The sequence below is a fragment of the Scyliorhinus torazame genome, chromosome 5 (assembly GCF_047496885.1).
Source record: "Scyliorhinus torazame isolate Kashiwa2021f chromosome 5, sScyTor2.1, whole genome shotgun sequence".
NCBI classification, from domain to species: Eukaryota; Metazoa; Chordata; class Chondrichthyes; order Carcharhiniformes; family Scyliorhinidae; genus Scyliorhinus; species Scyliorhinus torazame.
In genome coordinates, this window is record NC_092711.1 from 118,394,377 (window position 1) to 118,466,203 (window position 71,827).

The following is a 71,827-nucleotide window of genomic DNA, read 5'->3' on the forward strand; positions in this document are numbered from 1 at the left end:
AACTCCGCCCCGTCTAAGCCCCTGGCACTAAGTGAGTCCCAGTCAATATTGGGGAAGTTGAAGTCTCCCATCACCACAACCCTGTTGTTTTTACTCTTTTCCAAAATCTGTCTACCTATCTGCTCCTCTATCTCCCGCTGGCTGTTGGGAGGCCTGTAGTATACCCCCAACATTGTGACTGCACCCTTCTTATTCCTGATCTCTACCCATATAGCCTCAATGCCCTCTGAGGTGTCCTCTCGCAGTATAGCTGTGATATTCTCCCGAACAAGTAGCGCAACTCCGCCTCCCCTTTTACATCCCCCTCTATCCCGCCTGAAACATCTAAATCCTGGAACGTTTAGCTGCCAATCCTGCCCTTCCCTCAACCAGGTCTCTGTAACGGCAACAACATCATAGTTCCAAGTAGTAATCCAAGCTCTAAGTTCATCTGCCTTACCCGTAATGCTCCTTGCATTAAAACATATGCACTTCAGGCCACCAGACCCGCTGTGATCAGCAACTTCTCCCCGTCTGCTCTGCCTCAGAGCCACACTGTCCCCATTCCCTAGTTCTCCCTCAATGCTCTCACCTTCTGACCTATTGCTCCCGCGCCCACCCCCCTGCCATACTAGTTTAAACCCTCCCGTGTGACACTAGCAAACCTCGCGGCCAGGATATTTATGCCTCTCCGGTTTAGATGCAACCCGTCCATCTTATACAGGTCACACCTGCCCCGGAAGAGCTCCCAGTGGTCCAGATAACGGAAACCCTCCCTCCTACACCAGCTGTTTAGCCACGTGTTTGTCTGCTCTATCTTCCTATTTCTAGCCTCACTGGCACGTGGCACAGGGAGTAATCCCGAGATCAGAACCCTCGAGGTCCTGTCTTTTAACTTTCTGCCTAGCTCCCTGAACCCCTGCTGCAGGACCTCATGCCCCTTCCTGCCTATGTCGTTAGTACCAATATGTACAACGACCTCTGCCTGTTTGCCCTCCCCCTTCAGGATTCCCTCTACCCGTTCGGAGACATCCTGGACCCTGGCACCAGGGAGGCAACATACCATCCCGGAGTCTCTTTCACGTCCACAGAAGCGCCTATCTGTGCCCCTGACTATAGAGTCCCCTATTACTATTACTCTTCTGCGCTTTGACCCTCCCTTCTGAACATCAGAGCCAGCCGTGGTGCCACTGCTCTGGCTGCTGCTGTTTTCCCCTGATAGGCTATCCCCCCCGACAGTATCCAAAGGGGTATATCTGTTCGAGAGGGGGACAACCACAGGGGATTCCTGCACTGACTGCCTGCCCTTTCTGGTGGTCACCCGTTTCTCTGCCTGCACCTTGGGTGTGACCACATTTACATAACTGCGATCTATGACGCTTTCCGCCACCTGCATGCTCCTAAGTGCATCCAATTGCTGCTCCAACCGAACCATGCGGTCTGTGAGGAGCTGCAGTTGGGTGCACTTTCTGCAGATGAAGCCATCCGGGACGCTGGAAGCCTCCCGGACCTGCCACATCTCACAGTCAGAGCACAGCACCCCTCTAACTGACATTGCGTCAATTAATTAAAATTTGTCTTTTTTTTCATAAATACTTTTTTTTTAAATTGCAAAGTTACTGTCAACTATCTGTTTCCTAGCACTAGATTTCTAATAGAAATGCGATAGCTAACTATAATACTCTCCGATCTCTGGCTTAGATATCCTCTAAATTATAATTAAGTTATTATGTTTAATTAGTTCCCAAATACTCAAATTTTTTTTAAATTTAGGTTAGAATCCCAACCAGCCACTCAGGTCACAGCTTTTCTGTGATGTCACTTCAGTTTCCCCCCGACACACACAATTTGAAAAAAGGCATAAAAGTAAAAATCACTTACTTACCTTCTGAGTGTCTGAGATTTTCTCAGGTTCTCTCGCTGACAAAGACTGCTCCTCCACCTCCGATCCTTGACCTGCACAATGCTAATAATATAATAATATAATATGGCACTTACCTTACACCAATGGGTCTTCTTATTAGGTTAGAGGAGGAGGGCGGGTGGGAGACACTACACGTGTAGTGTCTCGGGTTTCCTCTCCACCAGAATTTATTGGTTGGGGGGGGGGGGGGGGAGAAACTTGCCAGAGGTCGAACTTCCGGTTCCCGCCTTATATAAAAACAAATAAAACAGAAAAGAACAGACACGGGACCAGGCAAGGCTTTTTAAACTCACTACTCACCTCCCAGCAGGTGAGTATGTAATATGTGAGCATGTAATATTACATGTGAACATGTGAGCATGTAATATTATATACAGGCTTATCACCACATCTCGTAACTTCTCAAAATTATCGAGTAATTTATTTTTTTCAAACAAATTCTGATAGCTCTGCAGTTTCTGGAAACATTTTGGTTGATTAGATATTTATTTTAAAAAATAACACAGTCTTTGCAATATAATTACCGAACACACCAATTCACTTATGATAATCAATGTTCACTACTGAATAATCATGACTATAATTATTGTTTTTTGCTATGAAATCAATGCATAGTTAATTTGGAAAAGGTACAGAAGGTGAAATGGTTGCAGGAAGCCACATGTTAAAGGTATAAAAGGGCTTCCTTGACCTTGTTACAAATGACAGTGAATACACTATGAAAATGACAATTTTATAACTAAATGTGATCACACCTGGTGCTTACAGTTTCCTACATTACAGCAGTTAATATATATTTCAAAAGTACTCCATTGGGTTTAAAACACTTTAGGAGGTCCAGTGGTAGTGAGGGGTTTTATAGAATTGTACACTTGTTCTAATTGTTCGCAAACTCGGATACATTACACTTGGTGTCCTCACCAGAATCATTAATAAAGATTGAGTCTTAATTTTGTGTGATAACCACAACATTGACACCATTTTGAAAACTCTGTGAAACTCCAGACGCACTATATGCACAATTATTTGTAGTAAAATACAGCAATTTGTTGTGGTTTAGCATACACCGTCTATAATTATTATAGGGGCAGCACGGTAGCATTGTGGATAGCACAATTGCTTCACAGCTCCAGGGTCCCAGGTTCGATTCCCGGCTTGGTTCACTGTCTGTGCGGAGTCTGCACGTCCTCCCCGTTTGTGCGTGGGTTTCCTCCGGGTGCTCCGGTTTCCTCCCACAGTCCAAAGATGTGCAGGTTAGGTGGATTGGCCATGATAAATTGCCCTTCGTGTCCAAAATTGCCCTTAGTGTTGGGTGGGGTTACTGGGTTATGGGGATGGGGTGGAAATGTTGACCTTGGGTAAGGTGCTCTTTCCAAGAGCCGGTGCAGACTCGATGGGCCGAATGGCCTCCTTCTGCACTGTAAAATCTATGATAAATGGTGCTGGAATCTCATTGGACTGTCACATCCAAAAGATTATTTGATTCATTCTGAAAAAGAAAACAAAATCGTCGAACGCTGGGATTAAATGGGTCGCTGTACAGAGAGCTGGCACGGGGAAAATGGGTCAAATAGACTCCTCTGTGCTCTAGCAGCCTTATGTACATGTAAAGCGAGTGGTAATGACCTGGAACCTACTGCCTATGTGGGTAGGAGATGCAGAGATGACGGAAGGATTTCAAGAGGAAATTGGATAGGCATTGAGAGAAATAAACCTGCACAGATTTGGGGATAGAACGGAGCAATGGGCAGACTGGCTTCCTCCACAGAGAGCCGACACGGTCTCAAAGGGCTGAATGGCCCCATTCCCCACTCTCCAGATGCTGTGATCTCAGGAGAGAAATTCAGCTGCTCCAGTCACTCCAACTAACTGGAGTCCCTCATCTCTGGTGTCATTCTATCACAATGGTTAGCACGAATGCTTCACAGCACCAGGGTCCCAGGTTTCATTCCCGGTTTGGGTCACTGACTGTGCAGAGTCTGCACGTTCTACCCGTGACTGGGTGGGTTTCCTCCGGGTGCTCCAGTTTCTATCAAGAAAACACAAGTCCCGAAAAATGTGCAGGTTAGGTGAATTGGATATTTTGAATTCTCCCTCGATGTACCTGAACAGGCGCCGGAGTGTGGCGACTAGGGGATTTTCACAGTAACTTCATTGCACTGTAATCTTTATAGTGACCATAAAGATTATTATTGTTAATGTCCTCTACACCCTGTCAAAGAACTTCACATCTTTCCTAAAGTGTGGGACCCATATATAGGTTAGCATTCCAGAGGGATAGAATTGAAAAGCACGGAGGAAATGTTCAACTTGTTTAGAACCAGGGTTCGACTACACTGGGAGCTCTGTCAACATTGGTGATCTCCATTTAGAAAATGGAAATAGAGGCACTGGAGAAGGTGCAACAAAGATTCATAATATACAGAACTGAGAGCATTTAACACTAAGGAAAGGCTGGGGCTGCTTTTTTCTGGAAAAGAGAAGACTGATGGGTGACCTGATGGAATCTTTAAGATTATGAAGGAATTCAATAATCCAATTGGAATTTCAGTAGACACCTCTTTACTCAGCGAGTGGTTGAGATGAACAGCATGAATCCATTGAACGTAAAGCTAGATACACACGAGGGCGATAGAATAGGAGATGCTAATGGGGGGATATGTAGAGGGGTGGGTGGCAGCTCATGTGGAACATAAATACTGACACAGACCATGGCTAACTTCAGCCAGTATGGGAATTTAACCTGTGCTGTTGGTGTCACTCAGCACGAACCAGCCATCCAGCCAACTGAGCGAACCGATCCCCGTGTAAATCTGTAATAATTCCTTAAATATTAGTGATTGCCTGTCTCCCACCATACTATTTAATGTAGTTTCCCAGGGCACCTCAGACAACTTGCCCCTCACACCCGGATAGTTTCCTTCTGTGAGAAGCACCAAGATAAAATAAACCAAACAACCATGTAACCACCATAGCCCAACTTCATGGCAATGTGGCATGATTTTTGAAGTTTCCAAACAGATATGGTAATGAAACATCTTCTAACCTCCAAACACCCTTTCACTCTTTGATCCTTGTGAAATGCGAAACCAGATATTCGCAAGAAGGCTCAGAGAGAATCAGCCCACTGGAGGCAAAGTCGTGAGACCAGCCAGTCCAGCAGAAGGAAACCCTCTGACCATCCCCATTGACCAACAGAATGAACAAAATGCAGTCCTGGATGTAATTGAGAACTGAAACAATAACAGCAGAGTCCAATCCCTGTAATCAGTTGTGAACCTGTCGGTGTCTCAGAAAGTGCGATAAATTACTAAATCCCTTCGCACATTGAGAGCAGGTGAATGGCGTTGCCCCAGTATGAACTCCCTGGTGTGACTGTAGACGGCATAACCGAGTGAATCACGCAAAGAGACGTAAACGGATGTGAGATAATGGGGATTATGGAGACATGGCTGCAGGATGACCAGGGATGGGAATTGAATATATTCAGTATTTAGGAAGGACAGACAAAAAGGAAAAGGCAGTGGAGTGGCAGTGCTGGTTAAAGAGGAAATTAATGCAATAGTGAGGAAGGATATTAGCTCTGACAATGTGGAATCTGTATGGGTGGAGCTGAGAAACACCAAGGGGCAAAAGAAATTATTGGGCATCGTACACAGACCCCAAACTGCAGTGGTGATGTTGGGAATGGCATAAAACAGGAAATTAGGCTGATTGTTAAAGTTTCTATAGGAATGTGAAGAGAAAAAGATTGGTGAAGACAAATGTAGGTTCCTTATGATGGGGAAATCGTGCTTGACAAATCTACTGGAATTCTTCGCAGGTATAACTGGTAGAGTTGACAAGGGAGAGCCAGTGGATACAAAGAACAAAGAAAAGTACAAAAGATGAAGTCACACGGGATCAGAGGTGAGCTGGCAAGATAGAGACAGAACTGGCCAAGTCAGAGAAGGCAGAGAGTAACAATGGAACGGTGGTTTTCTGATTGGAGGGCTGTAACTAGTGGTGTTCTGCAGGGATCAGTGCTGGGACTTTTGCTGTACGTAGTAGAAATAAATGATTTGGAGGAAAATGTAACTGGTCTAATTAGTAAGTTTGCAGACGACACAAAGATTGGTGGAATTGCGTATAGCGATGAGGACTGTCAGAGGATACAGCAGGATTTAGATTGTTTGGAGACTTGGGAGGAGAGATGGCAGATGGAGTTTAATCCGGAAAAATGTGACGTAATGAATTTTGGAAGGTCTATTACAGGGAGGGAATATACAGTGAATGGTAGAACCCTCAAGAGTATTGACAGTCAGAGAGATCTAGGTCCACAGGTCGCTGAAAGGGCCAACACAGGTGGAGAAAGTAGTCAAGAAGGCATACGGCATGCTTGCCTTCATTGGCCGGGGCATTGAGTGTAAAAATTGGCAAGTCATGTTGTAGCTGTATAGAACCTTAGTTGGCCACACTTGGAGTATAGTGTTCAATTCTGGTTGTCACACTTCCAGAAGGATGTGGAGGCTTTAGAGAGGGTGCAGAAGAGATTTACTAGGATGTTGCCTGGTATGGAGTGCATTAGCGATGAGGAGAGGTTGAATAAACTCGGTTTGTTCTCATTGGAATGAGGTTGAGGGGTGACCTGATAGAGATCTACAAAATTATGAGGGGCATAGACAGAGTGGATAGTCAGAGACTTTTTCCCAGGGTAGATGTGTCAATTACTAAGGAGCATAGGTCTTAGGTGTGAGGGGCAAGGTTTCGTGGCGATGTACGAAGCAAGTTTTTTTACACAGAGGGTAGTGGGTGCCTGGAACTCACTGCCGGAGGAGGTGGTGGAAGCAGGGATGGTAGTGATGTTTCAGGGGCATCTTGACAAATACATGAACAGGATGGGAATAGAGGGATACGGACCCCGGAAGTGTGGAAGATTTTAGTTTAGACGGGCAGCATGTTCGGAGCAGGCTTGGAGGGCCGAAGGGCCTGTTCCCGTGCTGTACTTTCCTTTGTTCTTTTGTAGCTGAAGGTAAGCATGCAGCTACAGCAGGCGGTAAATGGTATGCTAGCCTTCATTGCGAGTGGATTCAAGTACAGGAGCAGGGATATCTTGCTGCAATTATACAGGATCTTGGCACGACCATACCTGGAATATTGTGTGCAGTTTTGGTCTCCTTATCTGAGCGTGCAGCGAAGGTTTACCAGACTGATTGCTGGGATGGTGCAACTGACATATGGGAGAATGAATCAGTTAGGTTTGAATTCGCTGGAGTTCAGAAGAATGGGGGATCTCATAGAACCCTATAATATTTAATATAGGACTTGACAGGGTAGATCGGGCTGGTTTAGCCCAGTGGGCTAAACAGTTGGTTTGTGATACAGAAGAAAACCAGCAGCGCGGGTTCAATTCCCGTACCAGCTGATCCTAATACGCACCGGAATTTGGTGACAAGGGGCTTTACACATTAACTTTATACTTGTGACAATAAAAGATTATTATTATTATTAGATGCAGGAAAGATTTTCCCAATGGTGGGAGTGTACAGAACCAGAAGTCGCAGTCTGAGGATATAAGGTAGATCTCATATGAGGCCGAAGGTGATCAAAGGATATGGAGAGGAAAGGGGATTAAGCTATGGAGTTGGATGATAAGCCATGATCATAATGAATGGCAGAGCAGGCGCAAAGGGCCAAATGGTCTCTTCCTGTTCCTATTTTCTATGTTTCTATGTAATCCCTTCCCACACTAAGAGCAGGTGAACGGCCTCTCCCCAGTGTGAACTCGCTGATGTCTCTGCAGACTGGATAACTGTGTGAATTCCTTCCCACACTGAGAGCAGCTGAATGGCCTCTCCCCAGTGTGAATTCGCTGATGTCTCTGCAGAGTGGATAAAGCACGGAATCTCTGCCAACACTGAGAGCAGGTGAATGGTTTCTCCCCAGTGTGAACCCGCTGGTGTTTCCTTAAGTTGAATGAATGGCTGAATCCCTTCCCACACTGAGAGCAGGTGAACGGCTTCTCCCCAGTGTGAACTCGCTGGTGTGACTGCAGGCTGGACAACTGAGTGAATCCCTTCCCACACTGAGCGCAGGTGAATGGCCTCTCCCCAGTGTGAATTTGTTGATGTTTCCGCAGGGCGGATGAATCAATGAATCCCTTCCCACACTGAAAGCAGGTGAACGGCCTCTCCCCAGTGTGAACTCGCTGATGTGTCTGCAGACTGGATAACCGAGTGAATCCATTCCCACAGAGCGAGCAGGTGAATGACCTCTCCCCAGTGTGGACTCGCTGATGTGTCTGCAGACTGGATAACCGAGTAAATCCATTCCCACAGAGGGAGCAGGTGAATGGCCTCTCCCCAGTGTGAACTCGCTGATGTTTCTGCAGGGTGGATGAATCAATGAATTGCTTCCCACACTGAGAGCAGGTGAACGGCCTCTCCCCAGTGTGAACTCGCTGATGTGTCTGCAGGTGGGATGCTTGAGTGAATCCCTTCCCACAATGAGAGCAGGTGAACGGTCCCTTCCCAGTGTGAACTCGCTGGTGTGACTGCAGGGTGGATAACTGAGTGAATCCCTGCCCACATTTAGAGCAGGTGAACGGCCTCTCCCCGGTGTGACTGCGGCGATGAATCTCCAGCACAGATGGGAATCTGTATCCCTTCCCACAGTCACCACATTTCCACGGTTTCTCCATGTTTTGGGTCTCCTCGTGTCTCTCCAGCTTGGTCAATCAGCGGAAGCCTTGTCTACACTCAGAACATGTGCACAGTCACTCACTGTGAATGGTGTGATGTTTTTTCAGGCTGTTTAACTGGTTTAGGCTCTTTTCACAGTCAGTTCACTGGAACACTCTCACTCGGATGTGTGTTGTGCGGGTCTTGGTGCTTTTCCAGTCACATTCAAGTTTAAAATCTTTTGAAGCCGACATTTCGGACAAACATTTTCCTTCTCGCCGATGATATTCAGATCAGAAGGAATCGATTGAGTTTGTCACATTGAGACGTGATGTTTGAGATTTCGGTCTATAATTCCTCCTCTTCCAATATCCTTTAAAAACAATTTACAAAAGTAATCAGTTAGAAATTCAGAACAGACAATTCGAGTTCCTATGGAACATTATTTCCTCTCTCATTCTCCAAAAGCTGTAAATCTCCATCGCACACAATCTCCCTCCATTCTCACTCTGCTGTATCGAATATTCACCCTCCCAATTCTCCTGAAGGTGCTGATTCATGTTGATTGACAGATCCAAGCTCAGCTCACTGCTTCCTGACCAGAACACAGTGGTTATAATAGGAGCTAGAGTAGGCCATTCAGCCCACTGAATATGCTCAAATAGTCAATGAGATCATTGGTTGATCTACCTCAGCATCATTTTCCCCACACAATCCCCATATCCCTCGATATCTTCAATATCTAGAAACCTGTCAATATTTGTCTTGAAAATACTTGATAACTGAGACTCCACATTCCTCTGGGGTAGAGAATTCCAAAGCTTCACCACATCCTCATCTCAGCTTTCTCTCTATTTTCCTACCTGTTCCCCATAACACTCAACTCCATTGTCAATAAAATATCTGTCAAACTTGTGCTTCAATATATTCAATGACCCCCAGATACAACTGGTCACTGTGGAAGAGAAATCCAAAGACTAACAACCCTCTGAAGGAAGAGATGACTGGAAATTTATAACGGAGCTGCAGTCTTATATTACAAGATGAGAAATAATAATGCATTTACTTTATTACAAACATCTAATCATACATCTAATCTGTACCACGCAACAACATGAGACATATCTCTGTCCATTATTAATTTAATGTCCCCTGAAATGTCAGCCATCTCCTGGGGAACCCACCTCCTTTTTGAAGTAAATCCATTTTTGAAATAAATTTAGAGTAACCATTTTATTTTGCGATTACGGTGCAATTTAGCGTGGCCAATCCGGTGAGACCCATTCAGACACAGGGAGAATGTGCAAAGTCCACACGGACAGCGACCTGGGGCCGGGATTGAACCCGGGTCCTTGGCGCCGTGAGGCAGCAGTGCTAAGAACCAGGCTTTTAGTCAGTCAAATATATGCGTGAACCTGTTAAGGAGATGGGTGGCAGGAGTTGGAAACACTTTGTGGAGCCGCGAACCTTCAGGTAATTCTTTTTCTCCCAATCAAGGGACAATTTAGCGTGGCTCCTGTTTGGGCTCAAATCATCAATGAGGACTCTGATCTCTGGGAAGGAAGGAAACCCTGGGAGGTGGGTGGGAGGATTCACAAACACCGACTGGAGGCCCTAAACCCCCAATGAGACCCATTGATTTTATTGTCAGTCTGCAGACAGGAGCTGGAGAACTGAATCCAGGCAGAGGAGAGGGAGGGAGAAAAAACTGGGAGTGGAGGAAAGAAATGGTGCAGATGGTGAGATGGGTTTGGATTTCAGCCCAGGGAGGAGGGAGAGTGTGTGGGGCGGAGAAAAATGTTCCAGAGAAACTAGAATTGTCTGTTCAAAATTTCTATCCTGGACTGACAGTGATGACTTTTGTAAACTCCTTTACAGGATATTACAAGGGGAGGATTTACAGATGGAAAGTCAAATCAACCTTCACATTGGATTAGATTGGATTTGTTTATTGTCACGTGTACCGAGGTACAGTGAAAACTATTTTTCTGCGAGCAGCTCAACAGATCATTAAGTACATGGGAAGAAAAGGGAAGAAAAGAAAATACATAATAGGGCAACACAACATATACAATGTAACTACATAAGCACTGGCATCGGATGAAGCATACAGCGTGTAGTGTTAATGAGGTCAGTCCATAAGAGGGTCATTTAGGAGTCTGGTGACTGTGGGGAAGAACCTGTTTTTGAGTCTGTTCGTGCGTGTTCTCGGTCTTCTGTATCTCCTGCCTGATGGAAGAAGTTGGAAGAGTAAGTAAGCCGGGTGGGAGGGATCTATGATTATGCTGCCCGCTTTCCCCAGGCAGCGGGAGGTGTAGATGGAATCAATGGATGGGAGACAGGTTCGTGTGATGGACTGGGCGGTGTTCACGACTCTCTGAAGTTTCTTGCGGTCCTGGGCCGAGCAGTTGCCATACCAGGCTGTGATGCAGCCAGATAGGATGCTTTCTGTGGTGCATCTGTAAAAGTTGGTAAGGGTTAATGTGGACATGCCGAATTTCCTTAGTTTCCTGAGGAAGTATAGGCGCTGTGGTGCTTTCTTGGTGGTCGCGTCAACGTGGGTGGACCAGGACAGATTTTTGGAGATGTGCACCCCTAGGAATTTGAAACTGCTAACCATCTCCACCTCAGCCCCGTTGATGCAGACAGGGGTGTGTACAGTACTTTGCTTCCTGAAGTCAATGACCAGCTCTTTAGTTTTGCTGGCATTGAGGGAGAGATTGTCGCTACACCACTGCACTAGGTTCTCTATCTCCCGCCTGTATTCGGACTCGTCGTTATTCGAGATCCGGCCCACTATGGTCATATCATCAGCAAACTTGTAGATGGAGTTGGAACCAAGTTTTGCCACGCAGTCGTGTGTGTACAGGGAGTAGAGTAGGGGGCTAAGTAGGCAGCGTTGCGGGGCCCCGGTGTTGAGGACTATTGTGGAGGAGGTGTTGTTGTTCATTCTTACTGATTGTGGTCTGTTGGACAGAAAATCGAGGATCCAGTTGCAGAGTGGGGAGCCAAGTCCTAGGTTTTGGAGCTTTGATATGAGCTTGGCTGGGATTATGGTGTTGAAGGCAGAGCTGTAGTCAATAAATAGGAGTCTAATGTAGGAGTCCTTGTTTTCGAGATGCTCTGGGGGTGAGAGTAGGGCCAGGGAAATGGTGCCTGTTGTGGAGCGGTTGCAGCGGTATGCGAATTGCAGTTGATCAAGGCCTTCTGGGAGTATGGAGGTGATGCGCTTCATGATCAACCACTCGAAGCACTTCATTACCGCTGAAGTCAGGGCCACTGGTCAGTAGTCATTGAGGCACGTTGCCTGGTTCTTCTTTGTATTATGGTGGTCTTCTTGAAGCAGGTGGGGACCTCGGAGTGGAGTAGGGACAGGTTAAAGTTGTCTGCGAATACCTCTGCCAGCTGGTCCGCGCAGGCTCTGAGTGCACGACCAGGGATCCCGTCTGGGCCCGTCGCCTTCCGAGGGTTCACTTTCAGGAAGGCCAATCTGACTTCGGAAGCTGTGATGGTGGGTATGGGTGAATTATGGGCTGCTGGGGCACTCGACAGCGGATTGTTAGTTACCTGCTCGAACCGAGCATAGAATGCATTGAGTTCATTGGGGAGGGGTGCGCTGCTGCCAGAGATACTGTTCGGCTTCGGTTTGTAGCCCGTTATGTTGCTTAGTCCTTGCCACAACTGCTGAGAGTCTGTCTGTGACTCTAGCTTGGTTTGATATTCTCTCTTGGCATCTCAGATGGCTTTGCGGAGATCGTACCTGGATTTCTTGTATAGGTCAGGGTCGTCTGTCTTGAACGCCTCAGATCTGTCCTTCAGTAGGGAGCCAATCTCACGATTGAGCCATGGTTTCCGGTTGGGGAATGCACGTACTGCTTTCTTTGGCACGCAGTCGTCCACACATTTGCTGATGAAGTCTGAGACGGTGGTGGCATACTCATTTAAGTTGGTCGCTGAGTTTTTAAATATGGACCAGTCCATTGTCTCTAAGCAGTCACGTAAGAGATCATCTGTCTCCTCGAACCAGCACTGCACAACCTTCTTAGCTGGATTCTCCCGCTTGAGTTTCTGCTTGTATGCCGGGAGAAGGAGCACCGTCTTAGGGTCTGATTTCCCAAAGTGCGGTCAGGGGATGGAACGATAGGCGCCCTTGATTTTTGAGTAGCAGTGGTCAAGAGTGTTGTCGCCCCTGGTGGGACAGGAGATGCGCTGGTGGAATTTTGGCAGTACACTCTTGGGGTTGGCCTTGTTGAAGTCTCCGGCCATGATGAACAAGGCCTCCGGATGTTCTGTTTCATAGTTATTTATAACTGTGTATAGTTCGTCCAGCGCCTTCCTCACTTCTGCCTGGGGTGGGATGTAGACTGCTGTGATAATGGCTGAAGTGAACTCACATGGAAGATAATATGGGCGGCACTTCACGGTCAGGTATTCCAGGTCTGGGAGCAGTAGGTCGCCACGGTCGCCACATCCAAGCACCAGGAGTTGATGAGGAGGCACACCCCTCCACCCTTCGCTTCGCCTGATGATGCCGTGCGGTCCGCCCGGTGAATTGAGAAGCCTTCAGGTTGTATGGCACAGTCCGGTGAGGCAGGGGTGAGCCATGTCTCTGTGAAACAGAGCACCTCTGAGAGGTAAGTCTGGCGATAAGTTCATCCAGCTTGTTTTCGATCGCTTGGACGTTTGCCAGGAGTATGCTGGGGAGAGGGGTTTTGAAACCGCGTTGCTTCAGTCTAACCTGCAGACAGCCGCGTTTCCCTCGCTTCCTCGGTCGGCGGCTGCTGCTGGATGACCGGGATCCGATGGGAGATGTCAGCTCTTGTGGAAGGTAGGTGGTTGCGTCTGGCGGGGTCCAGGGCGCTGGCGGGGTCCAGGGCGCTGTTTATGTATCTGGGGTCGTGTCTGGCAGGGTCCCGGGCACTGGTTGAGATAGAGGGGTTGCTAGGGGGGCATGTTTGCGATCTGGATGGGTCCCAGCGTTCTGTGGGCGTGGGAATACCTTGCAGCGCGTTTGGGTCCTCGTGCGGGATCTCCGCCGTTTTGGGGGTCCTGGGTCGTGGGCAGGGGCTTCCTGAGGCAAGTTGGGCTCGGTCCCGTGGTCTGTTGCCTCCCTGGGCGCTCCTGGGGTCGGATCTTGAAGTAGGCCCGGTTGGGCCTCCACGTGGATTTTTCTTTCTTCCATCACCAGGTAGGTCGGGTTGTTGGGCGGGCGTCTCCGGGTCGGGTCGCTGGGCGGGTCTCTCGGGGTCGCGTTGGGCCGGGCCGGGTTTTGCTGTCGGGGGTCGGGTCGGGAGCTTAGGGGACTGGGCAAGGCGATCCGGGGGCTGGTGTCAGTCGTCAAGATTAAACAGAGTTGGGTAGCAAGGTGGCACAGTGGATAGCACTGCTGCCTCACGGCATCAAGGTCCCAGGTTCGATCCCGGCTCTGGGTCACTGTCCGAGTGGAGTTTGCACATTCTCCCAGTGTTTGCGTGGGTTTCAACCCCACAACCCAGAGATGTGCAGGATAGGTGGATTGGCCATGCTAAATTGCCCCTTAATTGGAAAAAATAAATTGGGTACTCTAAATTTTTTTAAAAAGATTTAACAGAGTCACTCCATTCATCAGGACCTCAATATCATTGGCGTGTGAATGTGGCAGAAGAAATGTTTGTCTGTTCTGCCTGTAGGAAAAGATTTTCAAGTTCAGTGTGAATGAAAAAAAACCCGATCCACACACACGTTACTCGAGTGAGAATGTTCCAGGGAACTGACTGTGGAAAGAGCTTTAACCAGTTACACAGTCTGAAAAAACATCACCCATCCAGAGCGAGGAGAGACCGTACACGTTCACTCTGTGGGGACAAGACACAAACTGATCATCAAACGTGGAAAGCGACAAGGACACCAGCAGCATGCTGAAACCGTGGGAGTGTGGAAAGGGATTCACTCAGTTATCCTACTGAGCATTTACCAAGATGTGGGAACCGAACTGGTGAGGAAGCGAGCCCCCTTTAATAAGGTTCAGGCTGCTCTATGCAAGAAAGAAGTTTAATTCGGGTGGTACACCCGGCAAATCTGCGGCTCACATGAGTCCAAAGACTTCCATTGAGACACTGGAGAAGGCAAACGGCTTCATTGTAAAGCATGGACTGGGGTCCATTTATCTGTATTGGGCAAGATCTACGTTCCCTGTGGGGTGGGATGGGTGTTGTGATAACCTCTATATAGTTTTTGATATTTTCTGATAAATCTGTTTTTCTGTGTGGGGATTAAGGGAGATTTTCTTTTTGAAGCACAATGTAGATATATGGGGAGGGCGGAGAGAGAAATTAGAGAGAGATATATTAATAAGACAGTGAAATCTGGAGAGCAGGATTGGCTTTCTTTTCTTTCCATCTCTGCTACCACTTTGCATCATCAATAAGACATTGGGACTCAAAGACTAATCCAGTTTGATGGACAAGTTGTCTCCATTCTGAACAATGGGGACAAGCTCCTCCCACTCATTGAAACATGGCCCCGACAAACATGACAAAACGCGCATGCGCCCTGATGCACATCCAATAAAGATGGCGGCCGTTAACCCGAGCCGAATATGAGGAGCTGCAGCCCCGCTCGGTACAAACTGAGTTCCGTAAATTTTCCGAGGTTTGCGACTCACAACAGCTTTACACAACGTTTCCGCCCACTCCCGCGATCTCTCCCTCCCTCCATATTGTCAAACGCCCCTTACCAATTTCCGATCTGAAGACAGCCCTTCTCCTTCACCATTACCCACACTGCGCATGCTTCAATCACAGCGGGCCCCGCCCCTCATTCACTCCGATTAGTTGGAGGACCAGCCGCTCCCAGTCGTCCTCCAGTCCCGCCCCTCCTCTTCCTATTGGTCCGGTGCTGCCGTCAATCACCCAGGCATTGTGACGGTTCCAGATGGTGAGAGCGGCCACAGGCTCAGACTGACTCACTGATTGCCCAATAATAACAGTGAGAGTCTCAGTGGGACAATCAGACAATAATAGTGGGGATGGGGCCCAGAGGATAAACAGCAAAGGATTCACTCACTTTGAGAGTAACAGACACAGTGCCTGTTCCCATAATAAGTCACTGATTAACAACTTCCTTACCTTGCAGGTCTGCTGTTAGTTCGGGAGAGCGGGACCTTAGAAACAGCGCGGGAGTTTGAAAAAGCGCGGGGGCTGCGAGGCAGAGGGGACCATTTAAAAGGTCGCTGTCTGGGTGAGGTAAGTACAGATTAACAACTTCCTTACCTTGCAGGCCCAGTCCATTTCAGCAGGAGCAGAGCAGGCTAGTCCATTGCAGCGGGGGCAGTGCGGAAGTGATTTCTGGGAGGTAAGTCTCTCCTTTAAAAACACTTACCTGGTCCCGTTTTCGGTCCCTCTTTGCTGTTTAAAAATTTTTTTTTTAGTGTTTAATGCGGGAACAGGAAGTCGACCCGCGGACTTCTGGGAAGACCCTCACCAATAAATTCTGGTGGAGAGGAAACCCATTGATGTGAGGTAAGTACCATATTTTATTATTTTTTTTTTTTAAATTAAAAAAATTTAATTTAGTTGTCAGCCAGATCTTGGTAGAAAGTCAGAGGGGTGGCAGGGAAGGGAGTGCAATGTTCCTCCTGCAGGATGTTTGAGGTGAGGGATGCCGTTAGTGTCCCTGCTGATTTTAGCTGCAGGAAGTGCTGCCATCTCCAGCTCCTCCAAGACCGAGTTAGGGAGTTGGAAGAACTTCGGATCATTTGGGAGGCAGAGGGGGTCATAGATAGCAGCTTCAGGGAATTAGTTACACCAAAGATTGGAGATAGATGGGAAACTGTAAGAGGGACTGGGAAGAAGCAGTCAGTGCAGGGATCCCCTGCGGTCGTTCCCCTGAGAAACAAGTATACCGCTTTGGATACTTGTGGGGGGGGGGGGGGACTTACCAGGGGTAAGCCATGGGGTACGGGCCTCTGGCACGGAGTCTGTCCCTGTTGCTCAGAAGGGAAGGGGGGAGAGGAGCAGAGCATTAGTAATTGGGGACTCAATAGTCAGGGGCACAGATAGGAGATTTTGTGGGAGCATGAGAGACTCACGTTTGGTATGTTGCCTCCCAGGTGCAAGGGTATGTGATGTCTCGGATCGTGTTTTCCGGGTCCTTAAGGGGAGGGGGAGCAGCCCCAAGTCGTGGTCCACATTGGCACTAACGACATAGGTAGGAAAGGGGATAAGGATGTCAGGCAGGCTTTCAGGGAGCTAGGATGGAAGCTCAGAACTAGAACAAACTGAGTTATCTCTGGGTTGTTGCCCGTGCCACGTGATAGTGATAGATGAGGAATAGGGAGAGAGAGCAATTAACCACGTGGCTACAGGGATGGTGCAGGTGGGAGGGATTCAGATTTCTGGATAACTGGGGCTCTTTCTGGGGAAGGTGGAACCCCTACAGACAGGATGGTCTACATCTGAACCTGAGGGGCACAAATATCCTGGGGGGGAGATTTGTTAGTGCTCTTTGGGGGGGTTTAAACTAATGCAGCAGGGGCATGGGAACCTGGATTGTAGTTTTAGGTTAAGGGAGAATGAGAGTATAGAGGTCAGGAGCTCAGATTTGACGTTGCAGGAGGGGGCCAGTGTTCAGGTGGGTGGTTTGAAGTGTGTCTACTTCAATGCCAGGAGTATACGAAATAAGGTAGGGGAACTGGCAGCATGGGTTGGTACCTGGGACTTCGATGTTGTGGCCATTTCGGAGACATGGATAGAGCAGGGACAGGAATGGATGTTGCAGGTTCCGGGGTTTAGGTGTTTTAGTAAGCTCAGAGAAGGAGGCAAAAGAGGGGGAGGTGTAGCGCTGCTAGTCAAGAGCAGTATTACGGTGGCTGAGAGGATGCTAGATGGGGACTCATCTTCCGAGGTAGTATGGGCTGAGGTTAGAAACATGAAAGGAGAGGTCACACTGTTGGGAGTCTTCTGTAGGTCTCCAAATAGTTCTAGGGATGTAGAGGAAAGGATGGCGAGGATGATCCTGGATAAGAACGAAAGTAACAGGGTAGTTATTATGGGAGACTTTAACTTTCCAAATATTGACTGGAAAAGATATAGTTTGAGTACATTAGATGGTTCGTTTTTTGTACAGTGTGTGCAGGAGGGTTTCCTGACACAGTTTGTTGACAGGCCAACAAGAGGCGAGGCCACGTTGGATTTGGTTTTGGGTAATGACCCAGGCCAGGTGTTGGATTTGGAGGTAGAAGAGCACTTTGGGGACAGTGACCACAATTCAGTGACGTTTACGTTAATGATGGAAAGGGATAAGTATACACCGCAGGGCAAGAGTTATAGCTGGGGGAAGGGCAATTATGATGCCATTAGACGTGACTTGGGCGGGATAAGGTGGAGAAGTAGGCTGCAAGTGTTGGGCACACTGGATAAGTGGAGCTTGTTCAAGGAACAGCTACTGCGTGTTCTTGATAAGTATGTACCGGTCAGGCAGGGAGGAAGGCGTCGAGCGAGGGAACTGTGGTTTACCAAAGAAGTGGAATCTCTTGTTAAGAGGAAGAAGGAGGCCTATGTGAAGATGAGGTGTGAAGTTTCAGTTGGGGCGATGGATAGATACAAGGTAGTGAGGAAGGATCTAAAGAGAGAGCTAAGACGAGCAAGGAGAGGACATGAGAAGTATTTGGCAGGAAGGATCAAGGAAAACCCAAAAGCTTTCTATAGGTATGTCAGGAATAAGCGAATGACTAGGGAAAGAGTAGGACCAGTCAAGGACAGGGATGGGAAGTTGTGTGTGAAGTCTGAAGAGATAGGCGAGATACTAAATGAATATTTTTCGTCAGTATTCACTCAGGAAAAAGATAGATGGCATTGAGGTACGTAGGGAAGAGGTGTTGGTAATTCTGGATAGGCTGAAAATAGATAAGTCCCCAGGACCTGATGGGATTTATCCTAGGATTCTATGGGAGGCCAGGGAAGAGATTGCTGGACCTTTGGCTTTGATTTTTATGTCATCATTGGCTACAGGAATAGTGCCAGAGGACTGGAGGACAGCAAATGTGGTCCCTTTGTTCAAAAAGGGGAGCAGAGACAACCCCGGCAACTATAGACCGGTGAGCCTCACGTCTGTAGTGGGTAAAGTCTTGGAGGGGATTATAAGAGACAAGATTTATAATCATCTAGATAGGAATAATATGATCAGGGATAGTCAGCATGGCTTTGTGAAGGGTAGGTCATGCCTCACAAACCTTATTGAGTTCTTTGAGAAGGTGACTGAACAGGTAGACGAGGGTAGAGCAGTTGATGTGGTGTATATGGATTTCAGCAAAGCGTTTGATAAGGTTCCCCACGGTAGGCTATTGCAGAAAATACGGAGGCTGGGGATTGAGGGTGATTTAGAGATGTGGATCAGAAATTGGCTAGCTGAAAGAAGACAGAGGGTGGTGGTTGATGGGAAATGTTCAGAATGGAGTTCAGTCACAAGTGGAGTACCACAAGGATCTGTTCTGGGGCCGTTGCTGTTTGTCATTTTTATCAATGACCTAGAGGAAGGTGCAGAAGGGTGGGTGAGTAATTTTGCAGACGATACTAAAGTCGGTGGTGTTGTCGACAGTGCGGAAGGATGTAGCAGGTTACAGAGGGACATAGATAAGCTGCAGAGCTGGGCTGAGAGGTGGCAAATGGAGTTTAATGTAGAGAAGTGTGAGGTGATTCACTTTGGAAGGAATAACAGGAATGCGGAATATTTGGCTAATGGTAAAGTTCTTGGAAGTGTGGATGAGCAGAGGGATCTAGGTGTCCATGTACATAGATCCCTGAAAGTTGCCACCCAGGTTGATAGGGTTGTGAAGAAGGCCGATGGAGTGTTGGCCTTTATTGGCTGAGGGATTGAGTTCCGGAGTCAGGAGGTCATGTTGCAGCTGTACAGAACTCTGGTACGGCCGCATTTGGAGTATTGCGTACAGTTCTGGTCACCGCATTATAGGAAGGACGTGGAGGCTTTGGAGCGGGTGCAGAGGAGATTTACCAGGATGTTGCCTGGTATGGAGGGAAAATCTTATGAGGAAAGGCTGATGGACTTGAGGTTGTTTTCGTTGGAGAGAAGAAGGTTAAGAGGAGACTTAATAGAGGCATACAAAATGATCACGGGGTTGGATAGGGTGGACAGTGATGGAAATGGCTGGCACGAGGGGACATAGCTTTAAACTGAGGGGTAATAGATATAGGACAGAGGTAGGTTCTTTCCGCAAAGAGTAGTGAGGCCGTGGAATGCCCTACCTGCTACAGTAGTGAACTCGCCAACATTGAGGGCATTTAAAAGTTTATTGGATAAACATCTGGATGATAATGGCATAGTGTAGGTTAGATGGCTTTTGTTTCGGTGCAACATCGTGGGCCGAAGGGCCTGTACTGCGCTGTATTGTTCTATGTTCTAAGTCAGACTGCAATGTGTGAGTGAATATAATCATTGGATCCAATGTAGAATCATGTGCCTGTACTGCGCTGTTATGTTCTATGCCTGCAACAGTAGTGGACTCGCCAACACTAAGGGCATTCAAATAGTCATTCGATAGACATATGGACAATAAGGGAATAGTGTAGATGGGCTTTAGAGTGGTTTCACAGGTCGGCGCAACATCGAGAGCCGAAGGGCCTGTACTGCGCTGTAATGTTCCATGTTCTAAGAGTCCCTACAGTGCAGAAGGAGGCCATTCGGCCCATCGAATCTGCACCGACTCTATGAAATATCACCCTACCTGGGCCAATCTAGGATGGCAGGTAGCACAGTGGGTAGCACTGTTGCTTCCCAGATCCAGGATCCCAGATAATAATTCTGTCACTGTTGTTATTAGACAATAACCTGCCTGTCATTCCAATTCTGGTGTGTGTTATTCTGTCACTGTTATCATTAGACAATAATAGGAGGGCAAGATGCAAGATAGCAATGATAATTTGATGTTTCTGTGTTATAGTCAGTGTCACTCGGAGGTGTGTGATAAAATAGGAATGGAAACATCATGACAGAGACAGGTGTGACTGACTCCACCTGATTCAGAGCTGTTCTACCGAAGGTGAGAGCAATGAGGACTTGTGGAATTCCAGAGATTTCTGGTATCTGAGGTGCACCTGTCGAGGAACTGAAATCATTCCAGTGGTTCTCGATTGACTCAGTCACACAGGAAATATATCTGACAGCTAAAACCAAAGTTTCAATCTTCTCTTTGAGACACATTGTGATTGAAAAGATAAATGGTAAAACATCAGGAGAGGAAAATTCAGACTGTCGCAAAGGGCATCATTGCTACCTCACAGCAGCATGGACCCTGGTTCAATTCCGGCCTTGGGTGACTGTCTGTGTGGGGTTTGCACTTTCTCCCAGTGTCTGCATGGGTTTCCTACCACCATTCCAAGATTTGCAGCTTAGGTGGATTGGCCATGATCAACTTCCCCTTAGTGTCTAAAAATGTGTTAGTTAGGTGGGGTTATAGGGATAGAATGGGGGATTGGGCCTAGGTATAGTGCGAACTCAATGGGCCGAACTGTGAGATTCTATGAGTGAACCATCAAATTCATCTGATTCACCTTAAAACTGCCAATTTATCCGCAAAAGTGGAACTCCCTTTGAAGGTTACTGTAAATCTGCTTCCAGCAGCCTGTCAGTGGGAATTCCAGATCACATAACATCACTGTGTAAAAGCAATTCTCCTCATCACCCCCTTGGGTTCTGTTGTCAAACATCTTAAATCTCTGTGTCCTCTGGTTACAAACCCTCCTGCTCTTGGGAAACAGTTTCTCCCCATCGACACTATCACAAATCCTTCCTCATTTTAAACACCTCTATTAAATCTCCCCTTCACCTTCCCTGATCTCAGAGGAACAATTCCTGTTTCTCCTGCTCTGAGTCACAGGGACACAAAATGTTAACTCTTTTTCTCTCAATACCGATGCTGCCAGAACTGCTGAGTTTTTCCACCATTTACTGGTTTTCTCCCTCTTTCTTTCTTTAATCTATTACAACACCCTCATGAAATTCAACACCTCTATTAAATAGGAACATACAGACATGGAGAGAAAGATACAGAGGAAAGGAGAGACAGAAGAACTGTGAGAACAAAGAACAAAGAACAAAGAAATGTACAGCACAGGAACAGGCCCTTCGGCCCTCCAAGCCCGCGCCGACCATACTGCCCGACTAAACTACAATCTTCTACACTTCCTGGGTCCGTATCCTTCTATTCCCATCCTATTCATATATTTGTCAAGATGCCCCTTAAATGTCCCTATCGTCCCTGCTTCCACTACCTCCTCCGGTAGCGAGTTCCAGGCACCCACTACCCTCTGCGTAAAAAACTTGCCTCGTACATCTACTCTAAACCTTGCCCCTCTCACCTTAAACCTATGCCCCCTAGTAATTGACCCCTCTACCCTGGGGAAAAGCCTCTGACTATCCACTCTGTCTATGCCCCTCATAATTTTGTAGACCTCTATCAGGTCGCCCCTCAACCTCCTTCGTTCCAGAGAGAACAAACCGAGTTTATTCAATCGCTCCTCATAGCTTATGCCCTCCATACCAGGCAACATTCTGGTAAATCTCTTCTGCACCCTCTCTAAAGCCTCCACATCCTTCTGGTAGTGTGGCGACCAGAATTGAACACTATACTCCAAGTGTGGCCTAACTAAGGTCCTATACAGCTGCAACATGACTTGCCAATTCTTATACTCAATGCCCCGTCCAATGAAGGCAAGCATGCCGTATGCCTTCTTGACTACCTTCTCCACCTGTGTTGCCCCTTTCAATGACCTGTGGACCTGTACTCCTAGATCTCTTTGACTTTCAATACTCTTGAGGGTTCTACCATTTACTGTATATTCCCTACCTGCATTAGCCCTTCCAAAATGCATTACCTCACATTTGTCCGGATTAAACTCCATCTGCCATCTCTCCGCCCAAGTCTCCAGACAATCTAAATCCTGCTGTATCCTCAGACAGTCCTCATCGCTATCCGCAATTCCACCAACCTTTGTGTCGTCTGCAAACTTACTAATCAGACCAGTTACATTTTCCTCCAAATCATTTATATATACTACAAACAGCAAAGGTCCCAGCACTGATCCCTGTGGAACACCACTGGTCACAGCCCTCCAATTAGAAAAGCATCCCTCCATTGCTACCCTCTGCCTTCTATGGCCTAGCCAGTTCTGAATCCACCTTGCCAGCTCACCCCTGATCCCGTGTGACTTCACCTTTTGTACTAGTCTACCATGAGGGACCTTGTCAAAGGCCTTACTGAAGTCCATGTAGACAACATCCACTGCCCTACCTGCATCAATCATCTTAGTGACCTCCTCGAAAAACTCTATCAAGTTAGTGAGACACGACCTCCCCTTCACAAAACCAAAATGAGATTTTAAACAGCAGAAAGATGAGGTGGCGAGAGATAAAAGCTGAGAAATAGAGGAAACAAGCAACACAGAAAGAATGATATAAAATATAAGGGAGCAGGTTATCAGTTCCCAGCTGCAGAGGGAACTCAGCGACTGATCCACAGTCACAGCCGCTTCTGTCCAGGAACGGAGATTCTGAACAGAAATAACCGGCTCATTTGTAAATGTCACCACAATGTGATCTGTGTGACTCTGCCCTGACTCTGTGGACAGATATAGGCCACACTGACAGATGTTCTCACCAGTTTGTGGTCCCTGGATGTATTTTCTGCTCAGAAGTGAGATGTGCGGTTTGGAACAGGCAGCAGAGAAACAGGAAGTTGTGTTTCCTGAGAATGAAACATCAGGCGTCAGTTTCATGTTATCACCGTGAACAGTCTTCCTGCCTGAGAGGGTGACCTCACTCTGACAGCATCAAGAACACCCACACGGATTGCTGCCAGTCTCTGTATTACATTCACCTTCATTCCCATTTTAAACATCAAAATATGAGGTTATTTAATTTAACTTATTCACTGAATTGGAAGATGGACTGAGAATATCACTGGGAGAAATGAAGGGACATTATAGAAACTTAAATTTTCCTCAAAGAGGGTTATTAGAAAATAGGAGATTAAAAATGAGTCAGGGCCGATCAGAGAGAAAGTGAGAGGTAGAGAGAAAAGATGGAGTCTCCATAAATGAGATGTTCACTCAGAAAGCGGAGAGGTTCAGTGTGTTCGGTGCTTCTTCAGAGAGAGGTAATGAGAGAAAAGTTGAGTGAATTTAGGCGCTCTGCGAAATAGAAAGGTTAAAGGAGAGAGTGTCAGAGAGAAAGATAGAGAGGTGGGAGGTATGTGAAATTAGTGAGTGTGAGAGTGGAGAGAGGTTAAGTGAGAATCTGAGAGAGAAGAGAGATGTTCAGTGAATGAGAGACAGGAGAGCAGGTTCACACACCCGAGCATCACTGAGAATGATCAGAATAAGGAGACCACCCAGAAAACGGCCAATAGGAATCTTCAGCTGAACACATCACTAATTTTTAAAGTGACAGTCGGGGCTCTGACACTGTTCAGCTCCCAGTTAAAGGGGCAGGCACAGCTTCGCCCTTTTCTCTGTTATGTTTCTGATTGTTAAAGGCCCGTAGGGGTGAGGTTTATTTAAAAGGACAGAATGTGGGAAGCACACATCAATAAAACTGGGAATTCTTGGACACACACTGGAGCTCCTTCTTTATCCAGGAATGAAACTGTTGTCTAATTGTCCCAGCAGTTAACAGCTGCTCATTTAATGCAGACTTCAACCAATCTATTTTACGTAGGTTTCTATTCAATTAATTCATTGTGACTGTCACACAAACACATTTTCAGTCTGGAAACGTAAACTCGCTGCTTTATATTCAATCAGGAACATCACAGTTTTACACCAATCTCAGATTTGACAGCACGTTTCCAGCATTCACCATTGTTCTTCCTGACTCTAAACACAGTTGTAAAGGAGCTTCTGTTCCATGTCTTGGAGCTCTGAGATATGGAAGAGAGTGATTGGGACACATTTCTTACACACCTCAGGATTGACCCACACGGGGACTTTGGTCTTTCTCATCCCTCTTCACTGACAGCAAAGTGTTGTTTGTCCCTCTCAGTGTGACCCTGAAGGACTGTCCAGGCTGAAGTCCTGTTCCTGCCGTAAGATCCTTCCCCAGATTGTTCTTTCTGAGCTCCAGACAGGTGGTGTTCAACTCCGGTAGGAAAGACAAAAATCTGCAACAACGTTTCAAACACATTTCTTCAGAATAATAAACCTCATCAGCAGATTAAGACTGTCAGACTGAACATTATTCTGTCCAGTACATGATTAACAGCATCAATAAGGGTATAATCTAAACCTTGTGGTTGCTTGTGAACTCGCTGGTGTGTTAACAGGTGGGATGAGTGATTAAACCCCTTTCCACAGACATTACAGATGAATGGCCACTCCCCAGTGTGAACTCGATGGTATTTCAGAAGATAAGATAAATGAGAAAATTCCTTCCCACATATGGAGCAAGTGAATGGCCTCTCTCCACTGTGAACTCTCTGGTGTGTCAGCAGGTTGGATGACTGACTGAATCCCTTCCCACACACAGAGCAGGTGAATTACCTCTCCCCAGTGTGAACTCGCTGGTGATTCACAAGGTTGGATGAACGAGTGAATCCCATCCCACACACTGAGCAAGTGAACGGCCTCTCCTCACTGTGAACCTGCTGATGTGTCAGAAGGTTGTATTAACGTGTGAATCCTTTCCCACATTCAGAGCAGGTGAACAGTCTATCCCCTGTATGAAGTTGCTGGTGTATCAGAAGGTTGGATGAATTAATGAATCCTTTCCCATAGTCAGAGCAGGTGAAAAGCCTCTCCCCAGTGTGAATTCTCTGGTGGTTCAGTCGGGCAGATGGACGGCTGAATCCTTTCCCACACACAGAGCAGGTGAATGGTCTCTCCGCAGTGTGAGCATATTGGTGTGTTAGTAAATCCTTTTTGTTTTTAAAGCTCTTCTCACAGTCAGGACAATTTAAAAAGTTATCAGAGTGAACAAGTTGATATGTCTGCAGATGGGATGACTGAACGAATCCTTTCCCACACAGGGAGCAGGAGAACGGTCTCTCCCCAGTGTGAATACGTTGATGTGTCAGCAGATCCTTTTTACATTTAAAACTCTTCTCACAGTCAGGACATGTAAATGGTCTCTTATCAGTGTGAACAAGTTGATGAGTCACAATGTGGGATGACCGAGTGAATCCCTTCCCACAAACAGGGCAGATGAATGGCCTCTCCTCAGTGTGAACTCGCTGGTGTGTCAGAAGGTTGTATGAATGGGTGTATCCCTTCCCACAAATGGAGTAGATGAACGGCCTCTCCCCAGTGTGACTGCGACAATGAACTTCCAGTTGTGATGGGTAACTTAATCCCTTCCCAGTCTGCACATTTCCACTGTTTCTCCATGTGAGGGGTCTTTATGTCTCTCCCGGTTGAAGCTTTGTCCACACACAAACAAGCGTTTAATTTCTCCCTGCAATGAACGATGTGATACTTTTTTTGAGGCTGTGTAACTGGTTAAAACTCTCTCCACAGTCAGTAGACTGGAAAATTCTCATTGGGGGTGGGTCTCGGTGCTTTTGCAGTCACCCGGCTGAAACAGAACAAACACTTCTCCTTCCAAATTCAAAGACTGAAGATATTGAGCTCTTAATTAATTGGGTGACTGTCAGATTTCGATGTGATGTTTGGTTTGAGTTTTCTGTTGGCCAATCCTCCACTTCCAACATCCTGTAAAAGGAGTTTACAAAAGTCATCACTGTCAATCCAGGGTAGAAATTCTGAACAGACAATTCTAGTTCCTCTGGAACATTTTTCCCTCTCTTGTTCCCCCAAAGCTGTCAATCTCCGTCCCACACACGCTCCCTCCTCCCTGGGCTGAAATCCAAACCCACCTCACCATCTGCACCATTTCTTTCCTCCACTCCCAGTTTTCTCCCTCCCTCTCCTCTGCCTGGGTTCAGTTCTCCAGCTCCTGTCTGCAGACTGACAATAAAACCAATGGGTCTTATTGGGGGGTTTGGGTTCTCACCATTGTCCCCGCTCGCGGAGGATCTCATTCAGCCTCTGGGAACCGCACTCACTCTCACTGCGGCTGCGCTCAGCCCTGAGCAGCACCGCGCATGCTCCGCACAGAGAGGCGACTTCCGGGGGCGGGACATTCTGACGCCTGCGCGTTCTGATTCCTGTGACAAATTCATCCGCACCCGACATTCCGGGTAGCCTTATCCGCCATTATTCCATTACGTTCCTCAGGGTGATAAATTTGTTCCGCCGCTTTTGCTTCAATTCGGTGTTTGTACCGAATGAGGCGATCGGACCGGCGCTTCTCTCTCTGATTGGCCCCTGTTAACGGCTGTCATCTGTTTCGGGGGCGATATGCCGCAGGACGCGTGCGCGGCCGCCATCTTTCTCAGGTGCAGCAGGGCGCATGCGCGGCCATCCTGGACACTGAAGCCGGAAGAGAGAATCTTGTGAATTTCTCTCCTGGACTGAGAGTGAAATTCCTTTGGAAACTCCTGTAGAAAGAGGACGAGTTGCTAACGGCAACTTCAAACCAAACATCACATCATCCTCTGACTGAGTTACTCGATTCATCAGGACCTGAATATCACGGGGAGGTAAAGTGGTTTGTCTGTTCTGTCCGTCGATAACGATTTCAGATATCAGAGTGACTGGGAAATTTTTAATGACCATTCCGGGTTAAATTTGAGACTAATTACACCGATCACATTGGAGATGTTGAATAATTTGCTGTTGTACTCTTATGTATGCAGGTAAATTTTAAAATTACCACATTAGCATACTTGGCAGCTAAACTGGACAAACTGCTGACCTTGTTAGTAGTGAGAGTTACTACCCCGGATTTTATCAAAGTTTGTTGTTCCTGTTGCATTTCATTCAGCTCATCGTGGCTACAAAGTAGGTATTCAGCCTAAACACAATTTCCAGATTGTGGTCTGTAGCTTTTTAAGTTACATCAATTCAAATGTCTATCGAAATACTTTTTAAATGTTATGAGGGTTTCTGCCATCATTTCAGGCAGCATGTCACAGATCCTCACCACCCTCTAAACCTCCTAGTCCTTCCCTAAATCTCTGCCCCCTTTTATAAGTATCCCTCAACCAAAGGGAATTGGACCTTCCTATCCAATCTATTTAGATCCCTCCGAAGTTAAAAAAAATATTAATTTATATATTTTTCCAATTCAGGGGCAATTTAATTTGGCCAAGCGACCTACCCTGCACATATTTGGGTTGTGGGGGTGAAACCCACGCAGACAATGGGAGAATGTGCAAACTCCTTACAGACAGTGACCTGGGGCCAGAATCGAACCCGGGTCCCCAGCACGCAAGCACACAGCCACTGTGCCACCATGATCCCCCAGAATTTTATACATTTAGAATAATCTTTATTATTGTCAGAAGTAGGCTTACATTAACACTGCAATGAAGTTACTGTGAAAATCCCCTAGTAGCCACACTCCGGCACCTATTCGGGTACACAGAGGGAGACTTCGGAATGTCCAATTCGCCTAACAAGCACGTCTTTCTGGACATGTGGGAGGAAACCCATACAGACACTGGGAGAACGTGCATTTTCTGTAGTGTCCCAAGTGGGATTTGAACACTGGGACCCTGGTGCTGTGAAGCAACAGTGCTAACCATTGTGCTACCGTGCCACCCATAAAACAGTTCAGCTCAATGTTCTCAGATTAAAGAAACTGAAGCGCCCAACGTGGGTCTGGAATCCATGGCCCTGGGATTAATACTCCCTTGCTCTACCGACTGAGCTAGCCAGGCTGCTTTTCAAAATTTCATTTTGGTCTCCCCTCAGTCTTTTCTGTTCCAAAGAAAGCAGCCCCAGTTTGTCCAAACTTTCCTCTGAGCAAACATTGTCAATTTCTGGCTGATGTTCTTAAATCCCCTCTGTGCTCTCTCTGGTGCAATCTTCCTCTACAGGAATCTAGCTCTGGCCTAACTAGTCCTGTCCGGCCATTTATCATGTAATCCTTTGCCTTGTTTTCCCTACAGCTTTTTCCTCACTATCAAGTGTTCAATTATTTTTGTGTCACAGGTAAACTTCTTCCTCATGTTCCTACATTTACTTTGAAATCAATGATATAAACCAGGAGTGAAGGGGCCAGTACTGATTCCTTGGAAACCGGCACTGGAAACAGCCCTTTGATTTTCTCTATTCTTTATGGGGTGTGAGTGTCACGGGCAAACCAGCTTGGTTGCCCATTCCTAATTGCCCTTAAACTGAGTGGCTTGCTGGGCAATTCAGAATTAACCACATTTCAGTGAGTTGGCCAGATCAGGTAATGCCGGTGCAGATTCGATGGGCCAAATGATCTCCTTCTGCACTGTAGATTCTATGATTAATTCTGATTTGGGTCATTGTCTGTGTGGAGTTTGTACATTCTTCCTGTGTCTGCGTAGATTTCCTCCGGGTGCTCTGGTTCCCTCCCACAGTCCAAAGATGTGCAGGTTAGATGGATTGGCTGTGTTAAATTGTCACTGGGAGGGGTTGCGGGGATTGGGTGGGGAATCCATCAACGTAGGATGCTCTTTCAGAGGGTTGCTGCAGATTCGATGGGCTGAATGGCCTCCTTCTGCACTGAGGGGATTCTATGATTCTACATTGGGTCCAATGATGTGTTCACTCACACACTGCAGCCTTACTCTTATTATGGGAACAGACACTGTGTTTGTTACTCTCAAAGTGAGTGAATCCTTTGCTGTTTCTCCTCTGGGCCCCATCTCCACTATTATTGTCTGATTGTCTCACTGAGACTCTCACTGTTATTATTGGGCAATCAGCGCACAGCCTGAGTCTGTGGCCGCTCTCACCATCTGTAACCGTCACAATACCCAGGTGATTGTCGGCAGCTCCCGACCAATAGGAAGAAGAGGGGCGGGTCTGGAGGACCGAGTGAGGGCCACTGGTCCTCCAACCAATTGGAGTCAATGAGGGATGGGGTCCGCTGTGATTGAAGCATGCGCAGTATGGGTAAGTGCGAAGCATAAGGGCGTCTTCAGATACCGGTAAGAAGTCTTACAACACCAGGTTAAAGTCCAACAGGTTTGTTTCAAACACTAGCTTTCGGAGCACTGCTCCTTCCTCAGGTGATTCTTCGGATCCAAAATTGGTAAGAGGCAATAAACAATATGGAGGAAGCGAGAGATCACGGGGGTGGCCGGAAATGTTGTGTAAAGCTCTTGTAAGCCGCAAACCTCGGAAAACTTTACAGGACCCAGTTTGTACCGAGCGGGGCTGCAGCACGGTAGCACAGTGATTAGCACAATTGCTTCACAGCTCCAGGGTCCCAGGTTCGATTCCCGGCTTGGATCACTGTCTGTGTGGAGTCTGCACGTTCTCCCTGTGTCTGTGTGAAATGAAAAATCAAATGAAATGAAAATCGCTTATTGTCACAAGTATGCTTCAAATGAAGTTACTGTAAAAAGTCCCTAGTCGCCACATTCCGGCGCCTGTTCGGGGAGGCTGTTACGGGCTGAGTGGGTTTCCTCCGGGTACTCCGGTTTCCTCCCACAGTCAAAAGATGTGCAGGTTAGGTGGATTGGCCATGCAAAATTGCCCCTTAGCATATAAAATTGCCCTTAGTGTTGGGTGGGATTACTGGGTTATGGGGATAGGGTGGAGATGTGGGGTTTTGGTAGGGTGCTCTTTCCAAGGGCCGGTGCAGACTCGATGGGCCAAATGGCCTCCTTCTGTACTGTAAATTCTATGAAATCTATGAGCTCCTCATGTTCGGCTCGGGTTAACGGTCGCCATTTTTATTGGATGTGCATCAGGGCGCATGCGCGTTTTGTCATCTTTGTCGGGGCGATGTTTCAATCTGTGGGAGGAGCTTGTTCCCCATTATTCAGAATGGAGACAACCTGTCCATCAAACTGGATTAGTCTTTGAGTCCCAATGTCTTATTGATGATGCAAAGCGGTGGCAGAGATGGAAAGAAAAGGAAGCAAATCCTGCTCTCCGGATTTCACTGTCTCATTGGACATCCTGCCCATGTGTCCAAAGCTCTGTGGCTCTGTTCAGTCACATGAAGACCCAGGGTAGAAATTCACAACCCTGAGTAGACGTCGCCCTCAAATCAGGGGACTGCTGATGACAAGAGGGTCAGTGTGCAGCGGGGGGCATGAGCGGTCATCCTGGATTCATAAGCAGAAGGGAAGAATGTTGTGAATTTCTATCCTGGACTGACGGTGATTAATTTTAGAAACTCCTTTTCCAGGGGATTGGTAGGGGAGGATTTACACACAGCAAATTCAAGCCAGGAGAAATGTTTATCTTTCCTGAATTTAATTTCTGGACTGACAGTGATGCTTTGTAAACTTCTTTCACAGGGGCTTAGAAAGGGATTCGCAGACAGGAAAGTCACAACCAATCCTCACATCAAATTCTAACACCACTGTTCGAGTTACCAGGAACTGGAGATCATTGACCTTTGTGTGTCAGCATTGAATCCCATATCATTATAACTCACTGAATAAAATGTCTATCTCCCCTGTAGATCTTGGTCACAATCTTAAATCTGTGTCCCGTAATTCTTTTGCAATCTATTGATAAGAACAGTTTTTAAAAACCTTTTGCTGGATTTGCCATTGTCGTTTCTGGTGCCTGGGTCGATGCCGGGTGGTCCGTCTGGTTTCATTCCTTTTTCATGTTTTTGTTGTGGTTGAATCAGCCTGGACCAGTCCATTTATGATCCAGAACACAATCGAAGTCTCCTCCAAGAATCAATTGATCTGTATCCAGGTCTGGGATGGATTCCAACAATTTATTTACAAATGTTTCTATGAGATCCCCTCATTTAAAAAAAAAAAAAAGATAGAGAAGCAGAATTAGGCCATTCAGCCCATCGAGTTTTCGGGTTTGCTCTGCCATTCGATCATGGCTGATATGTTTCTCATCCCCATTCATCTTGTATTGTTGCTCTCTTGAAATGAATGCGAACATTGCATTTTGCCTTTCTAACTGCCAACTTGCCTTTATTTGTTCTTGGGATGTGGGTGTTGCCTTGGCCCAATGTTACGAATCGTAATCAGTTCGCAAAGCATAATTTATATCAAAAACATCCATTTCAATGGTGGGTTTATTACCCAACATGTGTAGCAGCTGAGAATGTGCTCTATCCACAGGACAGAAGCTCCTCGCACAAGCGCAGAGTCCGGCTGTGACTGGAGCATGCGGCGTTCGGGCTGTGACTCATGCATGCACAGTTCAGATTGTCGCTGACGGTGCGAGGAGCGGGAAAGAAACAATCGAGCGACTTTCAGGATTGGAGCCGGTGGGTGGCCGGGGAGCAATAGAAGCTGCGGAGTGAGCCGGGAGGCTTCATAAATATCCCGTGGAGGCTTCAACTCCCAAGTAAAATGTTAATGGTCCCGTCTTAAACAGCACCAAACAGAGTGAGAGCTGAGCGGTGACAGGCCTGGGTTACCGGCCGCCATCTTTACAGAGGACAAGGCGCCGCAGGGAAGGGGCTGGTTTAGCTCAGTGGGCTCAGACAGCTGGCTTGTAATGCAGAACAAGACCAGCAGCACGGGTTCACTTCCTGTTCCAGCCTCCCCGAACAGGCGCCGGAATGTAACGACTCGGGGATTATTTTAATCATTTGTGGGAGTCACTGGCTGGGCCAACATTTATTGCCCATCCCTAATTTCCCTCAAACCGAGCGGCTTGCTCTGCCATCTCGGAGGGCATTTAAAGAGTCAACCACATTGCTGTGGTTTGGAATCGTGTCGGCCAGACCAGGTAAGGATGGCAGATTTTCTTTTCTATTCATTCACGGGATGTGGGTGTCGCTGGCTAGGCCAGCATTCACTGCCCAGCACTAATTGGCCTTGAACTGAGTGTATCTCAGAGAGCATTTTAAGGGTCAACCAACTGACTGTGGATCTGGAGTCACATGTAGGCCAGACCAGGTAAGGATAGAAGATTTCCTTCACTGAAGGACAGGAGTGAACCAGATGGGTCTTTGCAACAATCGACAATGGTTTCATGGTCATCAATAGACTTTCAATGAATTCAGATTTTACCTTCTGCGAACTGATTACGATTCGTAACATTGGGCCAAGGCAACACCCACAAATGATTCATACCTGGCTGTCTGGAAAATCATTGGGACAGTCAAAAATATTTTTGTGACACTGGAACATGATTAGGCAGTAAAAATATTAATTTTGGGTCTCTGGAAAATCATTAGGACAGTAAAAAGGATTTTTGAACATTTCTCTTCAGTGGATATAAAAATATTGAAAATGGGATAAAGGTTTGGCTGATAGTCAATCACTGTCCTTTTTTAAAATAAATTTAGAGTTCCCAATTCATTTTTTCCAATTAAGGGGCAATTTCGCGTGGCCAATCCACCTACCCTGCACATCTTTGGGTTGTGGGGGTGAAACCCATGCAAACACGGGGAGAATGTGCAAACTCCACACGGATAGTGACCCAGAGCCGGGATCGAACCTGTGACCTCGGTGCCGTGAGACAGCAGTGCTAATCAGTGCGCTATCGTGCTGCCCTAGTCAAACGCTGTCCTGTAAGGTAATGAGTCCTTTTGCTTCCCAATTGGCCGAGGAAGGCAGTGTGTCACAAGGATGGATGTGTTGACCGATTAATGGCTGGAGGATGGGGGCAGGTCATGTGATAAAACCTCCAGGAATACATTTAATCAAAGTTGGCGAGGAGAGAATGTTGTGAATTTCTAGCCTAAACTGACAGTGAGGTTTCTGTAAATTTACAGGATAGTGGAAGTGGAGGTTTAACAGATGGGAAACTCAAACCAACTGTCACATCGCAATCTGACAGAGTCACTCGATTCACCAGAAACTGAATATCAGCAGCATCTGGGTGTGGCAGGTAAAAGGTTTGTCTGTGAGGGATGATTTCAGGTCTCAGTGTGGCTGGAAAAGCCCCGAGATTCACAAACCCTGATTAGGCCAAACCTGGAGAACTGTGTTCAGTTCTGGAAGGATAGAATGGCCTCGGAGGGAGTGTAGCACAGATTTACCTGAGTGATATCTGAACCCCCCGGGGTTAAATTACAAGGCGAGATTAGACAAAAATGTCAGAGTCAGCTGGCAGCACGGTGGCGCAGTGAGTAGCACTGCTGCCTCACAGCGCCAAGGTTCAATCCTGGCTCTGGGTCACCGTCCATGTGGAGTTTGCACATTGTTTGCGTGGGTTTCGCCCCCACAGCCCAAAGATGTGCAGGTTAGGTGGATTGACCACGCTAAATTGCTCCTTAATTGGAAAAAATGAATTGGGTACTCTAAATTTTTTTTTTTAATTTTAAAACAAAAAATGCCAACGTCATTATAGGCAGAGAAGGGCATTCGGTCCATTGAGTCCATGCGAGCTCTCCAATCGGCACGGTGGTTAGCACTGTTGCTTCACAGCGCCAGGGACCCCGGTTCGATTCCCGGCTTGGGTCACTGTCTGTGCGGAGTCTGCACGTACTCCCCGTGTCTGTTGTGGGTTTCCTCCGGGTGCTGCGGTTTCCTCCCACAAGTCCCGAAAGACGTGCTTGTTAGGTGAATTGGACATTCTGAATTCTCGCTCAGTGCACCCGAACAGGCGCCAGAGTGTGGCGACCTGGGGATTTTCACAGTAATTTCATTGCAGTGTTAATGTAAGCCTACTTGTGACACTAATAAATATTATTATTATCTGGAGCAATCCAGTCAGAGTCATTCTCCTGCTCTGTCTCTGTATCCTCACAGCTTTATTTCTCTCAGGTTTCTATCCAATTTTTAAAAAAATCATTTATTGTTTCTATTTCCAAACTCCGTCATAGGCAGCAAGTTTAAGGTCATTGCCACTGGCTGTGTAAAAACATTCTTCCTCCTACCTCCTGGACCATTTACATGCATAAATACGGAGCAACGTAGAAAATAGGAGCAGGAGGAGACCATTTGGCCCTTCGAGCCTGCTCCACCATCCATTACGATCAGAGCTGATTCGGCTCAATAGCCTAATCCCGCTTTCCCCCATATCCTTTGGTCCCCTTCGCCCTAAGTGCTGTATCTAACGGCTTCTTGAAAACATGCAATGTTTTGGCCTTAATTAAATCCTGTGGCGACAAATTCCACAGGCTCACCACTCTGGGTGAAGAAATTTCTCCTCATCTCTGTCCTAAATGGTCTCCCCGTATCCTCAGACTGTGACCCCTATTTCTGGACACACCCACTATCGGGAACATTCTTCTCTGTCTCGCCCTGTTTTTTTTTAACATAAATTTAGAGTGCCCAATTCTTTTTTTTGCAATTAAGGGGCAATTTCAGCGTGGCCAATCCACCTACCCTGCACATCTTTGGATTTGTGGGGATGAGACCCATGCAAACAGAGAGAATGTGCAAACTCCGCACAGACAGTGACCCAGGGCCGGGATTGAACCCGGGTCCTTGGCGACATGAGGCAGCAGTGCTAACCACTGCGCCACCCACTTTTTATAGGTTTCTATGAGATCCCCCCTCATTCTTCTGAACTCCAGCGAATACAATCCTAACCGATTCGACCTAATCTGCACATCTTTGAGCTGTGGGAGGAAACCGGAGGAAACCCACACAGACACAGGGAGAAAGTGCAAACTCCACACAGTCAGGGTGGGAATTGAACCCGGGTCCCTGGTGCTTGGAGGCAGCAGTGCTGAGCACTGTACCACCCCCTGTCTTGCAATCCTCAAGAGAAAAAAAAATCCTCATCTCCATCTGAAATGGGTGACACCTCACATTGCAACAGTGACCCCCTTGTTCCAGATTCTCCCACAAGCGGAAACAACCTCTCCACATCCACCGTGTCAAGACCCCTCAGGATCTTATATTGTTCAATCCAGGTTTAACCCAAAACTTTAAATCTGTGTCCCGACTGCTTGTATGATCAGTGAATGGAAACAGAGTTTCTTTGTCCACCTGATGGAAATCTGGCATAATCTTGCGTTCCTGAATCAAATCTCCCCTCAATCTCCTTTGCTGGAACCATTCTGGTAAATCTCCTCTGCACCTTCTCAAGAACCTTCAGACCCTTCCTGAAGAGTGGTGACCAGAGTTTTAGAAAGATTCATAGAATAGAATTAGAACCAAAGAATTCCCACAGTGCAAAAGAGGGCCATTCGGCCCATCAAGTCTGCAGTGATTCTCTGAAAGTGCACCCTGCCGAGGCCCACACTCCTACCCTGTCCTCGTAACCCCATACCCCACCTAACCTGCACATCCCTGGACACTAAGGGGCAATTTATCAAGGCCAATCCGCCTAAGTTGCTCTTCTTTGGACTGTTGGAGAAAACCTGAGCACCGGGTGGAAACCCACGCAGACACGGGGAGAAAGTGCAAACTCCACACTTACCAAGGCCAGAATTGAACCCGAGACCCTGGCACTGTGAGGCAGCAGTGCTAACCACCGTGCCACCAGAAGTATAGTTTTGGTCTCAATACTACTGTTTATGAAGCTCAAGATCGAAGTTGCTTTGCCAACTACTCTCTTACTATGACTTGTAGATATACAAAATCCCTCTTCACCTCTTTCTCTCTCCTCCCAAAGAGGCCAGTTGGGTTTTTATGACAATCCATCAGTTTTCATGGTCACTTTTTCTTAGTGCCGGCCCCACAAATGACCAGATTCATTCAGCTCAAATTTCACAACCTGCCTTTGTGTTTTTCTGGGTTCTCCCTCACTCCCTATTTTCTGTTTTCAATCAGTTTGACAGGGTGTTCGAAGGGGAGGCTTCAAAGTCCGCAAACGCAAACCAAGCACCGCATCAGGATCTGACGGAGCCCTCAATTTATCATTGCTGAATATCAGCGATCATGGAAGGAAAAAGCATTGTTCACAGTGGTGAGAAACTGTACACATGTAGTGTGTGTGGATGAGGATTCAGTCGATCATCAGGCCTCACGAGACACAAATGCAGTCACACTGAGGAGAAACCGTGGAAATGTGGGGACTGTGGGAAAGGATTCACTTCCCCATCCAAGCTGGAAAGTCATCGACGCAGACACATTGGAGAGAGACCATTCACCTGCTCTAAGTGTGGGAAGGGATTTGCTATTTTAGCCAACCTGCAGCAGCACCAGCGAGTTCACACTGATGAGAGACCGTTTCAGTGTCCAGACTGCGGGAAGTGCTATAAAGGTTCTGGGGAACTGATGCGCCATCAACGTGTTCACACTAATGAGAAGCCGTTCAGGTGCTCTCACTGCGGGACTGGGTTCAGACACTCATCTCAGCTCACTGTACATCAGCGAGTTCACACTGGGGAGAGACCATTCGCCTGCTTCAAATGTGGGAAGGGATTCACTCAGTCAACCAACTTGCTGACACACCAGCGAGTTCACACTGGGGAGAAGCCATTCACCTGCTCCAAATGTGGGAAGGGATTCACTCAGTCAACCAACTTGCTGACACACCAGCGAGTTCACACTGGGGAGAAGCCATTCACCTGCTCCAAATGTGGGAAGGGATTCACTCAGTCAACCAACTTGCTGACACACCAGCGAGTTCACACTGGGGAGAAGCCATTCACCTGCTCAGAGTGTGGGAAGAGATTCACTCAGTCATCCCACCTGCTGAGACACCATCGAGGCCACAAGTAACCACAGTGATTGGATTTTGCTGTTCCTCACATTCAGGACTGAACCATGGTCGTTTGGGTCTCTTTCTGCTGATGACAAACTCCAGCCCATTTAGAGGGGCTAATATTCTGGCTAAAAGTCAAATAAATTAGATTTGTGTCAAATACGCAGTGTGCTGAACCTTTTTAATATCTCTGACACAAGTTAGTTCCTTTTGAAGTACTCTCGCTCTCCCGTCTCTTCCATCCTCACCTCCAACAAGAAGTGTGAGGAGCTTGTGGAGCTTCTTTGTGACTGAGATTGAGTAAATCCGATCAGCTGCCTCTGCTGCTTCCCTCCCTCCCACGAGCCCACCGGACCAAACTGTCTCTAAATTTCATCCTTTCCCGAGCCCTGAACCCACAGCTTTCACTGGTTTATCTTCCCTCATGCCCTCTCAGAGCTCATCTTGTCCATGAGACCCAGCTCCTGCTCCATCGACACTATTCCCACTGAGCTACTGATCAGCCAACTACCCTGTGTCCACGGATATTGTCAACATTTCTCTCTCTTCAGGAACTGTCCCTCTGTCCTTCAAATCTGCCATCATCACCCCCCCCCCTCAATAAAACAAACCCTTGACCCTGCCATCCTTACAAATTACTGCCCCATCTTCAACCTCCTTCTCCTCTCCAAACTCTTTGAACATGTTGTCACCTCCCAAATCCTTGCCCAGCTTTCCCAGAACTTCCATGTTTGAATCCCTTCAATCAGGTCTCTGCCCTGTCACAGTGAAATACAAGAGACAAACAGAATCTTACCCGGAGAGAAAGACAGACAATCCGGGAGCTTGGATCCAACACGGATATATTCATAAGATCAGAAGCAAGGGTAGCAGCACAGTCATTAGCGAGAGACAACAATACGTGTTGGAGACGGACAGACAGACAACTAATCAACACTAATCACAACACCTGGACCCATACACCCAAGACAGGAAGGAGAATTGGAGACAGACTGGAAGAACTCAACTCCAGACACAACAACAGGTGGAATATCTGAGGGGACAACGGGTAGAATCAAGGAAGTTCCACCTTTAAAAAAAAATTAAACTGTATGAGGCTGAGCCAAGCGCATGAAGAGGAAGAGTTCACCCTCCCAGGGCATCTGCCCACGTACCCTCCTCGATCTCCTCCCCCAACTCCTCCTCTCACTTACTTTTCAGCACCTGCACCGAGGTCTCCTCCTCCTCCTGCATCACCTGGTATGTTGCCGAGATCTTCCCCTCCCCAACCCACGCCCTCGGGAGCACCCTGTCCTGTACCGTACGTGGCGGCAGCAGCGGGAATTCCAATACATGCCGCCTGGCAAACGCCCTTATCTGTAGATACCTAAAGGCATTTCCCGGGGGGAGCCCGTACTTCTCCTCCAGCTCACCCAGGCTCGCGAACTTCCCTTCCACAAACAGGTTTCCCAACCTTCTTATCCCTGCCCTATGCCACCCCGAAAACCCTCCATCTATTCTCCCTGGGACAAACCGATGGTTCCCCTGTATCCGGGACCACACCAAGGCCCCCACTTGCCCCCCCCCCCTGTGCCGCCTCCATTGCCCCCAAATTTTGAGGGCAGCCGCCACCACTGGGCTCATGGTATACCTCTTTGGAGGGAGCGGCAGCGGCGCTGTTGCCAGCGCCTCCAGACCCGTACCCTCACAAGACGCCATCTCCAATCTCTTCCATGCCGCCCCCTCCCCCTCCATCACCCACTTGCGCACCATCGCTGCACTGGCGGGCCAGTGGTACCCACAGAGGATGGGCAGCGCCAGCCTCCCCCCCCCCCCATCCCTACTCCACACCAGTAACACCCTTCCCACCCTCGAGTCCCTCGCGCCCACACAAATCCCGTTATGCTCCTGTTGATCCGCCTAAAGAAGGCCTTTGGGATGAGAATGGGGAAGCACTGGAACAGGAACAAAAACCTTGGGAGCACCGTCATCTTGACTGACTGCACCCTACCCGCCAGAGACAGCGGCAACGCGTCCCACCTCTTAAACTCCTTCATTTGCTCCACGCTTCATGAAATTAAGTCTATGCAGGGACCCCCAGCTCCTGGACCCCCAGATACGTGAATCTCCTCTCCACCCTTTTTAGTGGGAGCTCGCGAATCCCCCTCTCCTGGTCCCCTGGGTGAACCACAAACAACTTGCTCTTCCCCACGTTGAGCTTGTACCCTGAGAAATCCCCAAACTCCCTGAGGATCCTCATTACCTCCGCCATTCCCCTCACCGGGTCCGCCACATATAGCAGCAAGTCGTCCACATAGAACGACACCCTATGCTCCTCCCCACCCCGCACCACCCCCCTCCAGTTACTCGATTCCCTCACTGCCATAGCCAGGGGTTCAATCACCAGCGCAAAGAGCAGGGGGCCAAGGGACACCCCTGCCTCATCCCTCGATGCAACCAAAATTACTCATACCTCCTCTTGTTCGTGGCCACACTCGCCATCAGGACCTCGTACAACAGCCTAATCCACCTGTTGAACCCCTCCCCAAACGCGCCCCTCTTCAGCACCTCCCACAAGTACCCCCACTCTACCCTATCGAAGGCCTTCTCAACGTCCATCGCCACCACTATCTCCGCCTCCCCCTCCCTCACCGGCATCATAATAATGTTCAGGAGCCTCCGCACATTCGCGTTCAACTGCCTCCCCTTCACAAACCCCATCTGGTCTTCGTGGATGACCTGCGGCACGCAAACCTCGGCACACAATCCTCAATTCTCGTGGCTAAGACCTTCGCCAGCACCTTGGCATCTACATTTAACAATGAAATCGGCCTGTAAGACCCACACTGCAGAGGATCCTTGTCCCGATTCGGGATCAAGGAGACCAGTGCCCGGGACATCATCGGGGGCAACGCCCCCCCCCCCCCCCTCTTTTGCCTCATCGAAGGTCCTAACCAGCAACGGGACCAACAGGTCCACATACGTTTTGTAAAATTCGACCGGGAAACCATCCGGCCCCGGTGCCTTCCCCGCCTGCATGCTTCCTATCCCTTTGGCCAGCTCCTCCAACCCATTCGGGGCCCCTAATGCTGCCACCAGTCCCTCCTCCACCTTCGGGAACTTCAGTTGGTCCAGAAAGCGACCCATTCCTCCCTCGTCCAGCGGGGGCTCAGACCGATACAGTTCCTCATAAAAGTCCCTGAAGACCCCATTGATGCCAAACCCACTCCTCACCACACTCCTCCCCCCCTCCCCCCATCCTTAACTCCCCCAATGTCCCGAGCTGTGTCCCGCTTCCGAAGCTGATGCGCCAGCATCCAACTTGCCTTTTCCCCATATTCATAAATCGTCCCCTGGGCCTTCGTCCACTTCGCCTCCGCCTTCCTAGTGGTCAACAGGTCGAATTCGGCCTGGAGGCTACGCCTCTCCCTCAACAGTACCTCCTCCGGCACCTCCGCATACGTCCTGTCTACCCTCACCATCTCCCCCACCAGCCTCGCCCTCTGCTCTCTCTTCTCTTTGTGGGCCCTAATGGAGATCAGCTCTCCCCTAACCACTGCCTTCAGCGCCTCCCAGCCCATCCCCACTCGGACCTCCCCGTTATCGTTGGCCACCAGGTATCACTCTATGCTTCTTCGGACCAGCTCGCTCACCTCCTCGTCCGCCAACAGCCCCACCACCAAGCGCCACAACGGGCGCTGGTCCCTCTCCTCCCCCATCTCTAGGTCTACCCAATGCGGGGCGTGATCCGAAATGGCTATCGCCGAGTACTCGGTATCCTCTACTCTCGCAATCACCGCCCTGCTCATAACAAAAAAGTCAATCCAGGAATAGGCCTTATGAACGTGCGAGAAGAATGAAAGTTCCCTAGCCCCCGGCCTTGCAAATCTCCAAGGGTCCACCCCTCCCATCTGGTCCATAAACCCCCTCAGCACTTGAGCTGCCGCCGGATTCTACCCGTCCTAGACCTGAAGCGATCCAGTGCCGGATCGAACACCGTGTTAAAGCACCCCCCCCCCCCCATTATCAGGCCCCCCACTTCCAAGTCCGGTACCCGACCCAACATGCGCCGCATAAAACCCGAATCGTCCCAGTTCAGGGCGTACACGTTGACCAGCACCACCCTTTCCCCTTGCAGCTTACCACTTACCAATACGTACCTGCCGCCATTGTCTGTAACAATGCTCAACACCTCGAACGACACCCTGTTTCCCACCAAGATCGCCACCCCCCGATTTTTGGCATTCAGCCCCGAATGAAACATCTGGCCTACCCACCTCTTCCTCAGTCTTACCTTGTCTGCCACCTTCAGGTGTGTCTCCTGGAGCATGACCATATCCGCCTTCAGCCCCTTCAGGTGCGCGAACACCCAGGCCTGCTTCACCGGCCCGTTGAGCCCCCTTATGTTCCAGGTTATCAGCCGGATCAGGGGGCTACCCGTCCCCCTCCCCCGCCGACTAGCCATAACCCCTCCTCGGCCAGCCACGTGCCCGTGTCCCACGCCCGGCCCGTTCCCCACGGTGGCAGACGCCCGTCCCAACCCCCTCTACTCGCTCCAGCTCCCCCTTGACCATACCAGCAGCAACCCGGTTCGCCCCCCAGCCAGCACCCCCCCACCCCCCCCAGCCAGGACCTCTCCTAGCTGCATTGCTCCCCTTCCCATTGCACTCCTGCAAGTCAGCTGACTCCTGCTGACCCTGGCCGCTCCCGCCTCTCCTTTGGCTCCTCCCATTCTGGGACTTCCCCTCCCCTCCATTACCCACCAGCAGGCTCTCCGCCTCCCCCTTCCATCCCAAGCGCTTCCCCACCCCGCCCCCTCCAGCGCAGGAAGACGCCCGTGCTTTCCACCTGCCCTGCCTCAGCTGTCGCAGCTCCTTTTACAGGCCAAGTCCCCTCACCCCCAACTTGGGCCTCACCCTCCCCCTCCCCCGTGGGGCCCCATCCCCCCTACCGGCCATCCACCCCTACTCCATTTACTTGCCCCCCTCCAAGAGCCCACCCGACAGACCCAACCAAAACAGTGCCTAACCACCCACACCGAACCAAAGCTGAACAAAGAACCCCACCCTCAAAATGTAACACAACAACAACAATCCCTGACCATCCCCATTCCGACCTTCAGTTTGTGTCCAGCTTCGCGGCCTGAACAAAGGCCCACACCTCCTCCGGGGACTCAAAATAATGGTTCCGGTCCTTGTAGGTGACCCACAGATGCGTCGGCTGCAGCATGCCAAACTTCACCCCCTTCCTGTGCAGCACTGCCTTCGCCCGGTTGTACCCGGCCCTCTTCTTCGCCACCTCCGCGCTCCAGTCCTGATATACCCGAACCTCCGCGTTCTCCCACCTGCTGCTCCTCTCTTTCTTGGCCCACCTGAGCACACACTCCCGATCAGCGAACCGATGAAACCGCACCAGCACCGCCCGCGACGGCTTGTTAGCCTTGGGCCTCCTCGCCAGCACTCTATGGGCCCCTTCCAGCTCCAGGGGCACCTGGAAGGACCCCGCTACCATCAGCGAGTTTAACATGGTGACCACATAGGGCCCATGTCCGACTCCTCCAGCCCATCCGGGAGGCCCAGGATCCGCAGATTCTCCCGCCTCGACCAATTCTCCATCTCCTTGAACCGTTCCTGCCATTTCTTGTGGAGCGCCTCGTGCCACCTAGTTACCACTAGGCCCAAGATCTCGTCCTTGTTATCTGAGCTCTTTTGTCGGACCTCGTGGATCGCCACCCCCTGGGTCGTCTTGGTCTCCAGCAGCTTATCAATAGAAGCCTTCATCGGCTCCAGCAGGTCCGCTTTGAGCTCCCTGAAGCAGCGCTGGATAACCTCCTGCTGCTCCTGCGCCCACTGCATCCACGCTGCCTGGTCCCCGCCCGCCGCCATTTTGCTCTTCTTCCCTCACACTTTCTTTGGCTTCACCACCACTTTTTTAGTCACCCCTCTCCTGGTCCAAGCCATACACTGTCGGGGTAATGTGGCAGTCTTCTTCCCACACCGAGAAATGTCAACAAAATGCAGTTGGGGGCCCTGAAAAGAGCCCAAAAGTCCGTTCCAAGCGGACTTAGCTCTGCATAGCTGCAACCGGACGTCATTCTACCTGCTCCTTAAAATACACAAACACCCAAACACATTGACAGTGCCAGGGAAATACCTCCATACAGACTCATCAGATCAGACTGTGAGAGAGAAAATCCTACAAAGTAGCTGAAACATCAACACACTGCTTCTAGTAGTTGATGGTACAGTGGTTCAATAAATATAATTAGTGGATTGAAAAGGTGTGCAATGTAGAGTAAAAACAGAAAATGCCAGATTAACTCAACAGGTCTGGCAGCATCACATAATCCCTACAGTGCAGAAGGAGGCCATTCGGCCCATCGGGTTTTTAGGGCAACTCCCCACAAAAGTGCGCCCCACCCAGGCGCACTTCCCCTGCCCCCTCCCCGTAACCCCATTTCACCTTTGGATACTAAGGGACAATTTAGCAAAGTCAGTCCACCAAACCTGCACATGGGAGAAAACTGCAGCACCCGGAGATTTCAGGTTCGACTCCTGGCTGGCTCGGACTTCAATGTGTTGGCGTCTGGTTTAGCTCAGTGTGTGGGACAGCTGGTTCTTGGGGCTGAGCAAAGTGAGCAGGGCATCATCAATTCTCGTATCGGTTGTGGTTATTTACGAAAGCCCTGCCTTCTCAATTTAACTTCCCCTTCAAGCTAAACATAACTTATCTAAAGTTGAGAAGTTCGATATCTGATGGTTTAATAAATTGAGACATCGGTTTAAAGAAACGGCTGTCTTCTTGTAATAATGAGGCCTCTCAGCCGAACCATGAGAAGCTGCAGCAACACAGTGAGGTTGAACATTGTACACGTCCACTGGTTGCCGCCCTGGCAGCGGGTTCTGTAGTGTAGTGGTTATGACGTTCACCTAACACGCGAAAGGTCCCCAGTTCGAAACCGGGCAGAACCATCAAGTGCTTCTCATGTTGTGTGGCGAATGTTTGCACAAAATACGTTTGTTCTCCAATCTCGTGCGTTCGAGGAATATGAGATTTAGTCTCACATAAGACATTAAAATTCATTCAACAAAGTCAGAAGTACTGAATTTTCAAGACGCAAGGAGAAGAAAAACATTTCCTATTTTGGCACAGGTCGGATATTAGCAGTTTGTCCTTCCACTGCAGAATTCAATAGGTTTACAGATGCAGATGAACATATTTAATCATTAGTTCAAACATGTTTCAATGTACGATAAAAGGAACTTACTGCGGATGCTTCATTCTGAAACAAAAACAGAAAATACTGGACAATCTCAGCAGGACTGACGGCCTCTGTGGAGCGAGATGGCAGCGGTCGTTCCGGGCCTGGGTGACTCTTTGTCAAAGCTGCAGAACTGGAATTTTGGCCAGATTTAGACTCTTGTGGCGGGGCGGGGGTGTCGCATTGGGCCTCGATAGAGCGTCACCGATACGTGGAGAATGACAAAATGTCTCGGACAGAAAGAAAAAGGGAATGTAAATGAGGCTAATCAAGGCTAACAAAGTTGCTGATAGTGGCGCATTAAGAGATCAGAATGTGTTAATAGCAGAACAAAGTAAGCAGTGTGTCAGAGAACAATTGGCGACAGGGATCAGATTGCTGAAGTGGGATGGTATGGGCTGGGGGAGGGGGACAATGGTGAGGGTAAAACATATCAATGGAAGGAATGAAAATAAGTTGATGGAAATAAACAGATGTGAAGGGGGAAGAGAGATTACACAGTCTGAAGTCGAAGTGAATAAAATGAAACATACAGAGAGCTGCCTGAATCCACTGGAATTAGTCAATAGAGGTAAGTGAATGTCTAATCACAGACAAGCTTTTCGAAAATGTCTCGATTGTCTCGGGAACGTATTGGTTCCCTGCTGTGTGAGCTCAGCTTCTCAAAGCAAACCCAATGTGAATGAATCCCGCCGAATGCGCCCCAAAGAAATGAAGAAAACATCATCAAAGGGCTCGTCCGGGATTTGAACCGGGGACCTCTCGCAAATTTTGAGACCGCGACACCCAAAGCGAGAATCATACCCCTAGACCAACGAGCCCGTCGAAAACGACTCCAGCAGACTGTCATTGCCTTCGAAAGTCGATCTGACATCTGCGGAGAAAGCGGAAAATACTGGAGCAACTCAGCGAGTCAGGCGGCATTTGTCGACAGGACAACAAAGCTCGTCTTTCACCATCACCTTTCATTTAAACCGGGGAAGGTTAGAAATGTCGGACGTTTTAACCAAGTGAAACCCCGGAGGGAGCAAACAGGAAAGGGATCTGACAGGGTGCAAGTCAGGAGAGATTAAATGAAAAAGGCCTAGGGTTCCCTGGCCACAGAGTGAGGTGAGCATCGAATGAGAGGATAATTACACCACAGAATGAGGCCATTCGGGCTGCCGTGTCTGTGCCAGCTCTCTGTCAGAGCAATGGAAGAAACAAAGAAACACAAGATGTGTCTGGAGGAGCTGTCAATGGCAGATTGACCAACAACTGCCGGCCGGACACAAAGAAGAAGTGGAAACAAGATTCAAACCCAAATCTGCGATGGAAGTACACACAGAATGGGGGCAGCATTTACAGTGTGAGACTGTTGCACGCACTCTGAGTGTGAAAGCTGTATTGAGCCCAGTGGAAAGATGCGCTGCTGTTCCTCGAGTGTTTGTTGAGCTTCTTTGGAACATTTCAGGAGGCCGAGGTCCGGAAGGTCAGCGTTAAGATGCAGCTCTCCAGTCAGTTCAATTCTCCACTTTGGCTCTGTGGATTAGATGGGTCACGTCCCTGTGAAGTTAACGCAGATCTGGAGCATCGATTCTATCCAAACGCACTCCAGCTCAGACACTGTCTCCCTCGAGCATCATCTGTGGGGAGAGAAACGACGTAAACATCCCGAGTCCTGAGGAATCTTTTTCAGAGTGAGCCAATGTAAATCATCCCCGCCGTCAGCATCGCAAACAATTCATCATGTCTGATCTGGAGTAAAGGGCTTGTCCTGGATTTAAACCCACGACCGCTCGCATTGATTGAAAATCCGTAAACGAGAACCAGACCTTGAGACCAAAGAGCACAAATTTAAGACTGAGCTTAAGCAAAATATAACTTACGTTAAGTTCGATATAATTTCTACATCTCGTGGTTTTATATGTTGAAACATCTGTTTTTTTTTTAAAAAAACAGCTGTCGTCTTGTAATAAGTGGCCTGGCCTCTCAGCCTCACCATGCGAATCTGCAGCAGCACAGTGAAGTTGCACATTGTACACGTCCGTTGGTTGCCAGCTGTTTCTGTAGTGTAGTGGTTATCACATTCGCCTCAAACGCGAAAGGTCCCTGGTTCCAAAGCGGGCAGAAACATCTCGTACTTCTGGTTTTGTCTGTTGCTGACTATTGCCTCAATCTCGTAACTGGTCTTCATCAACGAGGAATAGCAAACTGCATGCACCAGTATGGGCCAGTGGCGCAATGGATAACGCGTCTGACTACGAATCAGGAGATTCCAGGTTCGACTCCTGGCTGGCTCGGACTTGAAACTTTTGGCCTGCGCTTTAACTCAGTGTGTGGGACAGCTGATTCTTGATGCTGAGCAAAGTGAGCAGGACATCTTCAATTCTCGTATCGGTTGTGGTTGTTACGAAATAATCTCAATTTAACTTCCACTTCAAGCAAAACATAACTTATCTTCAAGTCAGTAAAGTTCGATTCCTGATTGTTTTATAAGTTGAGACATCGGTTTTAAAGAAACGGCTGTCTTCTTGTAATAAGTGACATGGCCTCTCAGACGAACCATGAGAAGCTGCAGCAACACAGTGAGGTTGAACATTGCATAAGTCCATTGATTACTGCACCGCCAGCGGTTTCTGTAGTGTAGTGGTTAGCACATTCCCCTAACATGCGAAAGGTCCCCGGGCCGATACCGGGTAGAAACATCAAGTGCTTCTCATGTTTTCATAGAATTTACAGTGCAGAAGGAGGCCATTCGGCCCATCGAGTCTGCACTGGCTCTTGGAAAGAGCACCCTACCCAAGGTCAACACCGCCACCCTATCCCCATAACCCAGCAACCCCGCCCAACACTAAGGGCAATTTTGGACACTAAGGGCAATTTATCATGGCCAATCCACCTAACCTGCACATCTTTGGACTGTGGGAGGAAACCGGAGCACCCGGAGGTGCTGTGTGAGGAATGTTTGCACTAAGTGCTTTTGTTCCCCGATCTCGTATGTTCGAGGATTATGAGGTTGAGTCTCTCATGAGGAACTAAAATATATTCCACATTAAGTCACAAGTACTGAATTTTCGTCAGGCAATGAGAAGAAAAGGATCTTCCTATTTTGGATATTCGGAGCTAGTACACCCACAACAGAATTTCATGCATTTACAAATGCAGATGAACATACTTATTCACCATCTCAAACATGTCTAAATGAACGGCAAATGCAACTTACTGCGGATGCTTCATTCTGAAACAAAAAGAGAACATACTGGACAATCTCAGCAGGACTGACAGCCTCTGTGGAGCGAGATGGCAGCGGTCGTTCCGGGCCTGGGTGACTCTTTGTCAAAGCTGGAGAACTGGAAATGGGGTCAGATTCAGACTAATGTGGATGGGGCGGGGTTGGCGTGCCCTATTGGGCCTCGATAGAGTGGTCAGCAATAGGTGGAAAATGTCCGGACAGGAAAAAAGGAGAATATAAATGAGGCTAATCAAGGCTAAGAAAGGTGCTGATAGTGGCGCCTCAAGAGATCAGAATGTGTTAATGGCAGAACAAAGTAAGCAGTGTGTCAGAGAACAATTAGGAACGGGGATCAGATTGCTGAAGTAGGATGGTATGGGCTGGGGGAGGGGGGCAATGGTGAGGGTAAAACATATCAATGGAGGGAATGAAAATAAGTTGATGGAAATAAACAGATGTGAAGGGGGAAGAGAGATTACACAGTCTGAAGTTGAACTGAATATAGTGAAACAGACAGAGAGCTGCCTGAATCCACTGGAATTAGTCAATAGAGGTAAGTGAATATCCACACATAGACAAGCTTTTCGAAAATGTCTCGATTTTCTCGAGAACCTATTGGTTCCCTGCCGTGTGAGCTCAGCTTCTCAAAGCAAACCCAATGTGAATGAATCCCGCCGTCTGCGCCCCAAAGAAAAGAGGAAAACATGTCGCTTGACCAACAGAAAACCTCATCTAAGGGCTCATCCGCGATTTGAACCCGGGACCTTTCGCAAATTTCGAGATCGCGACACCCAAAGCGAGAATCATTCCCGTAGACCAACGAGCCCCTAGAAAATAATTCAAGAAGACTGTCATTGCCATCGAAAGTCGATCTGACACCTGCGGAGAAAGCGGAAAATACTGGTACAACTCAGCGAGTCAGGCGGGATTTGTCGACAGGACAACAAAGCTCGTCTTCCACCATCACCTTTCATTAAAACCGGGACCGGTTAGAAATGTCGGACGTTTTAACCAAGTGAAATCGCGAAGGGAGCAAACAGGAAAGGGCTCTGACAGGGTGCAAGTCAGGAGAGATTAAATGAAAAAATGCCTTGGGTCCCTGGACACAGGCTGAGGTTAGCATCGAATCAGAGAATAATTACACCACAGAATGAGGCCATTCGGGCTGCCGTGTCTGTGCCAGCTCTCTGTCAGAGCAATGGAAGAAACAAAAGATGTGTCTGGAGGAGCTGTCAATGGCAGATTGATCAACAACTGTCGCCAGGACACAAAGAACAAGTGGAAACAAGATTCAAACCCAAATCACTTCAAGCAAAACATAGCTTATCTTCAAGTCAGGAAAGTTCGATTCCTGATTGTTTTATAAGTTGAGACATCGGTTTTAAAGACACTGGAAATAGGGTCAGATTCAGACTATTGTGGCTGGGGCGGGGATGGCGTGCACTATTGGGCCTCGATGGAGTGCTTTTCTTCCCCGATCGTTTATGTTCGAGGATTATAAGGTTTAGCCTCTCAAGGTGCTGATAGTGATGCATTAAGAGATCAGAATGTGTTAATGGTAGAACAAAGTAAGCAGTGTGTCAGAGAACAATTAGGAACGGGATCAGATTGCTGAAGTGGGATGGTGTGGGATGGAATGGGCTGGGGGAGGTGTGGGGGGGGGGGGCAATGGTGAGGGTAAAACAGATAGAACATAGAGGAATACAGCACAGAACAGTCCCTTCGGCTCACGATGTTGTGCCGAACCTTTGTTCTAGATTAATCATAGAATTTACAGTGCAGAAGGAGGCCATTCGGCCCATCGAGTTTGCACCGGCTCTTGGAAAGAGCGCCCTACCCAAGGTCAACACCTCCACACCTTCAGTAACCCCACCCTAAGGGCAACTTTGGACACTAAAGGCAATTTATCATGGCCAATCCACCTAACCTGCACATCTTTGGACTGTGGGAGGAAACCGGAGCACCCGGAGGAAACCCACGCACACACTGGGAGGATGTGCAGACTCCGCACAGGCAGTGACCCAAGCCGGAATCGAACCTGGGACCCTGGCGCTGTGAAGCAATTGTGCTATCCACAATGCTGCCGTGCTACCCTTAAGAACAAACTAATCTATAGCATTCTACCGTAATCCATGTACCTATCCAATAGCTGCTTGAAGGTCCCTAATGTTTCTGACTCAACTACTTCCACAGGCAGGGCATTCCATGCCCCCACTACTCTCTGGGTAAAGACCCTACCTCTGACATCCCCACTGTATCTTCCACCATTCACCTTAAATTTATGTCCCCTTGTAATGGTTTGTTCCACCCGGGGAAAAAGTCTCTGACTGTCTACTCTATCTATTCCCCTGATCATCTTATAAACCTCTATCAAATCGCCCCTCATCCTTCTCCGTTCTAATGAGAAAAGGCCTAGCACCTCAACCTTTCCTCGTAAGACCTACTCTCCATTCCAGGCAACATCCTGGTAAATCTCCTTTGCACCTTTTCCAAAGCTTCCACATCCTTCCTAAAATGAGGCGACCAGAACTGTACACAGTACTCCAAATGTGGCCTTACCAAAGTTTTGTCCAGCTGCATCATCACCTCTCGGCTCTTAAATTCAATCCCTCTGTTAATGAACACGAGCACACCATAGGCCTTCTTCACAGCTCTATCCACTTGAGTGGCAACTTTCAAAGACGTATGAACATAGACCCCAAGATCTCTCTGCTCCTCCACATTGCCAAGAACTCTACCGTTAACCCTGTATTCCGCATTCATATTTGTCCTTCCAAAATGGACAATCTCACACTTTTCAGGGTTAAACTCCATCTGCCACTTCTCAGCCCAGCTCTGCATCCTATCTATGTCTCTTTGCAGCCGACAACAGCCTTCCTCACTGTCCACAACTCCACCAATCTTCGTATCATCTGCAAATTTACTGACCCACCCTTCAACTCCCTCATCCAAGTCATTAATGAAAATCACAAACAGCAGAGGACCCAGAACTGATCCCTGCGGTACGCCACTGGTAACTGGATACCAGGCTGAATATTTGCCATCCACCACCACTCTCTGACTTCTATCGGTTAGCCAGTTCGTTATCCAGCTGGCCAAATTTCCCACTATCCCATGCCTCCTTACTTTCTGCATCAGCCTACCATGAGGAACCTTATCAAATGCCTTACTAAAATCCATGTACACTACATCCACTGCATTACCTTAATCCACATGCTTGGTCACCTCCTCAAAGAATTCAGTAAGACTTGTAAGGCAAGACCTACCCCTCACAAATCCGTGCTGACTATCCCTAATCAAGCAGTGTCTTCCCAGATGCTTAGAAATCCTATCATTCAGTACCCTTACCATTACTTTGCCTACCACCAAAGTAAGACTAACTGGCCTGTAATTCCCAGGGTTGTCCCTAGTCCCTTTTTTGAACAGGGGCACGACATTCGCCACTCTCCAATCCCCTGGTACCACCCCTGTTGACAGTGAGGACGAAAAGATCATTGCCAACGGCTCTGCAATTTCATCTCTTGCTTCCCATAGAATCCTTGGATATATCCCGTCAGGCCCGGGGGACTTGTCTATCCTCAAGGTTTTCAAAATGCCCAACACATCTTCCTTCCTAACAAGTATTTCCTCGAGCTTACCAGTCTGTTTCACACTGTCCTCTCCAACAATATGGCCCCTCTCATTTGTAAATACGAAGAAAAGTACTCGTTCAAGACCTCTCCTATCTCTTCAGACTCAATACACAATCTCCCGCTACTGTCCTTGATCGGACCTACCCTCGCTCTAGTCATTCTCATATTTCTCACATATGTGTAAAAGGCCTTGGGGTTTTCCTTGATCCTACCCGCCAAAGATTGTTCATGCCCTCTCTTAGCTCTCCTAATCCCTTTCTTCAGTTCCCTCCTGGCTATCTTGTATCCCTCCAGCGCCCTGTCTGAACATTGTTTCCTCAGCCTTACATGAGTCTCCTTCTTCATCTTAACAAGATATTCAACCTCTCTTGTCAACCATGGTTTCCTCACTCGACCATCTCTTCCCTGCCTTGACAGGGACATACATATCAAGGACACGTAGTACCTGTTCCTTGAACAAGGTCCACATTTCACTAATGTCCTTCCCTGACAGCCTCTGTTCCCAACTTATGCACTTCAATTCTTGTATGACAACATCGTATTTACCCTTCCCCCAATTGTGAACCTTGCCCTGTTGCACGCACCTATCCCTCTCCATTATTAAAGTGAAAGTCACAGAATTGTGGTCACTATCTCCAAAATGCTCCCCCACTAACAAATCTATCACTTGCCCTGGTTCATTAACAAGTACCAAATCCAACATGGCCTCCCCTCTGGTCAGACAATCTACATACTGCGTTAGAAAAGCTTCCTGGACACACTGCACAAAAACCACCCCATCCAAACTATTTGATATAAGAGTTTCCACTCAATGTTTGGGAAGTTGAAGTCACCCATGACTACTACCCTGTGACTTCTGCACCTTTCCAAAATCTGTTTCCCAATCTGTTCCTCTACATCTCTGCTACTATTAGGGGGCCTATAGAAAACCCCTAACAAGGAGACTGCTCTTTTCCTATTTCTGACTTCAACCCATACTACCTCAGTAGGCTGATACCACCCTCCCTGATCTTACTGAAACATTTTTAACCAGGGACCTCCAACAACAATTTCTGCCCCTCTTCTATCCAAGTTTCCGTGATGGCCACCACATCGTAGTCCCAATTACCGATCCATGCCTTAGGTTCGCCCACCTTATTTCTGATGCTTCTTGCATTGAAGTATACACACTTCAACCCATCTCCGTGCCTGCAAGTACTTTCCTTTGTCAGTGTTCCCTTCCCCACTGCCTCACTACATGCTTTGGCGTCCTGAATATCGGCTACCTTAGTTGCTGAACTACAAATCCGGTTCCCATTCCCCTGCCAAATTAGTTTAAACCCTCCCGAAGAGTACTAGAAAACCTCCCTCCCAGGATTTTGGTGCCCCTCTGGTTCAGATGCAATCCGTCCTGCTTGTACAGGTCCCACCTTCCACAGAATGCGCTCCAATTATCCAAATACCTGAAGCCCTCCCTCCTACACCATTCCTGCAGCCAAGTGGTCAACTGCACTCTATCCCTATTCCTAGCCTCGCTATTACGTGGCACCGGCAACAAACCAGAGATGACAACTCTGTCTGTCCTGGCAGTTAACTTCCAGCCTAACTCCCTAAACTCGTTTATTACCTCCACATCCCTTTTCCTACCTATATCGTTGGTACCAATGTGCACCACGACCTCTGGCTGCTCCCCCTCCCCCTTGAGGATCCTGAAGACACGATCCAAGACATCCCTGACCCTGGCACCCGAGAGGCAACATACCTTCCAGGTTTCTCGCACGCGACCACAGAATCTCCTATCTATTCCCCTTACCATTGAATCTCCTACAACTATTGCTTTTCTATTCTCCCCCTTCCCTCCTGAGCCCCAGAGCCAGGCTCAGTGCCAGAGACCTGGCCGTTACGGCCTCCCCCCGGTAGGTCACCCCCCCCCCCCCCAACAGCATCCAAATCGGTATACGTGTTTTGAAGGGGAACGGACACGAGGGATCCCTGCACTGTCTGCCTGTTTGTTTTCTTTCCCCTGACTGTAACCCAGCTACTCTTGTCCTGTATCTTGGGTGTGGTTACCTCCCTGTAACTCTTCTCTATCATCCCCTCTGCCTCCCGGATGATCCGAAGTTCATCCAGCTCCAGCTCCAGTTCCCTAACACGGTCTTTGAGGAGCTGGAGCTGGATGCACTTCCCGCAGGTATAGTCAGCGGCGACACAGGTGGTATCCCTCACCACCCACATCCTACAGGAGGATCATGCAACTGGCCTAGCCTCCATCCCCTCTTACCTTACAGAATATAGCTGCCCTGTGGACCAACTGGACGTCCGCCCTCCGACTCTGCTCCCAGTCAGCTGCACTCTCTGTAAATTCCTGGCTCCCTTCTCGCTCTTTGTGGAAATGTAGGAAAAGAAATGAAAGGATAATCTTACTCCCTCCTCACCTAACTCCCTCAGTCATCAAACTTTCACTATAGCCCTTAAATGCACCAAATTCAGCAGTCCCTCAGTCATCAAACTCTCACTATAGCACTCAAATGCACCAAATTCAGCACTCCCTCAGTCATCAAACTCTCACTATAGCACTCAAATGCACCAAATTCAGCACTCCCTCAGTCATCAAACTCTCACTATAGCTCTCAAATGCACCAAATTCAGCACTCCCTCAGTCATCAAACTCTCACTATAGCACTCAAATGCACCAAATTCAGCACTCAGTGCAAACACAGTCTGCACTGTCGGTGGATCACTTTTATCCTGTGAATTTAGCCTCTGAAAACTGGCCTAATCCAATTAACTAATTAACAAGCTCCAGCTGCAAGCACGTACAAGTAGAACCTTTGTTTAAATCTGATTGAAAATTCACCTTCTAAACCAAACAGCAACTTTTAAGTTAATTAACTAAATAAAAGAAAGACTAGACTTTAGATAAAAATGAACCATTATACACACTCAGTCACCAAACTCTCACTATAGCACTCAAATGCACCAAATTCAGCACTCATTGCAAACAAAGTCTGCACTGTAGGTGGATCACTTTTATACTGTGAACCTAGCCTCTGAAAACTGGCCTAATCCAATTCACGAATTAACAAGCTCCAGCTGCAAGTACCTACAAGTAGAACCTTTGTTCAAAGCTGATTGAAAATTCACCTTCTTCTAAACCAAACAGCAACTTTTAAGTTAATTAACTAAATAAAAGAAAGACTAGACTTTAGATAAAAATGAAGCCTTTATATCCCTCAGTCACTGTTGCAGACTATGACCTCAACCTCGTAACTGGTCTTCATCAACGAGGAATAGCAAAATGCATGCACCCGTGTGGGCCAGTGGTGCAATGGGTAACGCGTCAACTACGAATCAGGAGATTCCAAGTTCGACTCCTGGCTGGCTCGGACTTAAAACTTTTGGCGTGCGCTTTAACTCAGTGGGTGGGACAGCTGGTTCTTGATGCTGAGCAAAGTGAGCAGGACATCATCAATTCTCGTATCGGCTGTGGTTATTTACGAAAGCCCTGCCTTCTCAATTTAACTTCCACTTCAAGCAAAACATAACTTATCTTCAGGTCTGTAAAGTTTGATTCCTGATTGTTTTATAAGTTGAGACATCGGTTTTAAAGAAACGGCTGTCTTCTTGTAATAAGTGACATGGCCTCTCAGCCGAACCATGAGAAGCTGCAGCAACACAGAGAGGTTGAACATTGCACAAGTCCATTACACATTGCTGCGCTGCCAGCGGTTTCTGTAGTGTAGTGGTTAGCACATTCCCCTAACATGCGAAAGGTCCCCTGGTCGACACCGGGTGGAAACATCATGTTGTGTGAGTGCAGTGAACAGAAAAAATGATGAGCGAGCCCCATCTGGCGGCGACCTGAGGTATATGGCGTTTTTATAGAACACAGAACACGCAGTGCAGAGGAAGGCCATTCGGCTCATCGAGTCTGAACCGTACCACTTCAGCCCTCACTTCCACCGTAACCCAATAACCCCTCCTAACCTTTTTGGTCATTAAGGGCAATTTAGCATGGCCAATCCATCTAACATTTGGATTGTGGGAGGAAAACGGAGCACCCGGAGGAAACCCACGCACAAAGGAGGAGAACGTGCAGACTCCGCACAGGCAGTGACCCAGCGGGGAATCGAGCCTGGGACCCTGGCGCTGTGAAGCCATAGTTCTATCCACTTGTGCTCCTGTGCTGCCCCAAATTTTCCCGGAAAATTATCAAATTATCAAATTACTGAAGGATGTTGTTTCGTGATGATGTAACATTATTTTTGGTTCATATTGTTATTATTGCAATTTATTTCAATGACGATAAAGTTATATATGGAGCTAATTCCAACTTTATTTTAAATCCTGCCGAATCCCATTGTTTATTGATAGCTGAGTCACATTGCTTAAGGAAGGTGTTTTAAACAATATGAAATCACGGAGATCACGATGAGATCCTGATTCTAAAACACCAATACATAGAAAAGATGTTAATATGACCCCTAATTCACACAAATATCCTTTATTATTTTAGGATCTAAATGTAACTCTTGCCATGTTTATCCTACTCCTGAGGTATGGATATTAGATTTTACCTGCTATAGATGCTCCTATTAACTGAACACTTTGATGAACTCCTTGAAATGAGAAAATGGACGAATTGGATTTTCTACAGTCTGAACTTAAAGGAAAAGGAAAGAAAGAGGCAGAGGAAGTGAGAGGGTCAGAAACAGAGACAGGGGAGACAGACAGGGAGAAAGAAGATATCATTAGTCTAGAACGAACATTGATTGGTGCCCAACTGTCATCAGTTTCGATAGACCAACCAATCATGTCGCTGGGAAACGCCCCTCGGTCTCCCAGTCAGTGAAGCTTCCACTGATCTGAATTTCCGCTTTAATACCAGAACATATTTCAAATCTGATTTATTTCTGTCGAAATCTAATCCAGACACCATGTGTTCCCCATGTTGGTTACTGATAATAATGGCCATGCTTCCCGGTGAGTTGATGTTTAAATGTTCACCGTGTGTTCCGTGTGTTATCTTCACTCCCAGATACTGAATACATTTTCTGTTTTGTTACAGGAACAAATGGTAAAGATTCAGTCTCCCAGAATGGATCTGAGTTAACGGTTCTGGAAGGACAGATAATTAAAGTGGATTGTAGATACTCGGCAGCTGCTTTTAACGCTCTGTTCTGGTACATTCAGTATCCCGGGGAACCTCTGATATATTTGATGAAAATCTATAGCACGGGCACTTCAGATAAATCTCCAGGTTTGTCAAAAAGGTTCTCGGCTGTTTTACATAAAGAAAACCAAACGGTTCCTTTAAATGTCGCCGGAGCTGATCTCTCCGACAGTGCCGTATATTTCTGCGCCATGGAGCCCACAATGCTGCAGAGTTATAGCGGATCCCGTACAAAAACTCACACTGGGAGTTCCAGTTATTGCTCAGCAGAGGACGCCCTCACACTGATAGACAGACACAACTACTCAGCCTGTGAGGATCACAGGGTCTTTAACAAAACATCAAAAACAAACACAGCACTCACTAAGAACAAGCGAGCAGGAACTGAATAATTATATTCGTTAGTTTATAACTTGCATTTGTACTAATATCAATTTCACAAATTAATTTACGGTCCATTAACTCACATTTAGTCTTTTGATGATCTTTCCATTTCTGTCTGTATTATTGTGCGAACCGTTTTCCATCTCCGCGCTCCTCTTCTAGGTCCCTTTGATCAAAGCCGGGACAGAGTCTGTATGACTGGTATATTTTACTGGTCCACATACAGTTTGTAGGAACTGAGCAGATTTCACAAGGTAGTGATTGCACACTTTATAACAAACCCCAATGAAAGAGTCCCCAATAATAGTCATTCTCCTTTCGAGTGTCTGTTTAATGTTTTCTGACATAATTCACAAACCTGTATTACCATCCTACAATAACCAGACCAGCAAACCCATTCCTACTCCCGTCTGGATCTATGCAGCGATTCTTCTTCTAAGGCTCTGACTGTATCCCAACTCTGATTGTTCCCATTCACTGACAGATAGTTCCCCAACTACAGGTGTCAAACCACAATTGGAGACGCTAGAAAGTGACGTGCGAAAATCCAGAGAAAGACATCCGATTCTTGATGGTGCAGAATAGAAGGTGCTGCTTCGAATTTCAACTTTTACCGATAAGACGGAGAACATGCGGTCTCCCAGTATCTGGATTGTATGGGGCTAGTGCGGGCGGGCTTTTCGGAAGGTAATTGCGGAACAAACGCATTTCATCGCATTTGAAATCATGGTTTCAATCGGAATGTTAAACACATGATTATTTCCTGTTTGGACATGTATTTCTGATCTGAGTGATGGAAATTCTATTTCTAGGCCACTGTCCTCAGATGTCAAGACAGAAGAAGAAGTTGTTGTTTTTACTTTCAACTTTGATGCCGCCTTCTTGAACCGCTGCAGTCCATGTGGTGTTAGGGACAATTCCAGGATTTCACCTTTGCTGTGTTACTCATGTCAGCAGGCAAGCAGTGAGGCAAGAAAATCAGAACAGCAACAGCACCGCTCAGGCAGCTAAACTTCGCTCTGTCTCTGGGTGGTAGAGAGACTCTGAAGAGTTGCTCAGAAGCAGGACTCACAGACTGAGTATACCATGGGCAAGAGTCCCACTCCCGTACTTTGCACTGTGTATTAGAGCTCCAGTCTGTTGAGGTTACGACAGAAACTCGAGCAGATTCAGCGACATCGACCAGTGGCCTTGTCAGCCGGTCAAATCCACATAGGGAGGAAACCACGTTAACCTCGAATCAAACTGTCACCCACCTGTTTCCAGCAGCGGCAGTAACAATAAACTGCAGAATCCGATCCGACCGACAGACCAGTCATCAAACCAGTCTCCAGGGTAACCCGTCCTTGCTGTTTCTGATCAGCTGTTAATTCTCTGTAACTCAGGGCTGGATGTTCAGATCAGCTCCGGGAAAGATATTTCTGATCCTTCAACCAGTCCCACTGACGTCACTCAGTTTATAGACTAACGTCACTAAAACTACAGGGAAACGTCACATATGTCCTCAGTCTGACACCACAGAGGCGGTGCTCTGCCGCATGCGCATTCTCCTACCCACACCCCACCAATGCTGCAGCTCCCTCACAGCTTCACTTTGTGATCACAAGTCCCAGAGACCTGGTTCGGGCGGGCACGGTGCAGTTGGTGTTGGGCTCAATTTGATGTACAACAGCGCTGCCTTCGCAGCATTGTCTCTCGTCCTGAAAACCAGCAAGAGAGACTGAACACAGATCGATAGGATCCAACATGAAGCTGAGCTTCACTTTAGTGATTATCTCCCTGAATGCCTTATTCTTCTCTCCGTGTGAGTGTGATCACTGTATCTGGCAGGAATATGTCACACATCAGATATGTCATGTTGTAGTAACATACAGTTTGTTTTATTGTATATCTTGTTATGCCATGTTGTATTTGTTTGTGCTATATCATATTATCGCGGTCTGTGTGATATTAAATTTATCATGTTATTTTACATCTCAGATGCTGCTGGCAGTGAAGAGGTATCACAGTCTCCTGAGTCAATCGTTGTTACCGAGGGAGATATTGCATCCTTGGCCTGTTCCACCACAGTAGCAGGAAATATCCTCCAATGGTACAGACAGTACCCGGATGGAACCGTGCAGCACCTGGCGAGCGGTAGCAGCGATCAGGACAGGATCACAGCTCGGTTCAGTTTTACAGAGAAACACAGCTCTCTGAATGTTAGTGACGCTCGAGTGACAGACACCGCCACCTATCTCTGTGCAGTGGAGGCACGGTGAACTGAAGACCATTCAGCGCCGTACAAAAACCTGCCGGGTGATTCTGAAAGTGTGTAGCCTTGCAGTTATCCGAGAGCAGGGATATTAGTAACACTCTTCCATGGATATGCCGTAATGTGTGAGGCCTGTTCATGATTTGCGTTTACTCTTTCATGTCAGAAAAGAAGGACCAGAATCCATTTAAATTCATTTTATTTCTTCAGCAGTCACAACCAGAGAGCACGGGTCCATGGTGCTTTAAAATAATAATCATTGTGCCGTTCGATTAGTTAATATTCAGAGGCCGTTATCTTTCTTGGTTTAAATCAAATTCCAGACTGAGACCCACTCTACGTTTTGTTACAGGGATAAGTGAGTGATTATAACTAAACTGTCTTTCCAGAGCCTTCAACTCGGACGGATCCTGGGAGACTTACTTATTCCGAGTTGAAGGCTCTGGAAAGACAGTTTAGTTATAATCACTCCGTGCGAAAGGGCTTTCTTGCCGATGTAGTCAGGTCAATATTACGGGTAAACTGTGAGATATTTACTGAGGAGGTATCGGCTGAAACATTGAGCTGCGTCGCAGGATTTCTCAGATCGGTTGATTTGAACAAGGATAAATACAACAACGCAACTGTTTGATAAACAGACCTGCCAATGTTTGTTCTCCGTAGGCCTGGGGTGGAATTAACCCGGCTGATCAAGGCGCTACAGAAGACTACATAAATACTCGCAGGGGAGTTCTGTGCGGGTTCTTGGTTTTATCTGATGCTGCGTTTCACTGCACAGGAAAAGACCACCACCCTTCGGCCGCTTATATTATGAGCAACAGGCGACATTGTCTTCAGATTCAGAAGCAGTAGAGGCTCCTTTATTAAATGTTTTTAAGATAAAGATAGATAGTTTTTTGAAGGATTAAGGGTTATGGTGTTCAGGCCGGAAAGTGGAGCTGAGTCCACAAAAGATCAGCTATGATCTCATTGAATGGTGGAGCAGGCTGGAGGGGCCAGATGGCCTACTGCTCCTTATGTTCTTATGTAAACACGTGTGTTTAAATAGGTGACATCAGACCAATCAGACCCAGCTATCCCAGCTCGTCCGATTATTCGTTCCATAGGAAGTGACGTCAGAGCATCCTCAGCCAATGCTCTCAGCTTTATCTGGTTGGATATTCTGCAGGTTTCTGAGACAGAATTAGTCCCGGGAATCCAGGACCAGCAGCGATGTGGATCCCCGTTCTCGCTGTGATCTGGGTGACATTCATTGTTGGTAAGACGTTTAAAACATTTAAAAAGTTCATTTCTAGAGGAAGAAATTTGGAAAGCAGTACCCTTGTGTTAATCAAGTATCCAACCTGTCTTAGAAAACACGAGTCTATGCCTCAGTCTCTTCCTTACAGGAGTTTATGTTGGCAAAACACAAAGCATGCGCGAGTTAGAGTGACGGTACCGGAATTGAAGGATGATATCTATCAGAAAGCAATGTAAATGTTCTGGTTCTTTTCTGTACTGACCCTAACCCAACCTTGATGTCGTTACAATGATCTGATGGGAGTGTGGAGAGGATAATTCCACAGGTTCCAAATATCGGTGCCAGAAATCTAAGCACCACCAAATTCTCTAACTGGGAAATCAGGAGAAACAACTTTAGAAAGAGAGTCGGTAGAATGTGGCTCAAATTAACACAAGGAAGAGCCGAGGAGCGGAGTAAAGACACAACTCAAGGGAAACTAGATAAACAGATAAGGGATAAAGGGGCGGAGTGATTTGTTGATACAATGAGATGAGAAGAGATAAAGGATTCTCCTGGGGATTGTAAACACTGACATGAAGCAATTAGGCCGAATGAACTTCTCGTGCTCTAAATTCTCTCTATTTTTATGTTACAGCGACGGAATTTTCACCCTCAGTTCAGTTCAGTTGAATTTATGAGCAATGATTTCCGCTTTCTATAACTGTGTGTTGCAGCTCTGAGCGATGGAGATTCTGTTACCCAGCGGGAATCCTCACTCACACAGACAGAAAGAGAAGATGTCACTCTAAGCTGCACCTATACCGACGATGCTTTATACTTATTCTGGTATCGTCAGTACCCAGACAGAGAGCCCGAGTTTGCGGTCCGGAGACACACGGGTGGCGGTGCTGAATTGAAGGCGGATTTCGCTCAGGACCGGTTTTCTGATACAGTTCAGCTGTCAGACAAGCTGTACCGATTGACCATCTCGGAGCTGCGGCTGTCTGGCACCGCGGCCTATTACTGTGCACAGAGTCTCACAGTGATGGCAACGAGGGAAAGTTTCAAACAAAAACTGCCGCAAGTTACTGGGTCACAGCTGCTGTCTGGTGAGAGCTTGTTTTCACAGCGGCTCAGACACTGAAACGTGAATGGTTTCCTGTGAGCACAGGCCCTGAACACAGTCCACATAAACACCATCTAAAATCGTTTACATCGAAGACAGATTCAGTCCAATTATTGTATTTACTGAGAGCAGAATGAGTTGATGCTGATATGAGGATATCTGTGAACTCGTCGCAAACATTGAGAAAACAAACTCTGTATGTGGTCGGCACTATTTATATCCCTGACCGCTGTTCAGGAAATCGCTGAAGGACAAGTAATTTTAGGTTTGTAATATCAGTCTGTAGTGCAAACCAATGCCCATCGGGTGAGGAAAACCTTAATAATCATAATAACCCGATTAAACACCACTGAATGTTAATGTCACTGACATATATTAAAACTCAGAATGCTTAATATGGCTGAAAAAAATACATTATGCTGTTTCCCCTGGTATTGCTGTTCTTGTCCTGATGAGTACAAGGCGAAAAACCTCGACAATTATTTTCAACAATGCTCACGCCTGTGCTACCAAACAACCAATCCTCAATACAGAAAAAGCACAGGAGTTATTTTCCGGACACGATTAGAAGTTGATGAATAATGCTAAATAAGTAAATTATCCTTAAGATCAGACTTGGTGTTCTGGACACCTCGACTAATGGTAACAAAGCCAACTAAATACAAAAGCCAAATGGAAAAGAACATCAGAAAGCGCCTGGAGCGCCCTAGCGAACCGGTGCGCATCGGACAAGGCTTTATGCACAAAGTCTTTGTACTTTTGTCCTGAGCACCCCTCAGTGTTATATGCCCGCTACTGCATTTACGCGGTGTGCGTCACTCCTTCAAAGACTGGAACACAATGTCAAATATTTGCTCAGCATTTTTGTCGCAATATATTTAATTTGGAAACTGGAATAAATGCTCTAAACATATCATAACGTTATGCTCAGAGTGTATTCGATTTTAAAATGGAGCAGAGGAAACCTCCCCAGTGCTGCCGGAACAGGCGCCAGAGTGTGGCGACTAGTGGATGTTCACAGTAACTTCATTGCAGTGTTAATGTAAGTCTACTTGTGACAGTATTAAAGATTATTATTATCTCTTGCTTGTCAATCATTTGGATTTATTTCAAATCAGAAAAATCTGCCGATATGTTCATAAAGTCCAGCTTTTCCGCCTCAGTCCGCTATTCTCTTTGTCACATTGCGGCAGTGTTTTTGTACGAGGCTGGTTGCTGTCACTGTGTCTCTCAGTCCGCAGTAATACACCGCGTTGTCAGACAGCCGCAGCTCCCGGATGGTGAAATTCCCCTCACTTTTCCATGTATTTATTGATGTAGAAAATCGAGTCCCCACACCCACTGCTCTGGAAACATCACCATAGTTATGAACGTAAATCAATAATGTGGGGGTTTTGTTCGGGTCCTGACGGTACAGTTGTAAATAATACGAATCCGCTCTGGTCGAAAAGTTGTAATTAATGGTCACTGAGTCTCCTTCAAATCGTGTCACTGCAAGCGGCTCCTGAGAGACCGAGTCTTCACCTCTAACCCCTGAAAACATTCAGAAATGGAAGACTTCATTTTTTTATTATCACGATGATATCAGGTTAAGGGAATAGATTGCAAAAGGAGGGGAGAAACATTTAAATAATGATTTATATGTCGTATTACGAGCAAAGTGAATATTTTGCAACTTGAGAACTTACCAGTTAAGAGAGCTGCAGCTGCGAGGGATGCGTAAAAAGTAACAGTCGACATGTTCACAGAGCTGGTGGTGGATTTAAACAGAGTGAGTTAAAGCTAAATTGTTTCGGATAAGACTTGGCAAGATGTTGAGTCATATCCCACCTCGCCACTGATTGGTTCATTCGTGACAGAATGTATAGGCGACACCCAATCATCCCTCAGCTCCTGTGCCCTATCTTTCATCCAATCAGCTCAGAGTTTCTTTGGTCTCAAATCCATGACGTCAGAACAAGGAGCATGGAACCACATGAAACAGTTCTCAGAACAATGAACTGAACAGAATAACTTCAGAAAATAAGAAATAGGAGCTGCAGTGGACCATTTGCCCCTTCACTTGGATCTGGTCTGTCATTCAGTAAGATCAAGGGCGATCTGCCTCACATCCACCCTCCAGCATTATCCAAAGAGGTCGCATTTGCCTTAATATCCACAATTCTATTGGCTCCTTGAAGAAACTCAGCGACTGTACAATTAGGTTCCTCTGTGCTACAGACTAATAATAAAACGCGCATTAAATCAAATGTTGGTTCTTTATCGGGGTTAATTTTCGAGATGGGGCACGGGTTGGTAATATTTCATGTTGTTCTGATAGCAGAACCAGAACCTCCCATTTACAGATCTGCTCGGAAATCAGGAAAACTAATGTAAACCGGGATTTTACACAGAGTGATAAACATTCAGCATCACTGGCAGCGATCACCCGCGCAGCTGTTCTTTGTAATATTGTTTTGTTTATACGAACAGTTTACAATCCAGGTTTACAGATCTAATTCAGTGAAGAGGAGCTGAGAGTGCCTTGCCGGTTTTTGTACGGGTTGACTGTGCCTCTGTAACAGTGTGGGGTTCAGCGCACAGAGATACACGGCAGAGTCAGAGACACGGACCCCGATGATATTTAATGGAACGGTTTTCTTGTCTTTGTCCAAATCAGCAGAAAATCGGTCAGAAAACTCTGGTGACTTATCGCCCTGTTCCTTGCCGAACATTTTCAGTAAATATCTCGGAGCTTTCCCGAGATACTGGATGTACCAGATGAGAGTTGGCGAGGGGTACTGTGCTTTGTAACTGCAGTTCAATATTGCTGTCTGTCCTTCCTCAACCGTTAATTCAGGCGGTTCCTGGGAAACGGAATCTTGGCCACTGGTTCCTGTAACAAGATATAAAATGTGTCAGAAATCTGGGAGTAAATATAACCATGAAACACAGACTGAGGATTTGAGCTCAGACTCACCGGGCAGCAAGACCATTATTATCAGTAAAGCACACAGGGAGAACATGGTTCCTGATTGGACAGTAAACAGCGACACTGTTTCAAATATGTTCTGCTTCTAGTCTCATATCACAGAGTAAACTCTGATCAGAGGCCGGCTTCACTTGTTGGGAAGTTGAGGGGCGTTCCTCCGTGCTACGATTGGCTCGTCTCGCAACTTTTACGTCAGCTGTGGACCAGCCTCTGTTAGTTGAGGACGAAACACAGCTAAGTCTGTCCAATCAGATTCCACCCCTGGTTGTGTTTTTCAGTTTTGTTCCCTTTTTCTGTCTCATATTATCCGTCATTTTGGCCTTTTCTGGGTGTAACTCGCTTTTCTTCGAATTAATGTTTGTCTATTTGTTTCGATAGATCTTTATCTCGAATCAAGGCGAAAGGTGAAAGGAATCATTTTAATTCAGCCTAATGCACAAGAATTAACGAGTACCACCAGAGCATGAGCATCGTTGATAGTTACTGTTTTGAGGGGACCAGGGATAAATAGTCAACCAACTCTACACCGAGATGCGCTTCCACTAGGGTTACCTTTGTAAAGTACTGATTTCAGTCATTACTTTTACGACAGGATCTTTACAATGTGATAACTCTGTGCCATTAGCTCACATTTCAAAGATGTCCACTGACAAATAGGCACCAGTCCCAGAACTTTTGAAAGTACAGCTTTACGACGTCGTTCGCTAATTCACCAACCCTGCACATCTTTGGGTTGTGGGAGTGAGACCCACGCAAACACGGGGAGAATGTACAAACTACACACAGCCAGCGACCTGGGGCCGGATTGAACCGAGGTCCTCAATGCCATGCGACAGCAGTGCTAACCACTGCGCTACCGCGCCACCCTGTGTTTATACTGAGTTGATACAATTTGCTATTTTCTGCAAGATTATGTGGAATCTTCCATCTAGGCACCACATAGATAGTACCGATCGTGAATTATATTTTGGCCCATGAGTCCTAATATGTTAATCCGGTTTGATGAGCATTATAGCTACTCACTGTGCCACAGCGCCGCTAGTATTACTAGAAACATCTCTAACTAAGTCTCTCTCAGTGAATTGGACTGGACTGAGTCAGAGATTGGAAGGAGAGAGCGAGCCCGGGCTCTGTTCAGCTCAGTACAGTGCGGGGGTGGTGGAGGAGGAGGTCTACTGTGATCTCACTCACCTCCCATCCCGCCGGCTTGGCCGATACCATCAAGTGAGTTTGTGACGCCCGTGCCGTAATTTGGCGCCCTCTGCTGCCGGATTCTGTTTACTTCGCGTCAGAATTCGGCTGTTGAGTGCATTCAGAGTTAGTGCAATGCATACCAGGGCGGCCAACCGAGCCAGAAATCTAAATTTCGTCTGTTACTGTTGTTGTTACTGTTGGTGTTTTTAATCAGAAAATGATGCTTAATTTGTGCAAATGACCGCTGGAGTTCTCTGTTTAGCCCTGGGACGACAAAGTCGAAAGAATGCTAAGAATTTGGAGGACAGGCGGAGGTTATAAATCAGAATGATAACAGGGCTGAACAGACTAGTTTTGTTTATTTTGATCATAACGAAGCTACAAAAGCGAGTAAACGGATGCTCTCAGGATTTAATTTTTAGCAGTGACCAGATTACACGGAATTGTTTGAATTAGCTGAAAGTTCAACGTCCGAGAAAGAAGTAGGTGAATGATAATTCATGTTGCGGTTGTTTGTGGGAGATAATGAAGCGTTATAGACGACTTTGAATGGATCAGTACAATGGCAGTTCAGAATTAACGCAGGACAGTGTAGCAGCCGCACCGAAGCTCAGGCGGGGCTCGAACCGCGATTTTTGGTTTACAACGCTTTTTCTCTTGGCCACCGCACCGAGTGCAGTAAATAGTATTAATTGTACTGTGATTTGAAACCATTTGGCGTCTGGCGCCGAAATTGACGAGGGAAGAAGAATCAATAGAACATGTCAACAGGGAGGAACTTGAGAACGGAAAACAACACGGGGTAAAATGCAGGGTAAAAAGGGCAATAGAAAAACCTCTTTCAAATAGGCGTATATAGTGTCAGTTGAATCTGGCCCCTTACCGCCCCTCCGACACAATATTGTTCTCAGTGAGTTGAGCAGTGAGCAGGTGCAGGGTGGTCAAAGGCGGCTGGATGCTCAACTGTCGCTATTTCCGCTCCATCACTTGTGACTGAAGCTGATAATCGCCGCACACATTTTCAGCTTTGGGTCTGCGGTGTCCCCGGTCATAGTTTCCGTTTGTTAGTCTCACTCCAACATCATTGTGATGCTATAGACTCTTGTGTTTGGTTGGAGCAGCGGTGCAGTGGAACCTGAATCTGGATTTCTGCTCTGACAGATAATTGCCTGCCCTGAAGAGCGATTGATTCGGAACTATCGCGGGGAACCGCTTCACCGCTCACCTCGTTATGATCTCGAGACTCAGTATTTTTTTCACGGCAAAACCCCCATTCGCCACTCACTCTGTACCCAGATGTTATTGTACATTAACTTATAATGATGATTCTGCGGATGACCGTTTTTGTTGGTCGACATGAGGCTGATTCTGAATTTTGAAATTATTATAATTTTCTGTTCGTAAATTATTATAATTTTCTGAACTTTTGTGAGTCGAGGAGTTATCAGAGTCCCATGAATTTTACAGCACTCACCATGGACAGCACCACTCGCTCACCCCCTCGCTTATCTGGGCGACTGCATAACAGAAAGCAAAACGAGTCAACACATATTTGATGTATTTTCGATCGGAAATCGATGTTCCACTGAAGTCTAAAAAAGCATGCTCCTTTCTGGTAATTTAGTGGTGTTGCTTCCTGAGACTCTCATTTAATAGTAAATGTGCAGTCTATGTATTCATAACGACAGCAGATCAGTCCATTCTGTCTTCAGTTACAGGAACTATTGGCTCAGGTGCAGTAGTCTTAGACCCACCCAAGTTAATGGTCCTGGAAGATTTGATTATCCCCACATCTGAGAGCTTGCATTACTTCTGCTCGGAAGTGATATTCCAAGCTTAAATTTATTGTGCATGGCGACATGCAGATTAATCTCACGAATCCCAAATGTCCCCTTAATTGACCTGGACAAGGACAGAGACCCCAATATAATCGGTGGATATATAGACTTGAGTGTTTTTCCGAATCGAGATCGAACCATCCCCCCGAGCAAGGGCAGGAACGCAACATTAGTAGAATTGAAAATACTCTCTGAGGTTTTTGTACATGGCTGTAGCTGCTTTGTGACACTGTTCTCAATGCACAGTAATAGACCGCCCCGTCCTCCACACTGAGCGCGTTTATATTGGTATAACCATTCTTTTTACACTTGTTGGCAGCCGCCAGATATCTCCTTGAGATCTCCTCTTTCTTCATCGCCAATAAGTTAATGATGATCAATCTCGGCGGCTGTGCCGGTTTTTGCTGATACCAGAGCATGCGGTACATAGTTGGGTCTGTATATCCGCAATCTAAACGCACGGAACCCCTTTCTGATGCGATATTGTCACCGGTGACTGAGTTACTGGATCTGCGCATAGTCCGCCTGCGAAAGTAGAGGAATGAAACATAAGAACATAAGAACTAGGAGCAGGAGTAGGCCATCTGGCCCCTCGAGCCTGCTCCGCCATTCAATGAGATCATGTCTGACCTTTTGTGGACTCAGCTCCACTTTCCGGCCCGAACACCATAACCCTTAAACCCTTTATTCTTCAAAAAACTATCTATCTTTATCTTAAATACATTTAATGAAGGAGCCTCTATTGCTTCACTGGTCAAGGAATTCCATAGATTCACAACCCTTTGGGTGAAGACGTTCCTCCTAAACTCAGTCCTAAATCTACTTCCCCTCATTTTGAGGCTGTGCCCCCTAGTTCTGCTTTCACCCGCCAGTGGAAACAACCTGCCCGCATCTATCCTATCTATTCCCTTCATAATTTTATATGTTTCTATAAGATCCCCCCTCATCCTTCTAAATTCTAATCTATCAAGGGTTAATCAAAATTCCCGAGACTCTGAGAGTGAGTTGTCCATCTGAGAAACACGCAGCTGGGGGACCGGCGAATCCAGCCCATAATCCAGAACTTACTATGCAAGAGCGCCGCCAGTATTAACAGAGGCATGCCTGACTGAATCTCTCTGTGTGAATGGGAATGGGATGAGGCAGAGATTGAGAAGCAGAGAGGGAACCCGGACTCTGTTCAGCTCATTGTTCCACCCACACACTGCAGGGGCCAGGCCCATTGTGACATCACTCAGGATACCATCTCCATTGGCTTTGTCAGTGCCATCACGTGACTTCATCAGGCCCATGCTTGACAATGGCACCCTCTACTGGCGGGTGCGTTGTAAAACATTTTAGGACGATGTCAATTAGTCGATTCGGTGAGCATTTTATCTGCAGGCATGAGCGGTTTCCAGATAGCAAAATTTCAGCGAGGTGGCAGAGTGGTTAGAATTGCTGCCTCACAGCGCCAGGGACCAACGTTCACTTCCGGCCTTGGGTTGCTGAACAAATGCTTCAGCTCAAGAGAAGTTCTATGTCTTCTGGTCTTGTAAATTGAGACATCAGTTTTAAAGAAACAGACGTGTTCTTGTAAGAAGTGACAGGGCCCCTCAGCCGAACAATGAGAAGCTGCAGCCAGGCAGTTTAGTTGAACGTGGCACAGGTCCGTTGGCTCTTGCATGGGCAGCTGTTTCTGTAGTGTAGTGGTTATCACATTCGCCTTATACGCGAAAAGTCCCCGGTTCGAAACCGGGCAGAAACATCCCGTGCGTCTAGTTTAGCCTGTTGCTGAATATTACCTTAATCTCGTAACTGATCTTCGTCATCGAGGAATAGCAAAAGCCATGCACGGCTATGGGCCAGTGGCGCAATGGATAACGCTACTGGCTACCAATTAGGCAATTCCGGTTCGACTCCTGGCTGGCTCGGAGTTCAAACTTTTGCTTCTTGATGCAGAGCAAAGTGAGCAGGGCATCATCAATTCTCGTATCGGCTGTGGTTATTTGTGAAAGACCTGTCCTCTCAATTTAACTTCAACTTCAAACAAGAACAGAAAATACTGGCCAATATCAGCAGGTCTGACAGCCTCTGTGGAGCGTGATGGCAGCAGTCGTTTCGAGTCTGGGTGACTCTTTGTCGAAGCTGGACAACAGGATCTTTGGTGAGATTTAGACTGGCGGTGTGTGTGTGGGGGAAGGGAGGGAGCATTAAGCATTGGGCCTCGATAGACGGCCAGCGATAGGTGGAGAATAACAAAAATGTGTTGGACAGAAAGAAGAAAAAGGGAATGTAAATGGTTCTAATCAAAGTTAAGAACGGTGCTGATAGAGGCGAAAAGGAGATTAGAATGTGTTAATTGCAGAGGACAATAAGGTACACGGGACCGATTTCCCAAGAGGGATGGCATGGGCTAGGGGGATGGGATGGGGGGACAATGGTGGGGGAAAACATATCAATGGAAGCAATGAAAATAGGTTGATGGAAATAAACATGTGGTGAACGGGGAGGAGGGATTTCACAGTCCGAAGTTGTTGAGCAGACTGTTAAATCCACAAGGCTGTTACAGCACGCTGCTATTGCCATGGAAGGTCGATCTAACATCTGCGGAAAATACTGGAACAACTCAGCGAGTCAGGCTGGATTTGTCGACAGGACAACAAAGCTCGTCTTTCACCATCACCTTTCATTAAAACCGGGACCGGTTAGAAATGTCGGACGTTTTAACCAAGTCAAATCCCGGTGGGAGCAAACAGAACAACAGGAAAGCGCTCTGACAGGGTGCAAGTCAGGAGAGATTAAATGAGAAAAGGCTAAGGGTTCCCTGGCCACAGAGTGAGGTGAGCATCGAATGAGAGAATAATTACACCACAGTATGAGGCCATTCCAGCCGCTGTGTCTGTGCCAGCTCTCAACAACTACCGCCCGGATACAAAGAACAAGTGGAAACAAGATTCAAACCCAAATCTGCGATGGAAGGACACACAGAATGGGGGCAGCATTTACAGTGTGAGACTGTTGCACACACTATGAGTGTGAAAGCTGTATTGAGCCCAGTGGAAAGATGCGCTGCTGTTCCTCGAGTGTTTGTTGAGCTTCTTTGGAACATTTCAGGAGGCCGAGGTCCGGGAGGTCAGCGTTAAGATGCAGCTCTCCAGTCAGTTCAATTCTCCACTTTGGCTCTGTGGATTAGATGGGTCACGTCCCCAGATCTGGAGCATCGATTCTATCCAAACGCACTCCAGCTCAGACACTGCCTCCCACGAGCATCATCTGTGGGGACAGAAACGACGTAAACATCCCGAGTCCTGAGGAATCTTTTTCAGAGTGGGCCAATGTAAATCAACCCCGCCGTCAGCATCGCAAACAATTCATCATGTCTGATCTGGAGTAAAGGGCTTTTCCTGGATTTAAACACACGACCGCTCGCATTGATTGAAAATCCCTAAACGAGAACCATACCTCGAGACCAAGGAGCACAAATTTCAGACCCAGATTAAGCAAAATATAACTTACGTTAAGTTCGATATAATTTCTACACCTGTTGGTTTTATATGTTGAAACATCTGTTTTATTTAAGAAACAGCTGTCGTCTTGTAATAAGTGGCCTGGCCTCTCAGCCTCACCATGCGAATCTGCAGCAACACAGTGAGGTTGCACATTGTTCACGTCCGTTGATTGCCAGCTGTTTCTGTAGTGTAGTGGTTATCACATTCGCCTCACACGCGAAAGGTCACAGGTTCGAAACCGGGCAGAAACATCTCGTACTTCCAGTTTAGTCTGTTGCTGAATATTACCTCAATCTCGGAGCTGGTCTTCATCGACGAGGAATAGCAAAAGCCATGCACCGCTGTGGGTTCGTGGCGCAATTGATAATTCGTGTGACTGCGGATCAGGAGATTCCAAGTTCGACTCCTGGCAGGTTCGGAGTTCAAGTTTTTGGCGTGCGCTTTAACTCAGTGGTCGGACAGCTGATTCTTGATGCAGAGCAAAGTGAGCAGGACATCATCAATTCTCGTATCGGCTGTGGTTATTTACGAAACCCCTGCCGTCTCAATTTAACTTCCACTTCAAGCAAAACATAACTTATCTTCAGGTCTGTAAAGTTCGATTCCTGATTGTTTTATAAGTTGAGACATCGGTTTTAAAGAAACGGCTGTCTTCTTGTAATAAGTGACATGGCCTCTCAGACGAACCATGAGAATCTGCAGCAACACAGTGAGGTTGAACATTGCACAAGTCCATTGATTGCTGTACTGCCAGCGGTTTCTGTAGTGTAGTGGTTAGCACATTCCCCTAACGTGCGAAAGGTCCCCGGGTCCATACCGGGTAGAAACATCAAGTGAAATGAAATGAAAATCGCTTATTGTCATAAATAGGCTTCAAATGAAGTTACTGTGAAAAGCCCCTAGTCGCCACATTCCGGCGCCTGTTCGGGGAGGCTGGTACGGGAATTTAAATCGTGCTGCATGCCTGCCATGGTCTGCT

The 71,827-nt window shown here is 47.3% G+C and overlaps 1 protein-coding gene, 5 non-coding genes and 1 pseudogene across 7 annotated transcripts; 6 read left to right on the forward strand and 1 right to left on the reverse strand.

Annotated features, from left to right (window-relative positions):
• Positions 1-2,358: 2,358 nt before the first annotated feature.
• Positions 2,359-15,962, reverse strand: LOC140419594 (uncharacterized). Of its 2 annotated transcripts, none has more exons than XM_072503517.1 (2): positions 15,813-15,962; positions 2,359-8,935 (listed from the first exon to the last, which is right to left on the reverse strand). In XM_072503517.1, exon 2 carries the CDS (start codon positions 8,580-8,582, stop codon positions 7,632-7,634), a length of 951 nt encoding a protein of 316 aa, XP_072359618.1. In that variant the 5' UTR covers positions 8,583-8,935; positions 15,813-15,962; the 3' UTR covers positions 2,359-7,631. The 2 variants fall into 2 exon arrangements, with proteins under 2 accessions (XP_072359618.1, XP_072359617.1); XM_072503516.1 differs by lacking the exon at positions 15,813-15,962 and adding an exon at positions 15,278-15,324.
• On the forward strand, positions 15,928-37,290 carry LOC140419595 (uncharacterized; annotated as a pseudogene).
• A 6,717-nt stretch (positions 37,291-44,007) lies between these two features.
• Positions 44,008-44,080, forward strand: trnav-aac (transfer RNA valine (anticodon AAC)). The gene has a single exon. It is a non-coding gene; the product is annotated as a tRNA-Val (tRNA).
• A 2,332-nt stretch (positions 44,081-46,412) lies between these two features.
• trnal-caa (transfer RNA leucine (anticodon CAA)) lies at positions 46,413-46,485 on the forward strand. The gene has a single exon. It is a non-coding gene; the product is annotated as a tRNA-Leu (tRNA).
• A 94-nt stretch (positions 46,486-46,579) lies between these two features.
• On the forward strand, positions 46,580-46,652 carry trnar-acg (transfer RNA arginine (anticodon ACG)). The gene has a single exon. It is a non-coding gene; the product is annotated as a tRNA-Arg (tRNA).
• Positions 46,653-69,031: 22,379 nt separating this feature from the next.
• On the forward strand, positions 69,032-69,104 carry trnai-uau (transfer RNA isoleucine (anticodon UAU)). The gene has a single exon. It is a non-coding gene; the product is annotated as a tRNA-Ile (tRNA).
• Positions 69,105-71,026: 1,922 nt separating this feature from the next.
• Positions 71,027-71,099, forward strand: trnav-cac (transfer RNA valine (anticodon CAC)). Its single transcript has one exon. It is a non-coding gene; the product is annotated as a tRNA-Val (tRNA).
• Positions 71,100-71,827: the final 728 nt, after the last annotated feature.

Coding starts and splice junctions, on each gene's coding strand:
- LOC140419594 (XM_072503517.1), bottom strand. CDS start 8,582: ATGGAGAAACCGTGGAAATGTGGTGACTGTGGGAAGGGATACAGATTC.